At 39.2% G+C, this 72,089-nt stretch overlaps 4 protein-coding genes across 7 annotated transcripts in view; 2 read left to right on the forward strand and 2 right to left on the reverse strand.

The window, feature by feature from the left end:
• LOC103719552 (transcription initiation factor TFIID subunit 15) overlaps positions 1-4,845 on the forward strand; it is a 10,380-nt gene extending 5,535 nt beyond the window's left edge. The window contains exons 2-8 of the mRNA XM_008808848.4: positions 1,108-1,242; positions 1,374-1,714; positions 1,847-2,041; positions 3,157-3,240; positions 3,680-3,761; positions 3,834-3,960; positions 4,365-4,845. Coding sequence (XP_008807070.1) covers positions 1,123-1,242; positions 1,374-1,714; positions 1,847-2,041; positions 3,157-3,240; positions 3,680-3,761; positions 3,834-3,960; positions 4,365-4,612 — 1,197 coding nt within the window. The 5' untranslated portion in view covers positions 1,108-1,122 and the 3' untranslated portion in view covers positions 4,613-4,845. The remainder of the gene's footprint in view (positions 1-1,107; positions 1,243-1,373; positions 1,715-1,846; positions 2,042-3,156; positions 3,241-3,679; positions 3,762-3,833; positions 3,961-4,364) is intronic.
• A 13,063-nt stretch (positions 4,846-17,908) lies between these two features.
• LOC103719551 (carotene epsilon-monooxygenase, chloroplastic) lies at positions 17,909-38,290 on the reverse strand. 4 transcript variants are annotated; one of them, XM_039126806.1, is made up of 11 exons: positions 37,634-38,287; positions 36,851-37,147; positions 32,977-33,174; positions 28,612-28,713; positions 23,080-23,220; positions 22,837-22,944; positions 20,396-20,478; positions 19,919-20,081; positions 19,362-19,419; positions 18,444-18,610; positions 17,909-18,316 (listed from the first exon to the last, which is right to left on the reverse strand). In XM_039126806.1, the coding sequence occupies exons 1-9, from the start codon at positions 38,138-38,140 to the stop codon at positions 19,363-19,365; spliced, it is 1,656 nt and encodes a 551-aa protein (XP_038982734.1). In that variant the 5' UTR covers positions 38,141-38,287; the 3' UTR covers positions 17,909-18,316; positions 18,444-18,610; position 19,362. The 4 variants fall into 4 exon arrangements, with proteins under 4 accessions (XP_038982734.1, XP_038982735.1, XP_038982737.1 ...); XM_039126807.1 differs by having other exon boundaries at positions 18,407-18,610; XM_039126809.1 differs by lacking the exon at positions 36,851-37,147 and having other exon boundaries at positions 37,634-38,288.
• A 5,875-nt stretch (positions 38,291-44,165) lies between these two features.
• On the reverse strand, positions 44,166-54,364 carry LOC103719550 (transmembrane protein 208 homolog). The gene is made up of 5 exons (XM_008808846.3): positions 54,119-54,364; positions 49,058-49,251; positions 45,285-45,369; positions 44,719-44,781; positions 44,166-44,628 (listed from the first exon to the last, which is right to left on the reverse strand). Exons 1-5 carry the CDS (start codon positions 54,200-54,202, stop codon positions 44,536-44,538), a joined length of 519 nt encoding a protein of 172 aa, XP_008807068.1. The 5' UTR covers positions 54,203-54,364; the 3' UTR covers positions 44,166-44,535.
• Positions 54,365-60,976: 6,612 nt separating this feature from the next.
• Positions 60,977-72,089, forward strand: part of LOC103719554 — a 25,027-nt gene continuing 13,914 nt past the window's right edge. Inside the window, exon 1 of the mRNA XM_039126990.1 lies at positions 60,977-61,684. Within this exon, the coding sequence (XP_038982918.1) occupies positions 60,977-61,684 (708 nt within the window). The remainder of the gene's footprint in view (positions 61,685-72,089) is intronic.

Genomic DNA, 72,089 nt, shown 5'->3' on the forward strand with positions numbered 1-72,089 from the left:
TTCAATATACATGCTTCTCATTCAAACTTCTAGATTAATTTAAGGATACAAGAGAAATAATATTTTGGGAAATTATTTTAATATCCACGTTTTTGACCAATTTATAAAACGAACAAATACTCACTACCAACATTGAAATATAGTGTTAAACTTGTTGCTGGTCTCTGACAATCTTCAAAAATAGCAGCCGAAGAACTTCATAAGTATCCAAGTGTTTGATATGTATTCGACTAGGATACATATCTAACATGGATTCTTGGATTTGGATGCAAGTGTCTTGGTAACACAGCCAATAAGATTTTCGAAGTAGCAACAACTGTCAGCTTGCTATTACCTGTTTTATGCAAAAATAAACAAGAATCCCTCTTTTTTTATTCTTGCTATTTTCTTATACTTCTAGTAATATATACAGTCTTATATATCAAGATCTTTCTTCATCGTTGCATTGGATTTGTCATAAGTAACTTGTTTGAAACCCTTGGTGTTTCTAAGTTGTTTCTATTTTGCTACACAATTTGACCATACATTGGCAGTCGAAATTCTTAAGAACATTAGGATCCTTAGACTCTATCAGCCACATAGGGTCTTATGTCAAATCTGTTTCCAAGACACATTAATGACTAAAGACACTCGTTCATTTATTTTGGAACCGTTAAATTTATTAGATAATGATTTCTGGAAATCCAACCTTTTTCATCCAAATTATCTATATCTATCCTTGTTTATCTTGGAGGAGAAAGTTATATGTTTCAAAAGGTTTGAAGACTATTTCTTAGATTATATGTTCATGTTAGGATGAGAGGAATGTGCGATACTAAACTATTTCCGCCTTTATGATCTGTAACTTCTTTGGTTTACTGTGAGGTCGAGTTCATTGCAACGTTCCATTTGCTTTGGCAAAATTCTTAGGATTTTTCATGCACGTTGGTTGTATTATGATATTTGATGCTGCATCCTTATGCATCTCCTAATTTATTATGTAATGCAACTATATTTGGAGTTCAGGAATGCGTACTATATAACTTGTTTTGATCCTGCATATAATCCTTTTTATAACATTGTTTGTTTTGAGTTCCGTAAATAGTTAATATTATTTTATGCCAATAGTGTGAATCTATTGGAATGGCAAGTTACTCAGGGAGAGGAGACCCTTCAAATGGCTCTGTCTATGTATGTCAATTGCCTCCTGGGACTGATGAGAATATGCTGGCTGAGTTTTTTGGCACCATAGGGTTGCTAAAGGTAGGGGGTCTCACCAGGTATCATTTGAAACCATCTCTATATATATATTTTTTAAATCTATAATATCCTCTTTGTTCAGTAATATTTAACTAATTGGTCATAATATTAATTTGTTCTTTAAAATGTGACAGAAAGACAAAAGGACTGGTCGACCAAAAGTTTGGTTGTACAGAGACAAAGTAACAAATGAACCGAAGGGTGATGCAACAATTACATACGAAGATCCTCATGCAGCTTCGGCTGCTGTGGAGTGGTTCCACAACAAGGAATTTCATGGAAGCATCATCGAAGTATATATAGCAGAGTCAAAGGCCAACATTCAACAACTTAATCATTCTGCAAATCCAAGCATGGAAGGTGATCTGGGGGGACATGATGAACTGAATGATAGTGGGGGCAGAGGGAGAGGAAGGGGTGATGCTTCTGGCAAATCATGGCAGCAAGATGGAGACTGGTTATGTCCAAATACAAGGTCTGTGATTTGATATTGGTGAGCAACTCTTTCTCGCTATATCTTTATCTGTTTTGTTGTAAATGTTATCCAGTATTATAACTTGCCTTTCTGATGCTCTTTTTTTTGTCTCTACTTTTTTTCTCCTATCAGTTGCACCAATATAAATTTTGCATTCCGTGGTGTCTGTAACCGCTGTGGAACATCTCGCCCTGCTGGTGCTGGTGGCACAGGTACTGGTGGAGCTGGTCGAGGAAGGGGCCGTGGAAGCAATGATGCTGGTGGACGTAGCCGTCCTGTTGGTGGTCCTACAGGGCTTTTTGGTCCAAATGATTGGTCCTGCCCAATGTAAGGCACACTAACCTCCATACAAGTTTAAGTGAAAGATTCAAATTTTCTATGAGCACTAACCTGCATACCAGTTTTAAGTGAAAAATTCAAATATTTTGTGAGTTTTTGTTATTTATTGAAAATGAATATTGTTAAATTGTATTTTTAAACATAGCAAGTAAGCCAACTGTATAAGGTGTTCTAGAGGAGAGGAAGTTCCAGGACAAAGTACATTCCTTGTGTCTTTTAGCAGAAGTTGTTATATTTTCTAATGGCATCATTCAATGTATTTTTCCTGTTACATGGTTTCTAGACTTTTCTTGAAGAGTCCAAATGGGTTTGCTGGTATCATTTTGATTATACGTACTTTGTTTGTATCATAGTTCTAAATGATGAGCCATGCTACTTTTAAATTAAATCTTGCCATATGTTAAAGTTTTTGTTGTGGGCTTTTGGAATAGTTACGAGTGACATACACTCTTTCAAGTGTGGCTTGAAAAGTGTGCCACCTTGACTTTTTTGGCAATGAATCGAACCAATTGAATGGCTTTGCTATAAAAGCACCGCATGAGACATCTGCTCCTAATTAGAACCATGTATGGAATTGTTAGAGTAAGCACAGGTTAAGGCACATGATTTAAATTTTATTGGAAGTGATACTTGCATCATCCTTTTGTTAACTTTTTGAGTACTTGTGGATGATCATCCTCATAATTATCTATTGTGTTTTTGTTTACTTTTGTTTTTCAGTACTTTGTACAGATGGGTTTTATTGCATTTGGCTTTTTTGCTAGAAACGATTTTTTTTTTCTGAGTTTGCTCATAAATTGTAAACATTCTTTAGTTCAGCATGCTTCGGATGATTCATTAATCACAATTAGTATATATTTCAGTTCATTTGAACTGTGCATGAGTAACTATATAAGTGGTTTTTTTCGCCTCTAATCTGTATTATGTAACATCACGCAAATGAAAGGAATGAGACATAAACTCTGTTGTACAAATGTACTCCACTGGTCTCTTGGCATGTGTATATATATAGCTTATTTGTGAAAAAAAGCATGGTGGATATTTTGTGTCTTACATCTTTTTTGTTTAACTTTTGCCCCCTTTGATTACTAACCTAATTTCAGGTGTGGCAATATTAACTGGGCAAAGCGTACAAAGTGCAATATTTGTAACACCAATAAGCCAGGCCACAATGAGGGTGGTGTGAGGTAATCAACCAGTTTACACTGCAGCCCATCATAGAATAATTTGAATTTTTTAGATCTTCATAAGAAGCCTTAAGAGACTCATTATTTTGTCAATTTAGCTGGTTCTTTGTTTTCAAGGAGTTGAATTGGTCATAACTTAATTTGCTAGGTGCTCCATATTTTATCGTGGATTAGCTTGCTGCCAATGTACCCAGTAGCCATCAGCTAAGATGTTGCCTTACTAACCTATATTGATTAGAAAATCAGAGATGCCCGAGCACTAAAAGCCTTCTTTCTTCTTGGCATTTGATGCTTTGGCATTTCAAGCCTGCCCTTCTATTTGTGTGGATATACGGACATATGCAAATTGTAGGTAAAAAAAGTTGCCAATATTGCATTGAGAGTCTGACTTTGGTGTTGTATTCTGATTACTTGCCTTTTCATGTATTTTGTTCGATAGAGGAGGCCGTGGTGGGGGTTACAAAGAACTTGATGAAGAAGAAATAGAGGAAACAAGAAGACGACGGAGAGAAGCTGAAGAGGTAGGTGATCTTGTAATTTTGTTTTTGAAATGCTAATGGAAATGTGGAAGTATCTAAAAGGACCATTTTCAGGATGACGGGGAGATGTACGATGAATTTGGCAACCTCAAAAAGAAATTCCGTGCCAAAACACAGCAGATTGAAGGTGGACAGATAGTTCCTGGTTCTGGGCGTGCTGGATGGGAGGTTGAGGATTTAGGTATTGCCCCCGTTTCATTAGATATAATTTGATTAATGGTTTTGCAGAGGTAGCCTTTGCATTGTCATTGTTATTGTGACAACCGTCATTTCTTTTAGTATATATTGTTTGTTTAATTACCCCTTACAGTTGGATACTGCATCATGTTTGCATTGTTCATGCATATTACTGTGGTTACTGATTTGTAAAGATCCAGTTCACAGGTACCTGTCAAGAGCCAAGGAAACATTGTTCTCTGATTATTATTTTTGTTGCTTAGAAGATTTATTAATGGGTTATAGTTTCTCAAAATTGCACTAAAAAAATAGAACATTTGTTACTGAAACTGAAGATTTAACGACCATGCGCTATTTGGATATTACGTTCTGATATTAGTTGATGTGTTTGTTGAATGGCTATTCAAGGCGTGATTGATAGAGAGAGCAGACGAAAAAGTGGAGAACGGGGCAGAGATTACAATGATGGAGAGAGCAGCAAGAACCGAGAAAGAGGTGGCCGTGAGAGGGAGAGACGAAGAAGCCGAAGCAGAGAGAGGGAAAGGGAACGTGAGAAGGAAAGAGGGAGAGACAGAGACAGAGATCGAGATCGAGACTATGAATACGAAAGAGGTCGGGGATATGGAAGGGAACGTGATCGCCACCGAGACAGGTAGAGGTTTATATTGCCATGCAATTTTTGGTTTCTAAGGCAGATTCTGGTATCTGAAGCATTCTGAGTAGTTTGTTCCTGAGCTTCACTGTGAAAAAAACTCTGATGGATGTCAACATATTCTTTACCTCTTTTTGTTGTGTCTTTGTTGCACAAAGCAAATGAGTTTAAAATGGTAACTTTTATTGTTGTGGACTTTTATGTGCAATCTATCTGCTATTGTAGATTTGCTGATGATGACTGTTATTTGAAAAAGCCATAGGGTTATATAGGTGGCTGAGGGACATTGCTATTTCAGACTGCAGGAATCCACATAACTTCCTGAGTAACTACATGAATTTATTTTGGTTGATTTTTTGCTGGTTGGCAGCATGCTCTGTTGCTCGATAACCCATCATCCTTGTAACCGCAGGCGATTCAAGTTTCACCAAGGTTGCAACAATTTTTTTTTAAAATATTATAATTACAATGCTTGTGATTCAGTAACATAATACTTCAGTAAATTTGGCTTTGTTTTATTTATTTTTTAGTTCAGTCTTAATTCAGAATTTATTCTGTAAGATAAAATTTTAATAAAATAAAGAAAAGGAGTTTTTATGACCGCGTCTCAAAAAAATATGCCATCTGGGGACTTTTCCAGTGATATTGTGTTTCAGTTATAAATGAGTTGTAGTACATTATGATTGGAAGATATAACATATTCTAGGGCAAAAGAATATTTAGGTCTTTTTTAATGGGCAGCCTCAAAACCATGTGGTATCTCTCACAGTTGGGAGGCAAGATTGGCTCAAATTAAAAAAGTCTGTCATTGCTATTTTTCAACAAATGTCTGGGGACGAAATGTGTTTTTCTTAAAGGTGATTAGCAAAATTATAAATTATAATAGAGTACGGTTGTTGGATAGTGTATTTATGATATCATATTTCTAGGATTCTTTAATTATAGCATGGCACAATAAAATTATACTATATGGTATAATCATACTGTAACGTCTACCTTATGATTAAGCAATCTTTTGGTTGAGACAACAAAGAGGAGGGCGCTTTACATGCAGAAGGGAGTGCTCTGTAACGGCTAGTATGCTCTCAGGGGCAACTGCTTTGAGTTTTGTGCACAATTGGAGATGGAGGAGAAAGCTAAGGCGGTGCATGGCGCCGCCGTTGATGGAAGCCGGAGTCTGCCGGCGCGAGGGGAGGAGCTGGGTGGTCGGGCGAAGCCCGGAGGCAAGGCGATGCACCCGATCTCGGTGGCAGAGGTGGAGAACCTCCAGCGTCTCTTTACGACAGTCCTCGAGTTGCTGGAGGAGCTTATTGAGACATTGCAGAAGGAGTGGGAGGATCAAGCGGTAGTGGTCCAAAGCCTCAACTGCCATATGCCGACGGAATGGGTGGCTTGGGATGTCACTTTCGGGGGAAAACGAAGGCCAAGGTGGAAGCGGTGCTTCTCGCCAACAACCCCCTCGCACTTCGGTTTAAATCGACCTCCGATCGGGATTGTGCCCTCATCGGCAGCCCGTGGGTGCTGGCGAGCTAGTTGCTGGCCATGGATCTGTGGGCTCTGAGACGTCGTGTCGGGATTGGACGCCTTGAAGCCGGCGGTGGTTTAGATCCGGCTCCCTCGACTCCCTATGGAGTATTGGTCGAGTGAGACGATCCTCCGGATCGCCAAATGGCGGGCCGACTGCTCGTCATTAACAGAATCACCAAGCAATAGAAGGTTATGGGTTTTACTTGCATGAAGGTGGTCACCGGTGCCACCGTGCCGCTGCTGCCCGACTTTTAGATCAAGGGGAAGATGAGAGTGCTGTGGCAGCCTTTCGTCTACGAGAACGTTTCGGAGTTTTGTTTCGGCTACAGGTGGATCGGGCACATGGAGACGAGCTGCAGGTTTCCAGCACCGATGCCAATGGAGGAGAGGCAAGATCAGTCGTGGACCCCTACTCCCATGGTGGTGGAGACTGGCAGAGATCTTGGGGAGCCGGACTTGAGCTCTGAGAAGGAGATTCGGCGGCCGATCTTTGACTCTTGTCTGGCGGGCTATGCGGATCCGGCCGTCGCGCGCAGCGAAGGAGCCACTGTGGCCAAGGAAGACGATCGAGTCAACGCCCGAGTCGTTCTCCTCCAGGCCGTAGTCCCCATCCAACCATCCGAGTTCACTCGGCTCGCCGTCAGACTCGAATGGTTGGCAGAACTAGTGAAGGTGGCGTGCTGGTGCTCGCCCCCAAAGGAACAGTCGGCCAGTGAGGGCAGCGACTTGAGCTTGGGGTTGGGAATGACTCAGGGTTGTCGCCGAGTCGGGTCAAGTTTTGACCGGCTATGTGCCCTAGTTGGCTCAACAGAGGATGCAGGCGGCTTTGGGCCGACCGGTGTGCAGGTCAGGTCGGCCCAAAAATCTTGATGGTGGATGCGGCCCCGGGCCCTTCCAACAATGGGCCCAAGCAGCCAACGTCCGGTTTGGATGGGGTGGGGTTGGGCCTGGCTGCTGTGGGCCAGGCCTCCTATGTGGAAGAACTGGATGCACCCATTATGCATGAGTGTCAGGTTGGGCCTGATCGAGGCTCGGGAGAGTGAGAGCAGGGGGCTGGACCCCCCTCCGCCTCTTCTCCGACTTCTCCCTTGATGAGGGCGGCCCCAGCCCCGACCCTCCCTCTGGTGACCTCGACTCCTCTCAGCCTTTGCCAGGTAGGTCTCCCGAGATGGCTTTGGGCACTGATTTGCTGGGGAAGGTGACCTGGGAGGCCTGGTTGCGGATCCCCGAGAGCCCGGACCGGACGGGGAAGTGGCCGTTGGCGGCGGATCGGCAGCTGGCCGGGCAGCCACCAACTTTGGAGAGGGCCCCTTGATCATCCTTGGGTTGTGCGAATGGTGAGATGATGCAGCACCAGTGCGGGGAAAGAGGAGAAGAAGGAAGAACAAGAGAAAGAGAAGGAAGAAGAGGTTGTAGAGACGCAGGAAGAATAGAGGAGGAGAGGAGAAAAAGAGAAGAAAGAACGTAGGGGGAAAGAAATTCCAAATCACTTCATTAAACCCTAATCATGAAAATAGTTCCCTATATATAGGGCCCAAATACACAATTTGCATAAACCCCCTTACACAGAAATAAATCCTAATAAACCCACAAATAACACAAATAAACCACAAATAAGCCCTAAAATGCAAATAAGCCCAGAAATAAAATAAACCACAAATAAACCCTAGAATGCAAATAAGCCCAGAAATAAAATAATAAAATAAATATGCAAATAAACGGGTCTGACTCAATCCGGGGGCTCAGGATCATCTGAATGAAGGGCTCTGATGTCCCCATCAACTCCTCCCGGGTGAGAAAAACTCGACCCCGTCGAGTATAGGTCTGGCCGGCTGTCGTACTGCTCCAGAAGATCGGGATCAAGGCGCTGCAACTGTGCTCTGGAAATTCACGTCACATCAGACTTTGGTCGACCTTTCCACCGAACAAGGTAATGTTGGTAATCACCGTTCCTGGTTGAAATAACCTGCTCATCCAATATATGTTCTATTTGTTCTCTGCGTGCATGAACTTTGGGAAGTGGTGGCTCAACTGCAGGTAATAGGTCAGGGTGTCCAACATGGGCAGGTACATCAATAAAGGGGTCAGAAGGTATGAATATTATCTTTTTGTATGGGACCAAATCTTCAATATTAAATGTCGCACTAATCCCATAGTCATCAGGAAGATCCACAACATATGCATTCGAACTGATTTTCTTTAAGATTTTGAACGGTTCTGCACTACAAGTTTGCAATTTCTTAAACGTATCTGAAGAAAATCGTTCAAGCCTAATTCTTATCATGATGTAATCTTTTTTACTTAACTCTATATAACGTCTATGTAAATCAGCAAGAAATTTATATTTTAAGTTATTAAAGTGACTACAATTGCTGATTTCTTGATGCAATGAATGTGCATGTGATGCAATTGATTGTGCAGACTCAAAGACTCTATACTGATGAGACATGAAAAACAGGTCTATGGGTTGCCTAGGTTTGTAATCATGCACCAATTCGAATGGACTCATACCTATGGACTTGTTAACCGAACTATTACATGCAAACTCAACTGTCGGTAACATTAAATTCCAGGTCCTAGCATATGCATTCGGTCTGAGCCTATGATGTGGAAGGTTGGACAGAGATGCTCCGGAAACTAGATCGATTGCGCGTTGGATATCACGCATTGGAGAAAGTGCATCCGGAAGATCATCAGGGAGTGCATCATGAAACTCCTCTAGAAGAGAAACTACTACTGTGGAATGTTCAAGGTTGGACTCCGCATGGGTATCTTTAGCTACAAGTGCCAATTCAGGTGACTTGCTCTCAATATCTGTCACTACCTCTTCCACAGTAGTGATGTGAAGTGGCTTGGGTGTACTTAGATCAATAGTCTCCCTTTGGAAATCATTTTGGACAAGGTCTAATTCTGTAGGTTCGTCTTCAAAGTCTTCTTCATAGTCTTCTATATTTGGTTCATAGACTTCTTCGACATATTCGGCCTCTTGGTTCCTAACTTCTGGTTCAGTAATCGGGTAGGTCTTAGTGGAACATTGGGGCGCTATATGGCCGAATTGTTGACACCTAGAGTATTGGGTTTGGTGCCCAAGAAAATGGGGAAGGATTACAGGTGGTGCAACCAAACCGATTTTAGGTTGGGCTGCAACAGGGGTTGGCGGTGTAGGGGTCCTAGAATTTTGCATGAGCTCACGGATCTCTTATGTGAATTCCTTGTATCCAGCCCGCATGGCAACGATCTGTTCCTTGATAGACCTCAAAATGTCGGAATTCATGGTAGCTACAGGGGTTTTAGGTTGATTGAGATAGTACTCCATATCACTACAGGTTGGCATGCAATGATGACACTGGTTGATGATGTGAAATGCAGTGTCACTAATGAAACCCTAATAACTATGATGTAGAACCAAATTTAATGCAGGACAACCTACTAATGCAATCTATTATGATTTCAGAAATCAGCAAGTCTTCACAAGATTAACTTAAAATTTAAATGTTGCTGATTTTTACTTCGGTTATTCAGAAATAAGGATTAAGATTATTCAATTTAAGAAATTAGATTGCAATCAAGTAGTACAGTTGTTCTGATCCTAAATTAATCTGATCGAATAGTGTTGAGAAACGTCCTGTTACTAGGATGTGCTAATTTAATATTTAGATTTTAAAGGGTAATAGGATGGGTTCGGAAGCGAGAGGTTTAATGTTCTGACTTTTGACAACAATATAAATTTTCAAGACTATGGCTATCATGCAAGAGAACTAGAACATAATTAAATGAACAAGCCAGAAAAAGTAGAAACCTATCACCTGTTGTGAAGTAGTCGACCAAAATCGTGTGCTCATGGACGATGATCAGGAGTGCGGTTGCAGCTGATGAACCCTTTCAGTTGGCGTCTACTTGGATCTTTTCACAGTGCCTCTGCGAGTCTGCTGGGCTTGACAATTGAAGGAGAGAAGGGAGAAAGTAATCTGATCTCGGTTTGGCATAGCCCCTGCTGGTTGTCCCTGTGGGGACTGGGGAGGCAGCCGGGCGGACCCGAAACTTGCGGGTTGTGGGCTGCTGGTTCGGGGCCTGTAAAGTGGAAGCTGGCGCGGGCCCGACACCTGGGCCTAGGGAAGTAAATACGGGGGCGTGCGGGTTGGTGGGATTGGGTGAGTGCGAACACAGGGGTGGGGCGAAGTGGGTTGTGGGGAAGAGGGGAATAACAGCGGGATGGAGCCGGGAGGGCGGTCGCGGGATGGAGGTGCTCGGCCACAGGTGGGCGGCGTCTCAGGCGACGAAGCGGCTCGGAAGACGGGTGGTGGAGGGTGGTGCTCGGGGAGCCAAGGCGGTGGCGGGGTCTTGAGGTGGACGCGGACAGCGGCGACTTGGCAGTGACGCGATGCGGCGACAGTGGAAGAGGAAGGGGCGGAGCGCGGCGGCGGGGAGACAAGGCGGCGCTGCAGTGGAGGCGGAGGCGGTCGCAGCGCGGGGGCGGCGCTGCGTGTGGGTGGTAGAGGAAGAGAGCGGCGCTGCGTGCGGGCGGAGGGGAAGCGGGCAAGAGCGTGAGGCGGCGACGGTGAGTGCTAGGCGGCGGAGGCGGAATGGCGACGACGAAGCAGCGATGACGGCGGCGGCACGGGCGGAGTGGCGCTACGAGGGCGGCGGCGCAGCGTGCGGTTGGGGAAGATGAACAGAGGTAAGGGTTTTTTTTTTTTTTTAACTCAGACCCGTTAGGATTCGGGTTAACGGGTTTGACCCGATCTGATATCCTTTACGGACCCGTCACGTGCGGGTCACGTGAAACTTTTTTTTTTTTTTTTTTGGACCCGGGTTACCGGGTTGTGGGTTAACGGGTTGAGAACTTCCCGTTACCCTGATTCTTTCTTCAACCTCCCGACGGATTCGGGAGGGCGTCGATCTTCACGGCTGCGGCGGCGGCGAGATCACGGCCACGGTTTCGTGGCCTGCGGCGAAGGTCGGCGGCGGTCCCCTCTATGGACCCGATGCAGGCGGTTGGCGGCAGACGCGGGTGGCCCGGGTTGCAGCAGCGGAGGGAGGCGTTAGGGCGGCGACGGAGAAGGAGAGCGGTGTCCCACTCCCGGATCTGGCCACGGACGGTGGCCACAGGGGTCGCGGCCGAGAGCTTCCTCCGTCAGGACGGTTGCTGCGCGGTTGACACCAGGACGGCGGGCTTCCGTGGGGTCACGGCGACCTTCGGCAGCGAATCGAAGCGGCGGCGCTGGTGTTGTCGTCGGCGAGGGATGGAAGCGGTGGCCGCGAGGCGCGGTGACGGGTGGTCACGGGAACAGGGAACCTGCAAAGGTTTGTTTTTTTTTTTTGTGAATCTGACGGAGGGAAAGAAGAAAGATCAGCCCAGTGAACCAGGGGTTGTTCCCCTCTGTTCCTTCTTGTAAGAACTGAGAGATCGAAAGATTCCCCCCTTTTTTTTTTGTTGAGCAGAACTGACAGAGGGAAAGGCCCTGTTCTCCTTGAAGCACCGTGAGAACCGAGGAAAGGAAGGTTGTTGTTGGATCGGGGCTTTGGCAGCAGGGGCAAAACCAGCCTTGCTTTGATACCAAGTTGATGCAGCACCAGTGCGGGGAAAGAGGAGAAGAAGGAAGAACAAGAGAAAGAGAAGGAAGAAGAGGTTGTAGAGACGCAGGAAGAATAGAGGAGGAGAGGAGAAAAAGAGAAGAAAGAACGTAGGGGGAAAGAAATTCCAAATCACTTCATTAAACCCTAATCATGAAAATAGTTCCCTATATATAGGGCCCAAATACACAATTTGCATAAACCCCCTTACACAGAAATAAATCCTAATAAACCCACAAATAACACAAATAAACCACAAATAAGCCCTAAAATGCAAATAAGCCCAGAAGTAAAATAAACCACAAATAAACCCTAGAATGCAAATAAGCCCAGAAATAAAATAATAAAATAAATATGCAAATAAACGGGTCTGACTCAATCCGGGGGCTCAGGATCATCTGGATGAAGGGCTCTGATGTCCCCATCATGAGATCAGCGATGATGGGGAAGGCTCGGGTCTCTTTGTGGGTGATGGGTTTGGCATTGGATTGACCAAGATTGGGGTGAAGGAAGTCGGGGCCCTGTACAGCAATGAGTAGGGGTCCGACCGGCAGTGCAGTGCGGAATGAAGATCATCACTTGAAACTGCAGGGGGTGGCCAAGCCCTTCTTCAATATTTCATTTAGGAGACTGGTCCAGGTGTATGACTCGGATATCTGCTTCTTGTGTGAGACGCGGCTTTCCAGAGATGACCTCCGCCGAGCACGTCGTCGTCTAGCGACTGCTGGGAGTCTTTTGCAGTGGAGTCTCAAGGGCGTTCGAAGTATCTTGGTGTTGTGGAAGTGGGGGTTGCCACTGTGGATGTGTTCCTCAACTGCCTTCAACAAGTTGTTATCGTAATATCTGAGCCTAATGAAGCTCCTTGGGTTCTGTCTAGTGTGTATGATAGTATTGACTACAAGATGAGGAGAGTCCTTTGGGGTGAGGTCACCAACCTTGTCTCTCAGGGAATCCCAACCGTGGTAGGTGATTTCAATTGTATACATGGGCCTAGTGAGGAGAGGTGGCAGGGCCTACACTGATAAGGTGGATAGAAGGGAGTTTCGGAACTTCACGATGACAAATGGGTTGGTGGATCTTGGGTTCTCCGGACGGAGATTCACCTGGTGTAACAACTGTTCTGGCCGCGCTCGGGTGTGAGAGAGGATCGACAAGGTCGTCGTGTCACCTTGTTGGATCCAGTGCTTCCCCGCCTATCAGGTTCGTCATCTGCCCCAGATTATATTTCATCACTGTCTACTCTTGATCTCAACTATTTCTAGCTGTAGCCAAAGCAACCCCTTTTGCTTTGAGAAGGTGTGGCTGTCATACCCCAATTCTGGGACATTGTTCGGGAGGCCTGGGTGATGTCGGTGCAAGGAGATGCTATGCAAAGGGTCTCACGCAAGTTGAAGCTCTCCAAGTGAAGGCTTTGTAGATGGAACTGTGAGGTGGTGGGTGACATCTTCAGAAGGTTGGAGGATGTGGAGGCGTCCATTACTGACCTTCAAGCGAGGGAGGATAGGAGTGGTGAGCTTCTGAAGGCTGACATGGTTGTTCTACGTCAGAAGTTGACTATGTACCATTCCCTCTTGTGGCAGTAGGAGATCTTTTGGAGACAGAAATTTAGAGTCCAATGGATTAAGGAGGGTGATAGAAACACTCATTTCTTCCACCGATCGACTATCATCAGGAGCCGAAGGAGCATTATCTATTTCTTGAGAGATGGGGCACGACAACGGGTGGAGGAGGAGAACAAGGTTAGATAGGTTCTGGTGGATTTCTTCGGGTCTAGGTGGACAGTAACTCGGAGGTGACCGCCCACTTTTCGTTGCCAGATGTTAGCGTTGGGGCAGCAGATAATGGAGACTTGATCTCGGCTATGTTGGAGCTGGAGGTGCGAGGGCTTGTTTGGGCCCTGGCGGAGAACAAAGCCCCAGGGCCGGATGGTTTCCCCTTCTTCTTCTTCAGGGTACTGGTGCATTATCCGGAGGGTGGTAGTGGAGGCAGTCCATTTTTTTCAGCACAACGTCGATGGTTGATGACTGGAAGGCAACCTATGTCACCCTCATCGCGAAGCGTCTGAACGCGGCGGAGCCCGACCACTTGAGGCCCATCAGTCTTTGCACTACTTTTTACAAGGTTGTGGCGAAGATTCGGGTGGACAAGATGAAGTCCTTGCTACCCGATCTCATCTGTCAGCAACAGGGGGCTTTCGTGGGGAGCCAAGGCATTACCGACAGTCTTATTGCCCAGGAGATTTGTAGGACCTACGGCGGGCTCCGAGGCGGCAGACCTACATGGAAGTGAATTTAGACAGGGAGAGGGCCTACGACAAGGTTCGTTGATGCTTCCTCAAGCGTGCATAGGAGAGCTTTGGTTTCCCCGAGACCTAGATAGCCTGGGTTCTGGGCTATGTGCAAGGGTCGTCCTTTTCCATCCTGGCCAATGGGACATCGTCGTCTTTCTTCCACTCCACCATCGGTCTTCGCTAGAGTTGTCCTTTGTCCCCTTATTTATTCATTATCTATGCTGATGTGCTATTTCGCACCTTGCAGACTGCTTGTCGGGAGCAAGAGCTAGAGGCCTATGTACTAGCCCCCGGTGCTCGACCGATCTCTCACCTCCTGTTTGCAGATGACTGTCTCGTTCTGGTCAGGGCAAAGACGAGGGATGCGCTGGCCCTCAGAGGGGTCCTTGAGGACTACTGCGAGGCTTCAGGGCAGAGGGTGAATCTCCACAAGTTTACCATTTGCTTCAGTCCAAAAACGGAGCTGCAGGTGAGGCAGGAGATCAGGGGGCTACTTGGCATGAGGGAGCAGGAAGGGCCATAGAGCTACTTGGGTGTTCCCATCATAGAAAGGAGACTGCGGGTTCCAGAGTGTATTAGCTTGGTGCATCGCGTCCAAGAGCTGCTGGAGGGATGGAAGGCGGCCTCATTATCCATGATGGGCAGGCTGACACTAGTCAGGTTGGTCCTGTGCTTCATACCAGTATTCCTCATGTCAAACACTGTAGTCCCAAAGACCGTGCTGATAAGGATTGAGCAGCTTCTCCGAAATTTTCTCTAGGGCTCACATGGTGGCAGCCACGGTATACATCTGCTAGCTTGGGAGACAATCTGCCAGTCGACCTGCGAGGGTGGGCTAGGGGTGCAGTTTCTTCTTGTGAGGAGAGAGGCGCTCATTGCTCGACATGTGGCGAGGCTTGTCCTTGAGCCGTAGTATTTTTGGAGTCAGGTGATGACTGCCCGGTACGGACTAGGAGGCAGCTTAGAGTAGCCAGAGGTGCTCCTACATTTGGCGGGAGATCAGTAAGTATATGCCCACTGCCTTAGCTAACACCAGGTGGCTAATCAATGATGGGCGTAGTATGGATGTGGTGGGGGACCCTTAGGTTGACTCTCTTTCGATGAGGCTCTAGACGACTATGGTCAACATTGAGGCCATGGACGGACATTGGATTTGCGGTCTTCTCCACCTAAAGGAGGTTGGGTGGGATATTTGCTGGATTGATCATCTGTTTGGGGAGCATCTCGCAGAGAGGATTCGATTGCTTCCTGTTCTAGAGAGTGCCAGTCCGGACGTGAAGGTTTGGAGTACATACTGAAGATCTAGAGTTAGAGTAGGAGATATCTATCACATCCTTCAGAGTGAGCAGCGCCGGGGGTTAGATTGTGCTTGGATTTAGAGGTTCGGTCTTTAACCGAGAATAGCCCTATTCCTCTAGAAGGTGGCTTGGGGCTGGCTGCCGACGAGATTAGTGTTGTGCGGGTGGAGACTCGGCATCCATGCTTAGTTCCCTGGGTGCTAGGTGGATGAGACCATAGACCACACCCTATTTCAATGTGAGCGAGCTAGGAGAGTCTTGAGGCTCGTCGAGATCCTATCTCGGATGCTTGGTGCCACTCGGACTCTTTTTTGCAGGCACTTAGACGGCAGGCCATCGCCCCCTAGACTCTGTAGGTAGCCGTTAGGGTGACTTACACTGCTTATTAGATCTAGCTGGTCAGGAATGCCTGGACGTTTGGTGAGAGCAGCCATTCACCTAGGTTTTTGTGGAACAGGCTCGGATACAAATGACAGATTATCCATGCAGATCTGTCGGATGGACCTTTGATAGCTCGGGGCACGTGGGGCTCTACTTCTGTTCGTGTAGCACCTCGGATAGTGTTTTTCATCTAGGAGCCTCCACCTCCGAATTTCCTCAAGGTCAACTTAGATGGATTATGCTAGGTGGTGGTAGGAGGGGAGGTGCAGGGTTCGTCATTAGAGGCCCAGACTCTAGGGTAGCTTTGCTGATGGGTGCCAGATCTTCGGCACCTCTGTTTTGGAAGCTGAGCTGAGGGCGGCATGGGCCGATTTGGGCCATGCTCGGCACGCGCTGCGGGCTAAAGCAGTCATGCTTGAGGGTGATTCGGCTATGGTGATTGGTTGGATCCAGAAGGCACTAGCAGCGTTGGTGGGTGCCCCTCTTTGCTTCGAGACATCTGGGCCATGGTTAGTGGCGGCGTGGCGTTCCAGGCCATGCATATTTATAGAGAGGCTAACAAGGCGCGGATTGGGTGGCCTCGTATGTGGCCGGTCATTCCGGAAGAGTCCTGTGGGTTGGAAAGAGAGAGTTGCCTAGAGTGCTCCATGACTTGCTGTTCTTTGACTTTTTTGGATGTATCCATACTAGAACTATATAAATCATCTGTTTTAGCAAAAAAAAAAAAAAAAACAAAAAACAATCTTCTGCTTGGAATTTGCTTGGAGGGTTGCCTTCAATTTTGTTCTCTACTAGAATGAATTCCATTTGATTGAGCCCTGTTGCAGATCACCTGTTTCAATCACTGCTGAGCTCACCAATGCCATGCATCAGTTTTGGTGCTTGGCGTGATATAATGGGGAGAGGTGGTGGTACTGTATAGCCAGCCACCAGGTTTCACATAGAACAAAGCCGTGATCGGACCAGGTGACCACTTGGATTTTTCTTTTGGCTCGGCTCTTTTCTCCGGGCAGATGAGCCGATTTATGACAATTCTCCATCCAGCCAGCACGAAAACTCACTTTGATGGCTTCAGGACTCCAGAGTTGGGAGTAGGAGTCTTCTATGTAAACTATGTAAGCTCCAGACATTGTCGTCCAGTCCAATCTAGACATTCAAGTGTATCTTATGTGAGATCATGGGAGAAAAGTAATTGGAGCTTGTGGGAAAAAAAAAATGGAGGGCGAGTAATTAAAACAAATATGTAAGATTTCTTTGAGAAGTTTCTCAATTTGGCTCATAAACAGGTCGAACCTGAACATGAGCAGCTTATAGAAGCAAAGCGAAGGTCAGCTCAGCTAGAATGAAGCTCATCTCAGAATTTATATGATTCAAGCTTGAACAAGTTATGCTCCGTAATCTCAAGCCAAGCTCGGTCAAATATTTTATATGCTAAAATGAGTCTGCGCACCTGATGCTTTGCTCAGTTTAGCTCCTCTCACACGCTCTTGGACATTTGCAGTCACATGCGAGAAATCCAATGAAGGGAAAAGAATAAAAAGGAAAAAGGAACTTGTAAATAGGAAGTCTAAAGGAATGAAGATCTCAGCTAGAAGAAACAGGAGTAGATAATGTTTAATCAGGTGAAGCGATCAAGCCATCTCTCTCCATATGTGCATTGAGGGTACCAACTTCTAGTTCCATTATAAATATACTCTTCTTCTAGCCATGCCCAATGACCGAGTTGAGTAAATACAAATTCTACGAGCGGGGAGCGACAAAGCTTATTTAGCTTTGTATGGTTACCAATATTAAGAGTAGCAATGCTTAACCGTTTAACCCATTTAAGATATTGCAAATCCAGTTAAATTACCTGTTGATTTTGGATTCTTGGCAAGTTTAAAAAATAAGTTGGATTCAGATTGACAGATTGTTGATCTATTATACACCCGATTGCCACCCTAGTCAAAATGAGCTGTCATTCTTGAGAAGCTCATTTTCCACTCAATTTTGGCTCCTTAGATTGGTAGCGACCCCAATTAGATTGGGTGTCAGCTTGTCTTAGCTCAATCAAGCTTGAAAAATAAAAAGGCTCTCAATCAAGTTATGATCCTAGCAATCCAAAATCCTAGAAGGGATGGGTTATGGAAAGACCCTTGTCATTTTTTGCATAAAATAGCTGCCCCAGAACTCAAATATGTAATATCACACTTGTCAGCCTAACCTTTTACCATTGCACCAAGCAATGGCCTTAATCAAGCTCAAAAAATGGAAAGATTATTTAACTCACTAGTCAAAATACAATCCCTATAAATATTGATGACATACACTTACAACCTTTTCGTGCTATGCTACAGTATTACTATGAAAGTCTTAGGCGCAACTATTCTGTACTGTACTACATTATTTGTAATATACTGCTTCCCCAACCACACAAACCCAGAAAAACAAGAGGAAAATGCAGGTTCACTGAAACTACATAATTATTTCAAAGATGGTGATCAACCTCTTTCACTCTTGATCAGGATAATTTGCTGCACTGCTTTTGCATCTTCAAATAATCTGTCATCCTTGAGAGCATGAAAAAGTGCTGTTCACATCTGAACGTTCACTTGGTTTTGATTGTTCACCAAGTTTCATGTCATGGACGGCTTTTCCTCTACATTAAAGTAAATCATAGAAGAAACAGAATCAATTGAATGACTGAAAATATTAAATAATGTATGAAGCAATTGTTAGCATTACATACAAGATGCAAAAGTTCTCCAGTGAGATGTTTGAACCACCTTGTAAAATCTTCTGAGGTAGAAGGTTGTTTATTATGGTTTCACATAGAAACCCTATAACCCATGATGCTCAGCAATATAGAAATGCTCCCACATGGTACTTGGAAGCCTTGATGGGATCCTCACTCCAGCCTCCATCTCATGTTAAGCAGACCCAACTTGATTCACTGAAGATGAAGTGGTTCGTAAGAAGTTAACTACAAACTTTGCAGGTTCATTTCAAATTTATGACATGCATTACCACATGGACTATGATGTGAAATTTTGAAATCACGAGACTGGATTATTGCAAGCATAAATGTTTTAATGAACTGCAGTAATTATGGCACTGTTCTAGCATCTCTGACTAGCATATCTTGATTAATGATATAACTCCTATGTCAATTTGTTATTGTAATGACCCATATACATCTAGTAGTCATGAAAATAGTTGATACTTGTTTATTATGGGCTTATCCATCTGTGTCTGTCCGTCCATGCATCACCACGGCCTTTTATCAAACTTAGTTCTATGACATTTTATACTCTAAATCCATTATAACGTACTACAAATTTCTAGCAGTTTGGTCATCTTTGAAAGCTTCTGGAGCCAGGCTTACCAATGCTGCTCAAGAACTGAAGACCACCTTTTGCTAGATTGGATATACAATAAATGCTTTCTCGATTGTGCATTTAAATTACTAGGTTAAATAGCATTTGTACTATATGGAACTAATAACAGTGGCGCCCTATATCATTAATTATGCATAAATCATTTTTGATGATTCCACTAGTTTCCATGCCCAAGTCCTCATTGCTTAGCTTCATTTACATTTACCAATTATATCAAAATATTTATCTAGAAAGATAGCTTTTTCACTGCAGCATGCCATAGAATATAATTAGTGATGTAAAATAATTTAGTGAAATAATATTTACCTCAAAGAAAAGCACAATCATGCTGCACTTCTCTTGGACTTAATGTCATATATAAACCCTGCAAAAAAGAAGCCATTTCAATTTGACTTCTACGTACCGAGGTACTAACAACTATCGATAATACTTCTTCAAATCAGTAAGAATCAGAGATAATTCTCGATATAAAACAATGGACATGCACACATTCAGAACAGGCAGATAAAATTAATTACTTCATTAAATGAAAAAGGAAGTGTCATTTGATTGACACAACACAGTTTTAGAAATAAAATAATTTACTTCACTAACAAATGATGGCACTTATAGAATCACACTACTGCATATTTATATTCATCTAGGCTGGTGCAGAAAACAGTGGGGAACTTCACCATATATACTTCAAAAAGGCCACTACTCTAGATAAAATTTCAGAAAATTTAAGATTGCATTCCATGATCAACCAGTTGTGCCTGCATCCTTGCATTTCCATTCACGTTGTCACAGTTTTCTTTCTCCACATGTCAATGGTGTGCTTGTATTAAATATGCACGAAACTTCTGAGACAATTGTGGACTTACATTCACTGTATGAATAGTAGCTCCAGTGGTCATGGTGATATTTTGATCAGGAACCAGTCTGAAGTCCATATGCTGCAAAAAGATAGCTAGTGCTACAATTGCTTCAAGCAAGGCAAACTGGTCTCCCACACATTTGCGTGGCCCTCCGCTGAAGGGGATAAATCTAACACATACATCATTACAAATTAGGGTGCATATAATGCAATATACAGGAAATAGTTTCAATCTTCAATATATATACAGCAGTATATTGATATATCTGGAATATAAAAGCTCTAACACTTAAGTAACATATGGTTATGATTTACAAGAAAAGCTAGAAGATCAAAGTGAAAACTAGTTCAATGAAAAGCTCAGAGAAACAACCTTATGTGCTAGCAAATTCTGGACTATATCAAGTAAGAATTCACATATAGATCTTCTCAATAAAAAAATTGGGAAAAAGAAGCCGTGTATAGAAAGATTCTTCAAACAAACCTGAAGTCAGTGTTTGTCTCGTTTGGAACTGGTCCTTCCAGGTCAAATCTTTCAGGCAGAAATTCTTCAGCTCTGTCCCACACCTTGGAAAAACTCAAAACACGCAAGCATGATAAACTTAGAGAATTGGAATATCTGGTCAATATCTCCCATTTTCCAATGAGAAAAATTAGTATGCTGAGTTCAAAGAAGATGAATACGTAGGCAACTTAATTATGCCTCTAAGCTGCAACATGTTCCATAATTTGTCTGTACAGGACCTACTCATTAATGCAATTATATATTTTTTTAATGTTTTGGCATTCCTAAGTGTGGTTAGTTTAAGCCTGTCCCTCTCTCTCCCTCTCCCTCTCTCTCTCACACACAAATTTTCAAAAAGAAGAAATCTAGCTTGCTGGATTAGTTGACCATTTTATTGTGAAATGATTCATCATCTTAGTTCCTTAAGATCTCAAGTACTGAAGTAAATTAACATTAAATTCTTTATCCCTCGTTTTGCATTTAGACAGTGCACCCTCTACTTTTCCAATATAAAACTCACTATTCCTTGATTCCTTCACCAAATAGGTTCTTGTTATTCATTATTGAGCCGACATACATAAGAACATGGAATCACAGTAATGCCACTTAGTTTTGCAATAAGAAAGTAGCTCCTATTGTAGAGATCATGCAACCTTTCGTATACTTCTTTCATCCTGATTCACATCTCCTTTTGAATTACATTTTCCCCTCCAAAAATAACAGCCAGGTCTCTTTTTATTCTAATTATTGCAGCTTCCCTAAAAACAGTACCTGACCTCTTTCCGTTTCCCGCCATTTCATTTCTAGCTAGCCAGCAATCTTTTTAACTCCACTGTTGCTTTCCAGAATATTTAAAATATTATTATTTATTCTGAGAACCTCAGCTGCATTTCTCCCACTTCCAGGCCTTAATCATGCTTGCAGTAAGACGATATATCTTATGTCAGAATTGGAATTTCAGTTTCTTCTGTATCTGTTTTTCTTTGGACTGCAATTCTCTTGTTTATGGGTTTTAGGATATTCATTTTTCGGGTTTTGACAATTTTGGTTCATGAGGTTTAGGAGAATGCTTTAAGAATTTGTTGTTCATAAAGCTAAGCTTCATTGAGGGCTATGGACGAGATGCCTTTCCACCATATTGAAAAGCTAAGGTCTCTCCATATGACTCCATGGCTCATGTTCATCAGAAGTCATGAAACTTTCCTTATTATTTGAGCCCTACTACATGGACCAGCTTGACCTGAATTAAGTTTACAAAGAATGGATTCCTAACAAAAACAAAGTACACACCAACAGACATGGAATAAAAAGGAAGGGAATGTAAGAAGAACTAAATAATTTAGAATCCACTAGGAAGATAAACATATCTATACTATGAAGTGACTTGGTTCATGCTTCAAATCTGATTTCAGGGACAGATGCACTCTTGCTAATACTGGTGAGGTTACATCCGCACCAGGAACGACAATTCTAGGTGGAACAAACTAATCAGAGGTGAAGCTTGAGGAGCAAGTGCTCAGTGGGTTGTGATAATGGAATGTATGCATCATTGGTCCCATGACCAATATACACAATTGTATGGAGTTATGGCTCTTTCAAGTAAAAGCAGGTCAAAAACAAGAAAAATGTTGAACTTATATATGTATTAGTCATCAAAACCTAATTCCACACTCAAGCTCAATATGGACCGAGAACTATGTGGTGTCCATAGATGCAAGATTGAATGGTCCCGGTGATATTTTTAACATGCAAGAAAGTAAGAAGTGTAGTCTAAATTTTCTGTTTGACAAAGTAGCAATCAATCTTAATATGCATCATCTGTTTGCTTAAGATTATGCAATTTGGAATCACAACATAGAGCTGGTGGTGTAACAGTCAGAGTCAGAGTGAAGAAAGTGAAGCCAAGTGAGCTTCATTGCACAAAAGTTGGCATTAGCACGGTTGCAGGAAATTTTGCCATGTTTCCAATCATCTAAGCAATGAGGAGACCATTAAAAAGGCAAGGAAACTATGCATGGACTATCAATCAATTAGATTGCCATACCAACCAACATTGATGAATGCCTTGAGCTTCAAAAGGAGGAAGAAGAAAAGATTATTGAGTCCTTCATTGTATTGAATAATATGCAGATGTGTAACTTAGTGGGTAGTGATGAGATACATGGGAAAACTAGCTCAACAAAAAGGAGCACTGGTGCAATATCCACCTAAGAGAAGATCAAGCCGAAAACACCACCCTCTAACAATACTAAGATAATTAAGAGCAGCTCACTGTGAATGTATGATTCATAATGGATCTCCACCAGTGATATGAGATTGTATCTAGTTTGAGTAAAAAGTAAAGCATGAACACAAGTGGCGCTACCATGTGGATTGTGGAATAATAGAAACTTTAAGCAATAGTTAAATCCAATGTATACCTGAGGTGACCTATGTATATTATACACAGAAATCATAATATCTTGACCAGCATTAACCTTATAATCTCCAGGAAGTATGTCAGCAACTTGAGCCCGCCTTATCAAAACCTACAAATTTTAGAGAACTAAGAATTCAGAAATAAACTAGTATTCACGCATGCAAAAGAGCATGTGTCATACTGGAGGATGTGGGGATTCAGAAATAAACTACTATTCATGCAGATAAAAGAGCATGCATCATACTGGAGGATGTGGGTAAAGGCGCATGGATTCATTTATGCAGCGCATCAAGTACTTCAGCTCTTTGACATCTTCGTATCTAGGAAGTCTTCCTTGTAGAACTTCGTCAACCTCTTGCTGTGCCTTTATTAAAGTAGATGAATCCTTTAATTATACAAAGAGAACAGTCAGCAGATCTGGAATTGATGGTTCTAGCAAATAAGAATATAACTAGACAATAAGAAAAAAAAATGGTTGTAAGCAAATAACCACGACGTAGTCATGATAATTCAGGTGACATCTCTACGCATGGTACCATAAGAAATATTCAACAGTCTTCTTGATAGTTTATGCTCATTGGAAAAGCAATAAATACAAGCAGATCAATTGATTCGCTTTTTATCTTTAAAAATTCTATTTTAATTATTTATACTAAAAATTCGTTGTGTCCATTTCCACCAATTAGCAACCTTGTGATAAATATGCAAGCTGGAAGAAATAAGACCTCATTGTGATGTTAGGAGAACTTAAAGGAAGATAAGGCTAATAGCAAAACATCCATCAACAAGATGATGATTATAAAGCAACTGAGGTCTTTGTTTCACTCTAGCAGGAAGGATCATATAGGTCAACACAAGCTGAAAAAGAACTTGACCTAGAGGACTGTCATTTTTCAAAAAAATAATAGGGTCACAAAGTTATGATTTCTACAATTAATCAGACCTTAGTTACTTAATCTGGAGCATATTAGGGTGCAAGCATTGAGAAGCAGGTCCCTTAAAAACAAAAATTAGAATAGAAAGAGCTCAGGAAGCAGGTATGTCAGAGAGACTCTGAAGTGGGTGAGGCACCCTGCATAGGAGCTTCCTTCTACCAAGGATCAGGCACTTGATTAAAGATCTTGAGAAATGGAAGCATTTTTTTTTATCTCGAGAAAAAAACTATTTGTTTTCACAAATAGTTTGCCCACTTTCATGCAATCCACACTACGGTCTAAAAAAGGATAATTATATCATATTTTTGACAATTAGACCTGAACAACAGTGCCTTGATTTTCCATGGAGTGCCAATTGGAAAATGTTTAGAGGGCTATGAAATAATGTGCAGCAGTAACTATCAATTGGGAAGCTATTCACCACAGAATAGCTTGAGAAGCACTAAAACCTTGGAAATGGGAAAATAGACCAACAATTGTAACTCCTCTGCCTGCCCTACTAAGCATCGGTACCAATATATGATAACCATTTGACAAAGGCTGTATCATTAGTCTCTCTGGCTACACTTAAACTAATTCCTTCTAGCAATCCATTCACATCAAAAGACATAGGCATGCGAACAGGCTTGTATAAATTCACTTCTGTGGACCATTTACTGCAATGCAAGAGCAGTATTCTTCAAAAAACATACACTTCAGGAAGTAAGAATAAATTTTGGAATAATGTAGCAACAGAAAACCCAACACTACTTGTCCCAGTAAGGTGATTGTCATCTTAAAAGGAGGTGATATTTTATCCTAAGCAAGACCTGCAGATAAAGGTAGCATGCTTAATTTGGATATTTGGTACTCTTAGTAGGAATTGAGCTACACGAGAACCACCAGATGCTCAAATTGAAATCTTCTCTGCAACGAGAAATTCCATTCTCTGATCTTGGCACCCCAAGTTGAATGCATTTGAAATTAGAATATACTTGTATAAGCTTGTTTTCAACAAAAGGAACACATGGTTTCCAAAGAGATCTCTTGGCTTTCTCTGACACTTCAGAAATTGAATTCATGTTATCAAATGGCATAAAGTAAAACTTGATTATATTCTTGGTTAATCTGTGCGTCAATCTTATGCCATTTAGATTAAAACTGTCAAAATCATACTGATAAATTAAATACAAACATTTTGTCTAAATCCAGAGAAAAGAATGTGAGGAAGCTATAATATTAAAAATCACAATATGTGCAAGTGTTAATTAATGGGGATTAAGTATACAATATGCAGAAAATGTTTCAAAAACTTTATATTCAGAAATTTCCTACAAGGAAAGCATGGACTAAATAATACGATAAATAAGTAATCTTCTTCCATTTTAACTAGAATGTTACATGTCAGTTAGGAGAATTTATCATGCAGTATGCACGCATAACCAGTTTACTGATGCAATTAGTTATCGAATATATGTAGTTTTTTTTATCATTACAGCCATCATGTTTTTTTAATATTTCAAAAAGATCAGTTTTATCACTAAAAATTAGATAAACTGGTCAAGTCATACTAACGTAGCATCATTTAAAAAAGCTCCATTTCTTTTATATAGAAAGGGTAGAGATTGTCTCTAATAGACAATATGCATATTTCTATGATTTCCATCCAATAATTTGATCATAAATACTTGTTTATTACAGAAATAATAAATGAAATCAAAATGTAAATATTTTCAAAAAATAGTTAGTTAATTTTCTTTGCATAGAAAACTAAGTTATTATATGTCAAGCTAGGTCCAGTCCAATATTAAATCAATTTTCTTTGCAACGTCTCAAATTTTTGCACCACAATTTGTATAATTTCTTTTAAAGAAACTTAGAAGTTGTACATGAGTTTTGAAATCAAAATATATATCTTAATCAATTTCAGCCAAGATTTGCCAAACCAGTACTGTAGCTCAACTCGGCTGGCGGTCAATTCGGTATGGTACCGATACGTAACGTATGGAATCGAGATGTATCAGAGATGAAAGATTAGAAAAAAGGAGGGAAAAGATAGAGAAACACTAACCCCAACCCTAAAAGAGGAGAACCAAAGAAGAGAGAAGACAAAAAGGAGAAAGAGAGAGAGGGAGAGGGGAAAGAGGGAGATGGAGAGGGGGGGGGGAGAGAGGCGTATCGAAGAAGAGGAGTCAGAATCGGCGTCAATCGAGAGCCATAATGTCATCTTCGATGTTGATCAGGGACGACGACATCACCTTTAGCATTGATCGAGGACAACGACATCGTCTTCGGTATCATTCAAGGGTGATAAAGGAGTGAAGAGAGAGAGGGAGCGAGAGAGGGGAGCTTATAGAAAGGAGGGAGAGAGAAAAGGAGAGGAAGAAAGAGAAAGGGAGGTGGAGAGGGAGACAAAGGGGCTTGATGGTGACAGCAAAAGGTCCCAAAATCTTAACCCTAACCATCAGTTGAGGCTAGAGATGTCGATGAGGGCCCCATGGCATCGATCGAGGTCGGCAATGTTGTCTTTAACACCGTTCGAGGTCAACAATGTTGGTCGGCATCGAAAAGGACAAAGAGAGAGAAAGAGAGTGAGGGCGGTCAAAGTGACCAGAGGAACGTTCAAGAGTTTTTTTATAAGCTGAACCGACCCGAATGGCCAAACATCCCAATTTAGTATCGATTCAATTTGGTACGGGCCAAACTGCTTGGTACAAGGTCTGTTCAGCAAATGCTGATTTCAACATTTAGCACTCTTTCTTCACTCCAAGAGCAAAACAACAATTACAACTCAAATGAGCTATTGAGCAAAAACACAATATAGACTTGCTAGGGATCCAATTCTAGCATTTCAAACAACTTTAAAGTTTTTGTAGAACTCGTAATGTTCTTTTTTTCATTTCTTTATTGTAATAATGCATGAGAATGAGATTATGTATGACCAACTACGTATTCTCATGATGACATGCATTTATCATCTTATCTAGCACATTTTATGACTTAAGGTATGCGGAGAACTTTACGTTTATTGCAACAAAAAAGATGCACTAACATAATTGAACTACTAACTATTTTCTTATCATTATTAAATTTTTGTTCATTTCATTTTTCTATTGCATGTTTAAGGTTTTCATTTGTCATTTATGTTTTAGACTGAGAACAATCTTCTATATTCTGTCTTTAATGCTGGCCTATATCCTTGCCTTTAATTTCTTAATTCTATAAATACTTGAGGAATACCTGGAGCATATGCAAAGTATCTTCCTTTAAGAAAATGAATGCTAGAACTTGTCTTGGGGAGCTAGTGACATTCATCAACCTAGTATAATCACAGGGAACTTGTCTTGGGGAGCTCAATATGCGTGAAAGAAAGAAAACTTGAATGGAAAATTAGTGGTATTATAGGAGAACTATTAATAGTTCCAAGCAAGGTATGCTGTCTCACCACTGGACTCCGCAAGGTACCATCTTATTATAATGTCGGAACATCCGTATTAGGGTTGGTTCGGCGTACCAAGTGTTGGTACACCTTCCATACAGCATATACCGGTTCGGCACCGATACGGTACAATACGGTCGGCACACACCGGTACCAACCGGTATAGCAAATCTTGGTTCCAAGTCCATTAAAGATAAAAACATTAATTATCTTATCTAGGGTTTTGAAATGGCAGCAATAGTCTAGATGAATACTATATACAAATGTTGTGGCATCAAATACTAGAACTAAGGAAGATTTGCCGAATGATTTAGCAAAGTTTCATGAAAAACCTAGCCACACCCAAAAGAGTAATCGAATCTACCAAGGTTCACTAAACTAGTACTGGAGAAGGCATTGACGGCAACCAGTTCGGCATGGTACGGATCTATACTATACCATTCCAAAGCGTACCGAGATAGGAAGAGCCGAAGAGGAAGGGGGAGCAGGAGAAAAGGAGACAGTTAAAGAGAGGAAGAGGGAGAGGGAGGGAGGGAGGAAACCACCTGAAACTCTAACCTTAACCCGAGAGAGAAAGTGGGGGAGGGGGGAGGGAGGGAGGGAAGGACTTACTAGAACGACCAAGGGGGTGGGGGATGGGAAGCATTGCGAGCAACCAGGCAGGTAGGGAGTAGGGGTAGGGCGATGTTTGCGAGCGGAGGGGGGGCCTCTCTCAATATGCTAAGCTAGGAGGAGGGTGGTAAGAATGAATCGCAAGCCATTTGGTTTAATAGGCAGTAGTTGTTTAATAGCCGAATCATGCAGGGGATTTTATAACCATGGATCATTTAATAGCTAGGGGAGTTGTTTCATTTTTAAAGCCTGAACCATGCCGATTGCCGATCGATTGGATTTGGTATGCCCCAAACTGGCTGGTTCGGTACAATTTGGCAAACCATGGGATCCACTCATCTATCTTAACTTAGGGAATTTGGATAAAATTATGTCCAATTCGATCCATCAAAAAAAAATTGAACAAGTTCTTAGCCATTCCAATCCAACTTGGCCAAGATTTGATTCAGAGTGGCGACTCTTAAAACAGTTTATAATATAACATCAAATGTAACAAGGTTTCATGAAATCATGGTATAAGACACTATAATATGGTATAATTGCATGTCTATAAGCATCAAGAGGGACAAAAGGTTGAGCATCAGGCTTGTGGAGCAAGAGACTAACTATGAATACAAGTGCTAATCATGCTAGAAACTAAAGAAAAACTACTCACAATTAAAGTATAAATATTAGAAATATTTCCTTTTTTCATCTGACTTCTGTGTTGACCTCTGACATAATTATCTACTAGGTTGATGGTTTGTGCTAGTGCTACTTTAGAAAACCAATTAACAGATACAATGACGTAAGAAAACTTATAACAACATACCTTACTTAAAAGATAAAGTGTCCATGTCAATACTGAGCCAGTTGTTTCATGACCCGCAACTAACATCGACAAAAGATCATCTCGCAATTGTACACTACCAACCTGAAATACATGGAAGATATCATCGTAAATACAAAACAATAAACATAAATATACCTATAGTAATCATTTCTTGCAAAGCAAAACAAATTATATAAACAACTGGAGACCATAATTATGTTAAAAACTGATCAATCTTTTATCTGATAGATTGAATAATATATTGGCACTTAGGATATTATTGTAGCTTGATATCAACTTTGTGCTTTTAGATAGACATGTCCCAATAATTTCATATTTTCCTTCTGTATTCACTATTTCTGTCTTTTGGTGGGGGCGTGGGGCATATGATCCCAAGAATTATCCCTTATTTGCTGATGAAACCCTTATTAACATTAGCAACCAATATTGCTATTTTCATAGCTCTAACTACTGAGGCCCCTTCAATATAAGGCATGCCAAATGTGATCGACAGTGAAGCAAACTTTTATTTAGAACAAAAAAAATCCCCTCCATTATATATTTCTAAATCTTAACTTGAGTAATTAGTGTAGCCTCTAACTTTGGTCTATCAACTATCAAGAACATAGAAGGATCAAAAATTATATATATGGGGATTGATAACCTACTCTCTGTTATGGTAGGTTATCAATCTACCCATTTTTCCGTAGACAAAAGATACCCTTACTTTTTATAACTCTTAAGGGTATTATATGTCTTTTTTTTTAATTCCAAATTAACTCACCCTCTCAACCCCCCATTAATAATCTCTCCCTCTCTCTCTCTCCGGTATACATATATGTATGTATGTATATATATATATATATATATATATATATATATATATATATATGTATATATATATATATGTGTATATGTATATATATATGTATATGTGTATATGTATATATATATGTATATATATATATATATATATGTATATGTATATGTATATGTATATGTATATGTATATATATATGTAGGTATGTATATATATGTATATGTATATGTATATGTATATGTATATGTAGGTATGTATATATATGTATATGTATATGTATATATATATAGGTATATATATATATATATAGGTATATATATATATGTATGTATGTATACATGGACATACATGGACATATACATACCTACATATATATATGTATGTATATATGTATGTATATATATATGAGAGAGAGAGAGGGAGAGAATATTAATTGGGGGTTGAGAGGGTGAGTTAATGTGGGATTGTAAAAAGACATAAAATACCCTTAAGAGTTATAAAAAGTAAAGATTTTTTTTTCAATGAAAAATGGGTAGATTGATAACCTACCATAATAGAGAATAGGTTATCAATCCCCTATATATATATATATATATATATCTTTGGAAGCATCGCAAGAAGTAAACTATAACAATATATAAAGCAAGGATTATTGGATTAAGGTGCCTAGATATATCTTTCATACTTGATTGGACTTACCAATTCAGCATGTCATCGGCATAGTACAGGGTATGTGGCTCCATAACACATGCCGCATTGATGAGTACTGCTCTGATATGTATAGATACAGATCAACAAGTAGCAGCTGAGTTCATAACATGTCCTTTTCATCTTAAACATGTAGCCAACCATCCTAAATAACCTTTGCATTTACTATAGATGATCTAGGACTTGTTTCCTTTTTTCTTAGTGAGGGTTTGTACATTTTGAACATGACTTGAACTAAAGGATAGACATCGAAGTACCCCATCCTGTTTAAGCTTTCATGGGGCTATCAGTATACGAGCTTCGCAAGGTATCAACAGTATTAGTACAACTTTTAGAATATATTGTTACACATGACATAGAAAAAAGTCCCTATGTAGTTTTGTATTGTTATGAATTCGTACAATAAATGTGGAGTTAAAATTAATAAGACAAATTACTTGAGCAACAATCATGTTAAATTACAATTAGGATAGATATCTATGATGATCTGTCATATTTATATAGATAGTTAAAAATAAGTTTATCTGTCTAAAAATGTCTTTACACTAGTAAAAAGCAACTAAAATAGATTGTTAAAAATAAAATATAATTTTAGCGTGTGGGTTTTAAATTTTCTATATGCTTGTATATCTATCTTTCACCATCAATGCATGCCAAGGATCTGCATTATATGCAACTATTTTTCCAGCCCATTACCAGCATAGTGTTGATGCTCAATACTCGAATCCTTGGTATAAAGAAACTTTTGTCTATGATGTAGACCATAACTCATTACAAACATAGTTTCGGGAAACAAACTCCTATAAAACCCATGGCCTTTTCTGCTCATTTAATATTTTTTAATAAATGGTTTTCCTTCCTCTAGAAACCATAAAAAGTATTTAGCAATAGATTTAACATATGAAATTCTAACCAGAGAAACAATATATTGGGAAGCATTCTATAAGACACATTTAACACATGATTATGGAGAGCCTCATGACCTCCATAGTCAATGCAAATGTGCCACTACCACATGGCCCAAACTTAATTTTGAAGCGCCACATGGCCTAAACTTAATTTTGAAGCTAACATTTCAAGATTTTCATTGCTCCATTTTTACTGTAGTCATAATGATATGGATTAAAGCATGGTTTCAAGTGCCACCATTGGTAAGCATGCCAGCCACTAGATGGCACCAGGGTCCAGTAGGATTTGTGCCATCCTTCATCCCATACCCAATCCCCTTATAATCAATCAGTTACAAAAGAATTGACCAATAATCAACCCATTTTCTTACATAAATCCTTTACCTAACCCACCACTTCAGTTAAAACTTCTCCTGCCGATTACGTCTTTTGGAAAATGAAAACAAGACTGTTAATAAAAGGAGTTCTAGGGTTATGCATCCGAAAAGAGAGAAAGGGTAAGGAGAATAAATTAAAGTCAAGGAACTAAAATGATAAATCCCACATTGTCCACTCCACTTTTCTCTTCAAATATTTTTTTTGTTTTTCCTTTCAGCAATTACTAATACAAGTATACAACCTTCCTATTCACTGGAACTGAGACTTGGCTAGCCCATGGCCCACCACACCATTATTTGGGATTCAAGGATTTTCCAAGACATGCTGATCTGTCGTGTCCAGAGGTCAACCAAATCTAACACACTTATAATCAAGTTGGTCTCACATAACCCAAGCCAGACCCAATCGCTAAAAAAACATCTTAACCCAAATCCATTTATTGGGTGGGGTGGTGAGTTAAAAGTCAAAAATTGTCACCCTTAGCTAGCATGGCATGTGCTATGCTAGCATGCCATGCTAGCATACCCACTGCACCAAGCTAATTTTTTTAAAAAAATGTGTTTTAACAAAAAATTTCTAAAATAAATTAAATGGTATCTTACCAACTTATGTCAAGTTCCAGTAATTGTCCCATGCCAGTCAATGCTGACCGGCACAAGCTAGAACTTGAAAACTTGAATCAATGATCAATATTTTCATGTGCAAAGGACATCTGAAATATGAAACAATGGTGGTTGAAACAAGATCCGAGGTATAGCATTATGTCAAGTTGCTATATGTTGGTGTTAATTCAAGCTGCAATACATTGTAACGGCACCTATCCTCACCACAACTTAGTCTATAAGATGCCTCAAGAAGCTCAAGAAATTGTTACACAAGAAAAAGTTAGAATAACATATAATTAAGCCTCACACTTTCGCTTATATAGATCTAAACCATGGGATAGTAGAGATAAATCAAAAAAGTCTAACCTAATATAGCACCTTTTACCAATACTGCATCATAAGATTCTTCCTAGTAAACTGTAACAAATAATAATGTTCAATATATTATATGTTATATGTTTTTTCAGAGACTAACAATACATCCAACAGACCATATGATCAACATACATTATAAAATAAAATATTTCAATAATTGACCTAAGTTAAAAAGTCTATTCCACGTCACCTTGATTTTGTAAATTTAAATAGCATTATACTTAATAACATATTATGAAATTAGGGATAGAGATGAGAAAGAATTAGAAGAAGAAAGAAAAAAAGAAAGAAAAGCCGAGGAATTAGAGAGATAAAAAAAAATTGATCAAGAACACATATGGAAAGTAGTTTCCATCCTTCCTATGTGCGGCACGTGAATCGGGAGAATTGGACATAATTTTAGCAAGTGATTACTTCAATAATAAACTGAAACATGAATTGGTCCTACAAAAAATAACAACAGTAAGGGAAATAACATAATCCACCACAACTATATTCTACTCAAAGCATAATAAGAAATATTTCAGTCGCAAAGTAAATGGCAAATGTAACTTTAAGAAAATTACAAGACCTCTTCACGGCTAGCTAGTAAAAAACGAAGGACGCTAGGATCTGACTCATTTACGTACTCCTCCCCATCAATTTGTTCATCTTCAGCCTCTACAATCTCTTTGCACTTTGTAATAAGTTCTTCAACAGTCTTTCTTATTATGGTAACTGCTTTCTCTGCCTTTATCTGCCTAGGTATTATCTTCCTTAGAAGATAGATCTGCTTCAATATAATTACAAATTAATAACAGTAAAATTTTGAGATAATTTGAGACAGCAGACATGAGAAGAAAGTGTAACTAGATGTGAAGTAATAAGAAGTTGAATCATGTCGACTCATATAATCGCATTACAGATAGTAAGAAATATTTAACCCTGCCCAAGATTTTATGAAAAAATTTATATTGTTACTTACTAGTAGTCTAAATCACATTTCTAACAAGAACCGTCTTTTACTAGCTTTAAAATTTTTTCCTCCCTCATTCTTAGAAAATTACTAGTATATATGTGGTATAAAAAATCACCAATAAAACTACATATAATAGATAAATGTAATTTAAATAAGATATAAAAAAATGCACATATCAATATTCAAGTCAAACAGAAAATTTTCATAACATGGACAAGAAGTACAAAACATCAATTTTGGAGCCATGAATTCCATTTAAATGACAGGTGATTATCTACAGATAACTTGTCATTAATGCTTGGTTTTGCTGAGTTCCAACTAATGAAGATTATTATAGTCTTATTGAAGAACTATTGGAGCAACTTCATTGGAGAAATTATATGTTCTGTCTCCCGCCCAAGACACAAGACAGGCTTGGGATCCACTGCATGTGATCAAATTGAGGAAAAAAAATTTAAATTCTCAGAGCTGACAATAGTATTCCATATTAACAGCATTTGGCATGGACAATTACATGTAATGCTCCAATTCTAACATTTAAATAATTACTAAACATAAATTGAGGTTCTTTTCTTTAACTGGTGATATATTGAGGTTAAAAATACACTCTTTTAGTGAGAAAGTCTAAACAATTCTTAGGAAAAAGAGAGAGGGAAAGAAAGTTCACCTTGCAAACTTAGAATATTTACTATTGGTTCCCACTATCATAAAGTCTGAAAGTCAAATTGGAAAGAGAAAGAATGATGTGACAACTTGACAGTTGTGAAGTCACAAGAGTTGAGTTAGCAAGCAGTAGAAATGTCTATGAACATCCGTGACACAAAGAGATTGAGCAACAATACTAGAAGGATGATAGATAATGCCACATCACTGGAAGAACAGTAAACAATGAAACAGGTAAGTACTATTCTCGAGTGCAAAGATAAAATTGCTAAAACATGCTTACAAGAAAGAATAAATTTTAAGGATGTAAAGCATTTGGAAGCTCAGTCAACATAATTTGTATATTTTTCACTTAATATCTTCACTTTGTACGGCAAAATATTTAGCATGTGGCCATGTGTGCACACATGCAGGCACACACCCAAACAAGCACATGCACATGGGAAACATTGTGATTTCTTGATCTTCAATTAACTAAATACAACATATAATGCAAGGTGCACTTATGAATTGTAATAAGGATCATAGAAATTGATAACCCTATGTTTCAACCCGTACAACTGGTCATTATATGCATCATTTGGAAATACAGTGTCTGCTGATGCAGGGTGGATGTATATGGTAAAGAAGTGCCCTTAGAAAGGTGGACAGCAGTTGGATCTTCAGTCGGAATTTTTCTTTTTCTTTTTCTTTGGTACATAGAATTTTTCTATGGTACATGTGCCAAATATTGATGTCACTGATATCTGATAATAGGTTAGTTTCTCCAACGGATCCAAACTAATACTCCAAAAAAGTTGGATAGTCATCATAAGATTTAAAAAAATAAAGAGATTATTTCTGGATCCATTACTGGAAAGTAATCAACAAGGAAAGACACAAAATCTTACGTTAAGTATCTCACTTCCTAGAATGTTCCTAATAGCAGCCATGGTGGATTGTAGCGGTTTAATGCTACAAAAGAGTTCAGGCTTAGCAGAAAGCACAATAAAACAAGCATAAGATCTCAAATTTAAGTCTTGCTTCAGTCAAAAGTAATGTGCCTATAATTAGAAAAACATTACATGATCAAATAAAGCTGAAGAACAAAGTTTACAAAGAATTAGGTATAATATAGTGATAAACATCAAGAATAAGAATTATTAACCTTATCAAGTATGGTAAATTAGAAAAGGATACCTGGATAATAGAAACTGTAGTCAAGAAAGTAAACTCTAAGGGGGAATTTGGTGACCCAAATGGGATCACCACGAGTTACTCCACCGTCAGAGAACCTTAGAATGCAATTTTTTTAGCCACTTTTATCTCAGATAAAGGACATCTCTCATGAGTCCAACATTCAAGAAGAAAACTGGCTTCAGGTAAAGAAAAGAGAAGTGACATTAAAAAAAGCAGCAAAAAGTGAGAGGCAAAAGTAAAGAGTATAGTGTACTCAAAGGCTTGTCCTCTTCAATCTCTCACTCACTCTCTCTCTTCCACATTCCTTCACATTATTTTACCCCATTCTTGTTCTTTTACGCCTCAAAGTAGCCTCTTTGCTTATGAGTTTCTGCAAAGTTGGCAGGGAGTCAAAACAGCCCCTCTCCTTCATTCACATGGAGACTCCATCATGTGGAGTCTCTCACAAAAAACCATGCCAATCATGAAGGATATTTTGGTCGGCATATCTCGGTCCAAAATCACCGTGCTGGGATGATCTTGGATACCCATCATGAAAGACGAGTTTTCCATCATCGGGTTAGGCGGTGATTTGAGAAGTAGGGGTAATTTGGAATCACTGCCAATGAGATGCAACTAAACAGAGTGCTCTCATCACCTCCACCCAAATCAGCCTTGATCCTGGGTGGATCACCCCATACCAAACGTCCCCTAAAAGCAACAATGTACTTCGGTCAATTAAAATTAATAAATAACACAAGGTGACAAGATTTCTATTTTCTACCATGCAACTAGCTTTATATATAGCCAACAAAGCTGATAGCTCAACTGGTTAGCACCCATCTCACTATGTGAGAGGTCTCACGATCAAAACTGTGTGGTGGCAAATAACCACCATATTCTCACAAGGGAAAAAAGAAAAATTAGCTATATCTCTATTATATAAAAATTGAGAGAGTACCCTTCCATCTTTTCTAGATTACCTAGACAATCCTGGTTATATATAAATAAGGAAACAAAGTTAAAATCTCAGATTTAGATAAATAAAGAAATTTTACTAATTACAATCATAGCAATAAGCAAATCAAAAACCAAAATCTTGGCTTCCAACAAAATAAGAAAGAATTTAAGGAAAAAATATTACAAACATATAAGGAAAGGGTCATAACAAAATAATGTAACAGAAAACAAACAAGGACAAATTGAAAATACCAATTATAAACAAACAAGAAAATGTAATATTCTTTTTTGGTAAGATCATACCAAAAAAAACTCTCTCTATGTTGTTCCCTCAGCGCCATTTTGTGAGAATAATATATAAAAATTTAAAATTTAGAATTGTGTTGCAAACAAATAGAGAAAATGTCATAATAAAAATGTATGAGAGTAAACAAATTAGAAAAAATAGAAATAGCAGTTGTAGATGGATAAGGAAATATTTGATTATCATATTTGTGAGAGTAGATATATATGGGGAAAAAAAACAAAAAATGTCAGCAAATATACAAGAAAAATCTAATTACTTTTTTAACATTATTCTATAATTTATGTACTACAACTTGAATTTTTATATTTTTTTCTTTTTAAAACATGCATCGCACATGCTTGGTGAAATATAACTTCAAGAATCAAAATACGAAAAACAGAAGCTGATGAAATAACCTGCCTTCCAATATGGCAAAATGTCAGTGGAGCGAGCCTCCGCCTCTTTTAATGCAGTGTAAACTGCATCAATAACCGGACTATCTGAAGTAAGCGAGTCAAAATTGTAGTTGAACAGAGACAAGCCTATCACATCTAAGGTCAATTGAGAAAACTTCTCCTCCATGTTTACTGCAGCACCATTTGCAGCGTACGGCCGAAGCTTGTCCACCAATCTTTGGGCACACTTGCAGAACACCTTATCTACCATAACCGACAAATATTTCTTATGTAGAGATGGAACAACTGCTCTGCGCCTCGCCTGCAATACATTTCTATCATCCATACACACAACCAGATGCAGCATTTATTCATATTTGCAAACAAAGAACTTTTTTTAATTAAAAAAAGTTTAAAAAAGAACCATCAAATCTGAGATCTCGAAAAAAATAAAAGTATAAATATTGTGGTCCGCAATCTTAATACGGGATATCATATCGGTATTTTACCCATACCGTTAGTATGATATGCATCATATAGATTGGTACGCACTATACAGGATGGTATAGGGCTTGTACTAAGCTTCGTACTAGTTTTCTCTAGGTATGGTATAGTACACCCATATCAGGCAAAACAGTATGAGGCAGTACGGCCGACCTTAATTAAATATTAATTGCGCGACAAAGATATGCGGATATATCGGTGCTCATAATTCCCTTCTTCCTGACTCATCCAATGAGAAAGGAATACAATGCTTATAATTCTAATAAATATAGAAATAGTGAGAAAGGGAGAGCAAACTATATACGGTCCAAAGGGAGTCCTCGGCGATGGCGAAGCCGGAGCCGAAGAGGAACTGGGAGACCTCGGAGACGAGGCCCTTGGCGTACTTGGTGCCGTAGCTGCGGAGGACGTGCTTGGCGATGGCGGGGTCGCTGACGACGACGAAGTTGCGGGGGCCGGCGGCGAGGCGGTAGATGGGGCCGTACTCGAGCATCCACTTGAAGAGGGGGAGGAAGAGGGCGCCGCCCAGGAGGTCGGAGACGTCCTCCAGCTTGGCATTGGCCACGGGGATGCCGGAGTCGTCGCGGGGGGAAAGGGAGCGAGCGAGGGCGGTGAGCCAGTCCGGGCTCACCCAAGAGCCCGAGCCGCTGCCGGTCTTGGTCTTGGTCCTGGGAGGAGGGTTGCCGAGGGACGAGGCCGTGACCAAGGGAAGGGGTTTTCTTCTGAAGAAGAAGTGGTGGTTGGGAGTGCGCCGCTGGGTTAGGGTGGGGAGAGGAGACAGAAGAGACGGAAGTAGAGTGGAAGAGGCCATGGTTAGTAGTTCTCCGACTCTCTTAAGCTCTCCAATGCTGCCTTTTGATTGAAACGATGAGGTTGGTCTGGGGGTGAGCTGTGGGCGGAGCGCTCTGAGCGACAAGTACGCGGCTCCCACGGCGCAAACGCTCTTTCTCCCTCTCTCGGTTTATTATGTTGTTGCAACCAAGGTTTAGCCGCTGCATTGATGATTGATCAATAGAGGCGCTCCAAAGGCCACGTCTCAGCATGAGTCAGCCCTTTTTTTTGAGGGGTGGGGGTGCAACGGCAGCTTATACGCGCCGGGAGTGGTACAAGTCAGCCATTTCAGCGGGCAACAAATTATCCAAACAGAACGTTAGATTTAAGAGCAATAAAACACTACTCGCTGTTAAGTGGACACCAAAAAAAAAAAATCTCAACAACGTGATAAGAGATGATCAGCACAACTCCAAAATTAATGCAATTAAGGCTACAAATGAGTTGAGTTGACCCATGGCCCGACCCAACTTATTTTAGAGGACCTGTGAGGTCGGATCGAATCCTAAAATTAGAACCGTTCTATTTTTGGGTCGGGTCTAGGTTTATTGGATTCAGACCCGATTCGATCCGACCCATTTGAAATTTAGATAATTTTGGATATTCAATTCCACAACCCGATCCGAATCTGTAAAATTATTTGAGCCTGCGGGTTGCAGCCTACGGAAGTGCAAACACAAGTTCTTAAGCCATAGATGGGTTGATCCGAATCGGACCCAACCCGAACCCAAACCAAATCCAAATTTTTTGGGTTGGGTCTGAATTATACATGGACCCGACCCGACCTGAATGACCTATTGGGTCAAAAATTGTAGCGATAGATCCGACCCGACTCAATCTGATCTTCTATCGGGTCAAATCTAGGTCCAAAATTAGGACCCAAATAAAAAATCGGATTAGATTGGAGTCACTCATGACCCCATCGGACCCGACCCATTTGCACTCCTAGATGCAATATACTGAAATAGTTGAATACCGAGTTGCCATGGCAATTTTGGTGTGCACGGGGATTTTTCATGCGCATGAAGTGACCCCAAAGCATTTTCCTTCTTTTTAAGGGTGTGGTCCATCATAAAATTTGTTGTTACTGAAATATTTTTTCTGAAAAAACTCGTACTTGGATATTTGATGTTAGTAAAAATATTTTTACATATTTGGTTGATCCTACAAAAATAGTGGCTTATATTTGATTAAGCATTTACTTTTTTGAAAAAAACTATATAAAATGCATGTTGTACTCTTAATAAAGAAAGAGATCTTATACTATTCTATCTAAAAGCTCAAGAGCATTTTTTGGAGAAAAAATTACCCCCATTTTTAGCCAGCAGATATTACACTTTTCGATATCCGACATGGATTTTTCCTTTCTATAAAATGTGCAAATTTTATTCCTATAAAAAGCTATTTAATTCTCTTTTTTGAAAGCTCCAATCAAATATGAGGTATCTTTCTATTTTTTTATTGATCATACTTTTCACCCTCCAATTTTTGCGAATCAAACTAGTACTATTTGTTTTTAACATAAATGATGCCAACTTAGCATAGTGTGGTGTGTTTCCAACTTTTGGAAAAATCATTCGTTCTTTCACCATATATCTCGAGAGAAAGAGGGACTATCAAAAAAACATGGAGAAAAAACAAGTGCCTAATGTGCCAACAGAATAGGGCCAAAAATAGAGCATCATCCATCAAAAAAACAAAGAAATAGAAGAAATTAAATTAATAAGAAAATATGATAAATCCTAGAGCCATTGATTATCTCTACTATTTTCTCCACCACATTTTACTCTTTTTTATAAATTGTTAGCTATATAGTTTTCTTATCATTTAAATTTTGAACTAGTTCTTAATTAAGGTAAGGCAGATTGCACAACTACAACCATTCTAGAGGTTTGGGATTGGATTTTAAGGATTTAATCAATCCATGATGACGCTCTAGATTCGAAAACGTTCCTTCATTAGTACAAAAAGAAAATCAAAAAAATCACATTTCTATTTCTTAATTAGTTTCCAAATAAAAGCCGATTCCTATTTGGTACTATTTTTTATTTGTTTTTTTTTAAAGCAGGAATATAGAATCCAATGTAGAAAATATGTTTGGTTACCCTATTTCTGTTTCTGCCTCTTTTTTTTTAACAACTTCCATTATTTTCAAAAAAAATGTGAAAGTAAAGAATTTTCACTTTTAATTTTTTAAGACGTGGGTTTTCACCCTTCTCCTTCCAACCTCTCTTCTTTTATCTAATTTCATCCTAGCTCTATCACCTCTATCCAACCACATCATCTCTCTGAGCCTTGTTGGCTATCTCTGAGCCCAATGTCAACCTATCCCCCATCTCCTACCACATAACCGGCCCCATCCCCACTTTTTTTTTCTCCACCACTTCCTCAAATGCTTTAACTTTGATGTTAGGCTCTCCATTGTCCTTGCCCATGTCGCAGACCCCCATTCTATAAAAAAATAGTGAACCAAACCTTTTTTTTTTGGCCAGAAATTTGGAAAAAATATAAATATAATTTATGTTTCTAGATTTTTTTAAGAAATAAAAATGACAACAATGTTAAATGCAGCCTTAATGTTTACTTAATTTCTCCGAATTGTAAAAGTTGAAACTTAGTTCCATATGGAGTTAAGGGATTAAAAGTTAACAACAAAGTTTAATATGAATAATTAGTAATTTATAAAATGATAGAGAATAAAACATCAATAAAATATTATTACTAATTGGAAATTTGTTGCTTAATAAAAATTGTATATGTGCATGTATGCACATGCCATGCTTGGATGCATATGTATGACCATGTCTATGCTTATATAAATGCGCAAGTATGTCGACTGTCCTATGGCTTTGTCCATAGTTGGGTTGGGGCGAAATTTTTACCCAATCTATTTATAATTGGGTTGTTGATGACTAATCTAAATTTAACTTAATTATAAAAAGCTTTTCACATATATCTATTTATGTCATGATAATTCAAGCTAGCTATGGTTTTAGGTCAAAAGTGCTAACCCTAGTCCTACTTGTAAAAAAGGAAATAAAGCCACACAACTCTGATACAATTTCCTTTCTTTGTAAGATTTTTGTTACTTCAAACTGCTTTATTTCCATACTCGGGGTTGGTTATTACCAAGTATGGGTACCAAAGTACAAATTTTGGTAAGCCCTTTCTTCATGCACAAGAATAGAAATCTTCATAATATAACATCGATAATATAGTGTATTTTATATTACTCATAAATCAAATGTCCAAGTGATGATTTGCAATGTTAATATTCAAATGATCTTTGACATTGAGTGAGATTCATGCACTCTATTTACAACGACATAATTTATAGCATAGGTTGCAATTAAAGAGACATATTTAAGGACCTTTTAAATTTGTCTTGCCAGGCTAAGAATGGATACCATCAGGAAGAAAAGAGTAAAAGATGCTCTAACATACAGCTATAGAGTCTGGAATAAAGGGATTTGACGGGAATAATAAAGCCATTTTTTGAGCACTAGGACAATTAGAAGTTCAATAGAATACTTAAATTAAAACCATCTCTCTTTCACCAACAAGAGATTTTATTAATTCAAACATTTAACATACTGAACGAAACAAAAATTTAAATTTCTCATAGATGAAAAAAAATTACTTCTAAGTTGTAACTTGCATCTAGTTGTGCTTTGATAAGTAAGAAAAATGTTATTGGATGCTGATGAAGTGCATATGAAATTTTGATATCCACCCGCACTGGTTAAGCAGCCTAATATACAACTACACTTATGTATTGTATCAATTCACATGAAGCACATCAATTTCATTGCAACAAGTACAATTTTTCATTTGTACGAAACCGATGCCCCCGGTATCCCTCGACAAGTAATCATGATATATGAAAATATGCATGAATTTCATAGTTTGCTGGACTTGATCTATAGCTCATGTTACCTTGTGGCCATTGTGAAGGCCGAGCCTAGTCCGCTTGACCAGCCCATGCTTGGCCCAACAAGCTGGCTACACATATTTTGCACATGACCAATAGCGTTGGGAGTCTTCCTCTTCTCCAACGACTCCGGAATGAAGCTGGAGACCCGAGGGCTCCTCGATCCTCCACTGACAATCATTGAGACCTTCTCTATCTTTTCTCCCTTTGAATTCACGGTTGCCCAACTTCACGTTCATCAAAAATTGGAGTCGAAGTTGCCATCGGAGCTAGGGTAAATCCCCAGCCTTCCTCTGCTATGCTTTCTTTTCTTCCCAAGGTCCTAAACCACCATTGCCGCCTAAGAAATCTTGGAAATTGATCGAAAAATCCCTCCCCTATTCCACCTCCACTATCCTCTTTTCTTCCTTTTTTTCGGCCATCTCCGCCGCCGGTGCTCGTCGCCGAAACTCTCAGCCGCTTCCCTATGTTGGCTCCTGGCTAGAGCCCCAACCGCCAGCAAGCAGACTGAACTCGAGAATGACCGAACTAAGAAACCTCCATGATCATCCCTATTTTTGGGCTGATTTTAGCTGGCCGACCGCCGCCGTCGCTGCTCCACACCGCAAGCCACTGCCACGCCCTTGCTAGACCACCACCACTCCCTTCCTTTCTCCTCTTTCTCTTCTTCTTCCTCTATTTTGTCAAAGAAGAAAAAATAGAAAAAAAAAAGAGGAGAAAAAAGAAGACCCATCCTTCTATTTCTCTCTCATATTTCTCTCTTCTCTCTCTACTTTCTCTCTCTAGCAGACCTATGGACCCTACTGAAGGATCCCATCTTCTTGCCCTATGGACTAGAGTTATTCTCTGCAAAGAGGTCTTGAACCACCCTAGTATTCGGGCAGTCTGTCGGATAGATCACCTCTACCCTATTGAGTGTCCCTAAAACCTACTGTTGATGAACTTTAACAAACGATCTTGGCCTTGATCGAGTCCATAATTTATGATTCATTAATCAAATTATTTAGACCTAACCACTCGAAACCACTGCACCTCGATCAAACATCCCTTTTTTTTTGTTATTTTAATGCTATTAAAGCTATCAAATAAAATCTAATTTGCTTTTAATATTTTAAATAGCTTTAGCAGATTCACCTAGTGAAACTTGACGGTATAAGATGGAAGAGATAAATAAATCTTCCGCTGCTTATTATAATTTTAAATTATAATATTTTTTAGGTGTATAGTTTGCCGGTGAAAATATTATGTTTTTCTTAAATATTATAGATCAACATATATGTTATAAAAATCATGTTTTATTTAAAAAATAATTCTATATTTTTTTAATAAAAATAACAAGTTTATGTAGCATGAATTTTATCATGTTATTTAATATTTTTTCATCTATTTATGTATATGTTTTAGAAAAAGATATAAGTATTCTAAAAGTTCTCGGATAGCTACATATGATCTCCTAGAATTGAAGAAAATTGACATTCAGAAAGCATCCATACGAAACACGGGCTTACCAGCAGATATCAAGTTGGCATATGAAATATAAAACTTGTCTATTAAAAAATATATCATGAATATAAAGTGACCATAGCACGAATATCTATAAGCAATGTTTAGACTATGATACAGTTACATGATATAAAGAATGACCTATGAATTTATCTATAATATACCCAACTGCAGTACATGCTATACCCACCTACTGTAGTCCGAAATGACTAATCAAGTTGCATAATGAAGGATGCACTTAACCGTATATTAACTGCAACTGCAGGGGAAACCCGAGTGCAACGTTTCGTCCGGCGACACCATCTGGGTTCCAAGGGCAGTTGATCCATCATAAACCAACCCCTCCTATCATGAGCAGCTTATATAAATGGTCAAATGTCAAAATTTCAGCTTGTCCAGACTCCAGAAAACAGACCATTCAAATTGAGCATTCAAACTGTTAAAACATGATGCAAATATAGATAGATTTAAACTCACTAGGTTTTGATAATTAGATCATAGTACAATATAGCATCATGCTAACGAGGAGATTATCTTGTTTATATATCTCTTTTATAGTCTAAACCACAACTTCAAGAGGCATCTATTCCAACCAAGATTGCTTGAGACCCAATATTATACCAGTACATTCTCTACCAAGGTATAAGAATTTGATGCTAATACAGGCATTAATAATCTTTCCAAACTCCATTAAGAAGATGAAAGCGATTAAATAATTGAAGTCTCAAACAGTCGCATCACTTCAATAAAGAAACTACACCCTGCTAGCTTGATCTCAGCACTAATGGATGATGATTTTATGGTTTACAAGAAGTATAAACAGCTCACATATCATCTCATCTTCAGGGGAACCCTACCCGACTTTCATAAGCCTTTAGGGACCTTGGAAGTTTTCCTTCTGCATAAACTTAACCAAACAAGGTCCTATTCCATAAATGATATCACCTATTCCTTGTTCTAATAATTTTGCTTCTGGAAGCCTTCTTCTCCATCTTTTCCCTTTTCTTCCGGCTCTTCTCATCCTCCACACCCACCTGCATCGCACATGGAAAACTAAAATCATCTAACATATTATGCTCTAAAGATACATACTAAAAGATTATGCCAAGTTAGGTGTCTCATACCTCCGAACCTCCAAAAATTCCTTTTAATAAACCAGAAACCTTGTATGCACCAAATGCAGGTATCTGTAGACCAGGATGGATATTCAGAAAGCTGAACAGCAGTCCCGAGTAATTATTCATCTAAATATCTTTGTAGTTTGTGCGCAATGGCGCTTATATATGATCTTGTCAGTAATGTAGTCAGCCACAGTACATGTTTCCTTACTTTCTAAAACATTGTAAAAGAAAGAATAGGTTTACGTTCAAAAAAGCACATATTTTCTGCTATGCAAAAATCCGGGAATTTGAACTCGGCAGATAGGAACAAGCCCATCAACCTGAACCTCTTCCAGACATCCACAGGCTATTCAACCAGTTGCTAGATTTTTGTAAGAAATGTGTAACGGATGATGGGCAATCAAATGGTTAATCAATGACATAGGGGGATCAAGAAAGCAATTTTTTTTGTAAATGACATACAGAGTTTAAGACTAGAAATGTCAACATACACCAATTACGGTGCAGAAAATCAGCATATACTAACTGCCAGATAATTAAGAAATATTAAGATGGTCTTTGGATCTTACCACTAAATAAGTCCACCAAAATTTACCAGAGATAATGGACGTCAGTTGTACAAAACTTGTTATGTAGATCACATCATGCAGATATCTGCAACCACACACACCATACAGTGAAGCAAGAGAAATCATATAATAAAAGGATGAGTAAATACTTCAATGAAAATACCTCATATATGATAGAATCCAAACTACATTGGACATGCTGTTTTATGTCAACTAATTATGCCTTTATATTTTTTTATTGCAAGCTCCATATTAACCTCGATGAAAGGAGATCTTCATGTGTAAGACTCGGAGGGCGTATTGAATGTGAGAAACCCAGGATCAAACCAAATTAGTTACTTCTTGTAAATTTCCAGGAAACAGGACAGAAGTAAGAAAGTTTGTGGAATGAAGGGTTTAGAATGAGAATAAATTTTATGAAGGTGATCTAGAGGTCTCCAGCAGAGGTTCAATGGAATAAATTTTAGGAAGGTGAACCTAGAGGATTTAGGGTCTGAAAGGTGGATGCAGATCTCGTACAGATGAGAAATATCAAATAGCTATATGTAGGCAAGTGTGTTTTAGGTTCTATGAGGTAAGAGAAGAAGCAAAGCCAGAAGTCTAGGCAGGCCGACAAGATCTGGGCTGGTCTTAATCTATTTTTTCTTGAGATCAAACATAATGCAAGAATAAGAGCATAACAACAAGATATGGAGATGAAAATATGCCAGAATAATTAAAGAGGAGAGATAAGGAGATGAAAAGAAGAAGAAAGGGGTTAGAAGGGAAACCTGGCCTAGGTTTTCTACAAGTTACATTACAGAAAAAAGAAAAATATGGCATAATGAGCACATAATGGCTTTTTAGAAAGCCTCTTGCTCACGAACCACTTTACAGATTTGTGAGGGTCCCTCCCAAAAGTAAAGGATTGGGAACCTATCCTAATCTGACATAGCCCAGCTAAAACCAGCCATGGTCAGAAAGAGGTTCAAGTCTAACTGCAACTCTGGAAAGTAGATTGAAAAAGATAAACCTCATCATTCCTTGTACCGAACAATGAACAATGCATAAAAAATACCATTCCAGAAAATGGCTTCCATAAAATTTAAAATTCTTTCAGATATTCAGAATCTCAGATCATAATTTTGGGTGGCAAGTACATTCATCTGAAGAAAATATATAGACTAGAAGTCAAATCAAAGGTTCCAAAAACTTTTTGGTCCTCTCCCACCCCAAAATGTATCAATCTGGATGTCCACGAAGATGTATGTGCATTTCAGCTCATCCTTTAATATGTAACAAACAATACTCAATACATGGCTGCATCACTCAATCTTAAACAACAAGATATATTCTAACAATAGCTTTATGGGTAAGAGGATCCACCAAAATTCCACAAATTTCTACATGGCTATCAACCTAGCACCAACTTTCTGTAAACATGTGTGGCTTTTATGGCCAAGGAAGCTTTGGGAAAAGGTCTAACAAGAAACCTATAATATCAATAGGCAGCAAAGAAAATCCATCATGTTCAAGCCTAACACAACTAAGCAACTTTCCCAAAAATCAAAATGGAAAGAGTCTAGATCAAGAAAAAGGACAGCAAGGTCTGATATGGGTCACTGCATTCATTGGATGAAGAAATTCAAGAAACTAACGACATAATCTTTTCCAGTAATTTTTTTTAAAAAAAGGACTGATATTTATGACACACTAGAAAGTTCGTTAAAAGAAACAATAGACATTTTGTAATTAAAAGAAGAGCTGGACACGGTTTTAAAGTGTGCTATGTTGCATTCTTACTCTGGCAGACAGAAAAAAGCAGTAACTAGAGAATTTGTAATTTTTGAAAAGTAAGCTACTAGCCAACCACCTATACAAACACATAATGTCAAGGTTCAATGAAAGAGATGTTTTGCTACAGAATTGTCTAAATAAGGCAAAGTAATAAAGATAAGCCACAACATCAAGCCTAACACCAACTTAAGAAACTTCTAGAATCCTTAGCAGCAACTTAAACTCTTAGATACCTAGAAGTTGATGCCTATCGGGAATCTGGTGTTACCTGAGGCTAATAAGTGCACCTATGGACTGCAGCGTGTTTGTATTATGGTGTAGAAATTGTTTATATTATAATATAAGACTAAAGTGTGCTTATGAAATAGTTAAATGAACTGCTAGATAATGTTTCAGAAAGATGGAAGGAGCCAGTTGACTATTGGCTGTCATTATGGTTATTGCATTAAAACAAAATTGTTTGAGTATCCAATGTGGCATGCTCCATCTAAAAAACATTTTAGCATACAAGGTGAAACAGAAAAGGGCTTGAGGGCAGCGCAAGGAACTGGAGGGTTTAAATGCTAGGAACTGTGGTTGATTGGCTTTTAAGTCACTGTGGAAGGCTAGGAACTGGAGGGTTTAAATGCTATCAGAGTACAAGGTTGAAGATGGGAACAATAAAATTAACTATCGTGCTTCTAATTGAAACAAGAACTAAGCTAGTTTAGGTTTAATTGGCCAATTCTTACATATGAAGTTGGGTTCCAGTCTGAAGTAATGGTCAAGACCCTGGTCCCAAGTGAATATAGAGATCTAGTTCCCTGCTTTAATTTAAAGGAAATGGAACTACTTCTTCTATCATTCATCTTAATTGGAATAACACCACCAAGTAATGCCAGAAACTCATACCATATTTTGATGCAGTATAATAGACATCAACACTCAAAATCAAGATGTTACAGACAAGGTCTAACTGAATTGGCATTGTTAAGAATGATATGCATCGTCGACTCACTCCCTAACAACTTAACATTTAGGGATCAAGTGGTTAATTAACACGGTATCAGAGCAAAGGTTATTGGAGGTAGTGGATTTAAATCCCCTCCGGTTCGATGTATTGAATTAACCTGGTTGTCATCGGCTCATCCCTCTACATATGCGGTCGCTGCTGAATGCTAGGGTGGCTGTTAAGTCCGATAAACATTGTTTGACCTATTCCCTACCATCTTAACTTTTGCGAGCAGCTGGTTTGTTAATAGGCATGAATTAACCAAATATGGGATAAGATTTTAATTGAACTCTAAGTGATGGAATATAAATTTTGGAATTAGGATGATCAGATGCTCACTTGGTAAAGATTTCTTATGCGAAAAATCAGTAGAACAAAAAGAGAATAAGTTGAAAGCTCAATTCTGACTTCTGAACTACACATTAGGTCTCTATATAGTTAGTTCCTTGTGTTATACTAAACACCATTAGCCCTATGCAAAATGCTACAGGGAAAAAATCAAATAAGAAAGTAAAAAAAAAAAAAAATTTACTAAAAACTGTTATTTCCATTCACTACATACATAGTGGACCAAATTGTGAAATCAGAAAAAGGTTGGTAAGCTACAACTTTCTTTCTAAAGTATATTTACAGCAGGTGAAAAAAATAGTTATCCATCAAAAGGATTCTTTAACAAAAACAGTTTTTAATCTAGAGAAACAGGAAAAACTTTCAGATCACAACTAAAAGAATATGTTGTAATTGAATTAAGGATACATATCGGCCTGAGAATTATTAGTTTTTGTCGCATTAGTAACTTAATAATCTTTTTGAGACTGCAAGCTTCTTCTTTAAATAGTTTGAATTTCATAAAGACAATGATTTTTTTTTTTGCGAAAATAGCCACCGGACACTAAATTCTTCCAATAGAAATACTGTATTAAAGCTATGCAAGTCAGTCTCGATGATAAAGTATTCAAGAAATATAAAGCATAATGTTTATCCGGAGAAAGAATTGTAGGCATACCCACAGACTCCACCAGTGGTCATGTCATACCCACCATCTAGGAGTTCACCATCATTAGAGTATGTTGGCTTTGCCATATTAGCAAGTTGTTGATATGAAACTCCATAGGCAACTGATGTTATGAGTAGACCAACCCAATGCTTCCAAGTGAAAGTTGAATAAAATATAAGCATTCTCACCAAGACATATATAACCTGCACAATGACATGTCACATGACTTCCTATTATTCGAAAAAATAAATAATACTACTAGTCCTTACCAACTACAAAAAAAGAAAAAAGCAGAAATACTAATTAGTCTACAAGAAGCTGACAGGTTAGCAGGTTTCTTCAACAGGTTAGATATCAAAAACAAGAAACAAATTGTTTACTAACAAAAAGAAACCACATCCTATTGATTTGCCAAGTCAGATCCATAAGTATGTTTTCGTTCACCATATAGTTAGTCAACCAAACAAAGAAACCATAGAAAAACGTTTTAGAACTTGCGTATTATCTAATTCACATTATTTTATTGTATCCTTTGTAACAGATGTCAACAAACCATGTAATGTTATGAAGCTCATTGTGCCAACAATTCCATAAGAAGTTGCATTATTTGGTTTAGCCATCACTTCCTTGTTGAAGCACAGCCATTGAACTATTCCTTTAGGTCTTCTCATAAACTTTTGGAACCGAGTAATAACAAGCCTATACCATAAAATGGCATTCTGGTTTCATTGCAATAATTATACTGACCCATCTTAATCAATTCATCTTTCTAAACTATGATCAGAAACTACTTTGTGCCATTTTGGCAATCATGTTGTAAATGAAGATAATATGGAACCATAATTATACCCTCTTTGTAGGTTGACATGGAATCATTTCAGATGAATCTACTAGTATGTACTATATGTAGAACCAGAATTCAATCATTAGAATTGAGATGATGACAGCAGAACCAGTCACCAAAGACAGATCAGAAATTTTCCCAAAAGACATGCCTCCGTGCATGCTACTTCAAGTTGAAAGTAAATTGATGATCTGATATAATTAGTAACAGCAGAAAAGGTGTAGAATCAGAATATTCTATTTTGAATTAGGAATATGCATTCTTTTCATGTCTAAGTTACAGAATAGAACATGACAGCGCTTAAGTGGAAGATCTCCAGAACCTCGTTTCTACTATTACTTTGACATAAGGTTAAGTAGGTCTACTTATGTCTGCTTGATAACATATGCAAAATACAACTGATTGATATGCTTGACATCAATTGTTTTCGTGCTGCCTTAAATTGCTTGTTATTTTAATTGTTCTTTGCGTTCTCTTCATGCAATTACATGGAGGGGATAGGATAACACCATGAGATTTTAGGGCCTATTTGGATACCCCAACACTATGTCTGTGATATCACCTCATACAGGGTAGAAAGTGCTATTGAAAGGGTGGCTAGTTACAGAGCATGAAGGTGACTTTAACCCCGTCATTGCAATTTTTTAAGATACTGGAAACCACCTTTCAAAAGCGTTCTGATATCTTCATATTATAAGGATAAACAACACCCTCCCATTTCATCCACCTCTTTAACTCCTCAATCTTCTCTATCTAGCAGTGCTCCCTTATAGTGGAGATATTAAACAAGTAGGGGAATTGAACATCCAAAGACAGCCTTAATGCAGATAGTGTCATCAACATCTTAGGGAAAAGAGACTACATATGCCAACGGCAGATCATCCTAGTTCGACAAATGAACATTCAAGCAAATAATAATTAGAGCAAAAAATACTTGAGATGGTTGTTCAAGCTAGCCTGCCACCTTGTAAAATCAGAATTCACTCTCCGCTCCTCTGTAGCCCTATGGTTGACAAATTGTTGAGAAGGGTGGTGCATTAGTTTACGAACTCTTTCAACCACAGCTGAAATTGAAATCAGTAAATCTTTGCCAGCTAGTTCTATGAATGCATTGGATCTCTATTTTCAGATCAACTTGCTCCATCCTTTTGCAGGTTGAATCCTGTTTAAGGAATTTCTTTTGAACTGTTACTTGTGACGAAAGGTCTGCATTTCCTCAGAGCTAGAAATAAGGTGTTTAAAAAGGGGAATGAGGCCTGTGGGTTAAAACTTGAAGGACATCATTGAGGATGCTACATTATGACATCCACTGAGAGTAACTAGTAATTGCTAAAATCCTTTGGGTGGTGTGGATGCAGATAAATCATCCAAATTAGAATGATATCTGGAGAGCCAAAAGTAAGTCAAAGGATTCCTCAGTCTAGAAAATTATTGATAGGTTGTGACTCACCAACTGCCAAAGTTACAACAAATTATGTTAGACATGGAAAAGAAAAACTTCGTTATTTTTTGGTTGTTGTATATGGGCCATTTAGTAGGCCCATTAACAATGGTAGTAAATTGAATTTTGCAGGAGATTGTGCCAAGTTATTGTAATAATGTAGAGTGGGATCTCCCTCGTCCTGTAACTAGAGCAAAGTTTGCAATTTAAGTCCTGGTTAGGGCTATATATTTACCTGCTAGGGTGAAGACCAGATTATTTATAAACCTTTGACAAACAGTACTTAATAAAATCATCTTAGAATCATCCCAGAACAAGATATTATAGCAAAATTGTTGTGCCTTTTCCTTTTATGTCCAAATTTACTATTCCAAAATCCAAAGCATGTTGTTTGTGCTTGGAAAGCTGAACATGGTGTGGTTGACTCTTGTTATCATATAAAGTTGGGGATAATTGGCTCCAAATAGTGATTTTGCTGGGCTAACATGGAATGGTAGGACCTTTTATGTAGACAGCCTTGTCATGGAAGATAACACAACTGAAACTGGGAGTGAAGAACCTTTTGCAGCTGAGATGTCCTAATAAGGACTGCAGCATTTTTTTAACAAAAAAAAAAAAAAAACATTTACAATACGCACATAATAGGGAGTCAAATTTTAACAGTCTAAAATGGAGTTTGGAAACTCACCCTAAAAGAAGTCTGTCATTGTGTTCTCAAGATGATGCAATTGAAGGTCCGTAATGCAACCCAAGATCAAGTACCTTGTTTAGAAAATGTTTGACTCTCTAAAAATGCTTGAAAATTTTTCCATTGTGTCTTCTTCAATGTTGTCGCAAATAACTATTCTCAAGTGATAGTGGATTTCTTTTTCTTGAGTACTAGTTTCTTTTCAAGGACCCAGCCAACTAGTGGAGCAAGGCAAACATATGTTCTAAAGGTTTTTATTCTTTTACATAAACCAACACAACCATTTTCACAAAGACTTGTTGGAACTCTATAATTGACTATGTCTGGGAGTTTAAAATAAGAGAATATCCAGGTAATCCCTTTTTCTTGGACCTAAAAATTCATTGTAATTATCATCTCTCCAATCCTCATTTCACTCCCAACATGATAAGATAAGTATTTAAGAACTCCACTTCCTGATCAATAGAAAACCCATCCTACCAAGAACCTTTCCATCCACTCCATTTTCCAAGATTTATCATCAAAGGATGTTTTGGCAGAAAAAATTTGCTTATTCAAGGGTGAAATTCTAGTAGATATATGATTCATCGACAAGCATGTGAAGACGGATATTATGTTCTTCTATAAGACTGAGTCTCATGTAAACAATATTAACATTTACTAATTTCTGAGAATGTTTAAATTCCATAAAATTATTTCCTAAACAATATAAAATGGAAACATCTCAGCAACAAACCCAATATGATGCCTGTGTTGCTGAAACTAGATCAAGAGTGTTTCTGATCCAGATTTTGTCAAGGCATGGGTATAACAGAGTTAGATTGCAGAATTATACATGTAAACTTCATCTTTCAGGCTTGTATTTTATAACAGTTTAGCAAATTTCATATTAATTTTTCAGGATTTTTCCCCTAATCATTTTTGAATCTTATTACCAGTGTCAACAAGTCCTACTTTAGGTCTACTTGGGCTAGAAAATGTTTTTAAGTGATTTAATCATGCTCCATAATGATTTTAATGGCTCTCTCTAGAGGTTTCCAAAAAATACAAATTTTCAGGAGAGCAAATGGCTTAGGAAAATGAAGTTCTGGTTAAGTAGGTCCACAAAGAGTCCAATCTTGAGTCATATTCTGCAATTTCAAGTTTTAAATTCATCATGTGTAGGACAGGAGACCCTTTATGGTCAGAAAATATAGTTTTAGGAATTTCTGCATCACAGATACAGTACGACAGTTACATGGAGAGTGACAAATTTGTCCTATCTATGGTTTATTTTGAATTAATTATTATTTTAGAGGTTTCCTTTGTCTCATTTCTCTCTCAACTGCCATTTCTCCTCAATTTGATCCAATTACATTCTCTTGAACCTCTCAAAAGACCTATTTATTTGCTCTTGTTTTCAGTTTGTAAAATGAAATATCAGTTCAGCCCAGATCCGAATTTTCTTTTCAGCACCTTACAGAATTAATTGCAATTCTAACATGACGGGTCTGCAACAAGGTATGATGAAACCACTCCCACTTGTGGAGGGGGTGGGCAAATTACGGAAAAATATCCAAAATCGAGTAATTCTCAACCATTTGAAGTTTGAATGATTCAAATCGAGGTTCAGCACATTAGAACAGCCAGAGAGCCTTAAGATTCCAACTTTGAGATCTAAAACAGTAGACCTGTGGACAATACCAGCAAATTTACTGCTAGTACTCGAACTTAACCGAAAAGAAAGAGGACCAGACAAAAACAATCGGTAGCAAAATATGGTCCTTTTATCAATTAACAGTAACAAAATCGATTAATTCTCAACCTTTTGAAGTTTGAATGATTCAAAGCGAGGTTCAACACATTCCAACAGCAACAACGCCTCAAAGACTCCAACTTTAAGATCCAAAACAGTTACATGGGGACAATACCGGCAAAATATACAGATATTACTCGTAATTTAACCAAACGAAAAAACGAGCAAATCCACCGTAAGATTGAAGTCTTTTTACCAATTAATAATAACAATTCAACTACTCAAGACAATTATCTCAAACCATGATGACTAATAAAAGGAAAAAAAAGGGGTGAATTTAGGGATTGGGGAGAGGAGCGTACGTTGGAGGCGATGATGACGCGAAGGAGCATGGCCATGTGCTTCCTGTTCTCCTCCTTCCTCTTCTTGGCTCCCTGGTTCGCCATGCCTTCCTCTTCCCCTTCCCCTCCCCCTCCCCTCAAACCCTAACGATCCCAACCTCTCCCGGCCTCCCCCTTTCTCACCGTCGTGATTTCCTCCTCTGGCTTCTATTCCGCCTTCGGATTTCCGTGGGCACCGTGAATCGCAGATGCTGTATGCTTTATAGGCCAAGCTTCGAACTCCGTACCGCCCGCTTACGGGTGAAAAGATGAGGTGCCCAATTGTAACCTGATCCGACCTGCAAATGGTTACAGGTTGGGTTGGATTTGGAAACCCAATAAGTCCGACCAGAACGTGGAAATATTTCAGCCGATAACTATTGCTCAAGCATTATCCATCCAAGAACCGAGTTGGGCCGGTATTCAAGTTCAGATTTGGAAGGGTCTATTTGGATGATTAAACTGAAAATTCTATAAAATCTGTGAGTTAGGCTAGTACAACCAGTAAAATTATATGATTATAAATTGGGCTAAGCCTATATTCATAAATATCCAGGATCACATAGGTAAGGTATCCCTAAATCCTAATGGTCCCAACCTCTCTTAGCCTTCCCCTTTCTCACCATCTTGATTTCCTTCTTGGCTTCTATTCAGCCTTCGAACTTCTGTGGGCACTATGAACCACAGATATCGTATGTTTTATGAGCCAAGCTTCAACTCTATGTTGCTCGCTTACAAGTGAAAAGATCATGCCTGAACTTGGCCCATTGTAACATGAGAGAACCCATACATGGTTATAGGTTGGGTTGGGTTGGATTTGGATACCTAGTAAGTCGGACTAGAACCTGTAAGTGTTTCAGTTGATGGGTATTGCCCACACCTTATCCATCCAAGAACCGAGACGGATCGATATTTGGGTCCAGATTCGGAAGTGTCTGTTTGGATAATTGGGCTGAAAATTCTATGAAATTCGTGGTTTAGGTCCGTATAACTAGCAAAATTATAGGATGCAGGTTGGAATGTCTATATTCATGAATACCCAGGAGTAGCTTTCAAGTGTACCACCCAAATTCCATAGGTAGGGCATCCTAGAACCCTAACGATCCAAACCTCTCTAGGCCTCCCCCTTTCTCACCATCATGATTTCCTCCTCTTGCTTCTATTCTGCCTTCAGATTTCCATGGGCACCATGAACCGCAGATTCCGTATGTTTTATGAGACAAGTTTCAACTCCGTGGTGCTTGCTTTCGAATGAAAAGATCAAGTTCGAATATGGCTCAATTGCAACCTGACCAAATCCATGCATGGTTACAGGTCGAGATCGGGTTAGGTTTGGATACCTGGTAAGTTGGACCAGAACATATAAGTGTTTCAATCGGTAAGTATTGCCCACACCTTATCCATCCAAGAACCAAGTTAGGTCGGTATTTGGGCCCAAATTTGGAAGGGCCTATTTGGATGATTAGGCCGAAAATCCTATAGGATGAGTGGGTTGGGCTAGTACAATTAGTAAGATCATAGGATTATAAGTTAGGCTTGGCCTATATTCATAAACATCTAGGAGTAGCTTTAGAGTGGGCCGCCCAAATCCTATAGGTAGGGCATCCTCAAACCCTAATGATCCCAACCTCTCTTGCCCTCCCTCTTTCTCACCGTCCTAATTTTCTTCTCTAGTTTCTATTCCACCTTCGGATTTTCATGGGCACTGTGAACCACAAATGTCATATGTTTTATAAGCCAAGCTTCAACTCCATGATGTTTGCTTACAAGTGAAAAGATCATATCCAAACTTGGCCCAATTCTGACCTCACCGGACCCATACATGGTTATGGGTCAAGTTGGGTTGGATTCGAATACTTGGTACGCTAGACTAGAACCTGTAGGTGTTTCAATCGATGACTATTGCCCACATCTTATCCATCTAAGAATCAAGTTGAATTAGTATTCAGTCTAGATTTGGAAGGGTTTGTTTGGATGATTGGGCTGAAAATTTTATAGGATTCGTGGGTTGGGCCAGTTTAGCCATCAAAATCATATGATTATAGATTGGGCTAGGCCCATATTCATAAATACCTAGGTGCAACTTTGGAGTGGGCTGTCTGAATCCCAAAGGTAGGGCATCCTCAAACTCTAATGATCCAAACCTCTCTAGGCCTTCCCCTTTCTCACTATCCTGATTTCCTTCTATAGCTTCTATTCCACTGTCAGATTTCTATAGGCACTATGAACCGCAGATGCCATATGTTTTATGGGCCAAGTTTTAACTCCGTGTTGCTTGCTTAAAGTGAAAAGATAAAGTCTGAACCTGGCCCAATTGTGACTTGACCGGATCCATACATGGTTATGGGTTGGGTCATGTCAGGTTGGGTTCGAATACCTAGTAAGTCAAACCAGGATCTGCAAGTGTTTCAGTCAATAAGTATCGCCCAAGCCTTATCCATCCAAGAACCGAGTTGGCTCAGTATGCGAGTTCCGATTTGAAAAGACCTATTTGGATGAACAGGCTTAAAATTGTACGGGATTCATGGGTTGAGCCAGTACAAGCAGCAAAAATATAAGATTACAGACTGGGCTAGACTTATATTCATAAATACCTATAAGTAGTTTTCAAGTAAGTTGATCCAAATCCTATAGCGAGAAAAAAAAAAGATGCATGCCTTATCTATGGGATTTGGGCAACCTACGTCAAAGCTATTTATGGGTATTTAAGAATATAGGTCTATCTCAACCTGTAATCCTATGATTTTGCTAGTTGTACTGGCTCAACCCACGAATTCCATAAAATTTTCAGCTGAATCATGCAACTGGGCCTGAAATGTTCACAAAATCCAATAGATCAATGGGTCAAATCCTAGTATATATACACATTCATGCCCTACCTATTACATATTACGGTTTTAGAAAACATCAATTCCCTTTGTACACTCAAAACAAGTCACTAGTAACATGGTTCTAAAATATATTTAATAAATGTTAGAAGAAATATGAAGAGCGTAAAGGGAGCAATAAATCCTAAATTATTAAAAAAATTGTTGGGTTCGAAATAGATCAAGATGAATCCATAAAATCAGTCTCGAACCTCATGTGGATTATATAATCAAGTTGGGTCCTATATGTCTACGCCAGATAGACTATTATTTAGATTGAGACTGTGACACACAAAAGTTTTAGAAGTCTACTTTTACGCCCATACATGACGTGCTTGAGGTAGGTTGACATCCCTGTTCATGGTTATACTTCTACAACTTTCAGTGGATTGGATCGATCCATTTTATATTTAAAACCAATCAGAAAACCAGCTAATCCAGTCCAAACCAAATTTTTTATGGATCATGCTTGGATTTGAAAATGTGGGATGAATCAAATGATACTTGATCTGAAGTAAACTTATTATAACTATTAAAAATGCCTTTTTTTCATCTTAGTCCTCATCGAATTTTAAGAAGTCCTTATGTTGTGTAGTAGTTAGTCGTACTTGGTCATCCTTTCACGTAGTTGATGATAAGTTGCATGTTGTTGTTAAATGATATACCAAATAGTTTGCTAATAATCCACTACGATGGTATAGTTGTTGTTTTCTTTATAATATATTTACATGTCATAATAAAACTAAATGCATATATTTTTTACTATCGTTTGTTCTTGGCATATCGTTGGCTTGGTAAATGCTATCATTGTGTGTCATTATGTGCAAATATTCTCCACCTTTCACATGAATCGTCTGATTAAAAAAAAAAAGGACATGGATCAGCCTTTATTCGGCTAATCTAGTCCAATCCATTTGCATCCCGGCCCTATGGCTAGTTGCATGACAACCCTAGACTAGTAGCGCCGATAGCACTGATTGGGGGGCTTAAAGAATAATCTCTAACTTAAGGCACTTGTGGTTTACGTATTTCAACCTTGAGGTTAGTTCATAATAAGATAAATTATTCTAAGTTTGAAACTAACTATTTTATTTACATTATCAAAGTATAATATATAATTATTTGATTATTCATGCCAGATCCCATTATATCTAAAATTCATTTGGTTTAGCTGAAAGTTGATGATATAGTCTTTATTTGGGATTTTAGCCTTCACATTATGTTTCTTTCAATAAAAATAACAATTCCAACTTTGAAGTCAAATTTGTCAAACTATTTGCGCACAATGATCAAAGAACTACATTATCCAACATTTGAGGCTAAGATAATCACCTTGTCATTCCCTCTTAGTAATCACCCTCTATCTTCCAAGGTAGAAGCCATTATCCTTGTCTTTGTTTTTTTAATGTGCTTGAAGCATTGAAAGTTGTTCTCCCATTTACTTTAGTGCTTGTAAGTTTGGATCATACATCAGAGCTCCATAGATAAAATCTTAGGCTCTGATACTAACTTGATCCAATTAGAGATAAAAAAATATCTTTTATCTACTTACATGGAACTCTCAAAAATAATAATAAAATAAAAAATGAAAGTAAGTTTCTGATCACCTTTTGTTTCTAGTAGTTTTCTATAAATCATTACTCAAGTTCTCCATTTATATTAATATGGTCATCCTTTTTCAATTAAGATCAGATTTCTTTTCTAATTAAAAGATGTTAGTTTTTTTCTAAAATAGTAAATAATTTGTCTTAGAACAAGATCATGATTACTGCATGAACTTTACCTTTTATTATATCACCTAATTCCTTCTATATTAGAATATTTGCTGGTCTTATCCACAAAGGAAAGTTTTACTTTAATTTGGCAATTTCGAGATCCAAACATTGTTGTACCCAGACATGGGTAAGGTGCAATGGACTTTTTGGAGACAGGCAAATCTTTATAAATCTCTAAAAGTTATCCAATTTCAAGAAGGAGAATCTATATATGCGGTCATATGGGAAAGTTATAGCCTTCAAAAGTTTTGGTGTGCAATTCAATCTTAGATTTGGTAAATCTTGCTTCCAAACCTTGTCCAAAACTACTTAAGTGGCTAGAGTGACCCTTAGTAGGCCTGATGATCTTCTTGGATTATTTGTGGCTACGATTCTTTTGAAAGAAGTTTGGTCAGATGTTAAGCTTGAAAATTGTAGTCCTAGGCCAAAGCATTTCTACAATGGTCCTATTAAGTTGAAGGTGAAAGGCCTAAAATCTAGTAAGGAGAGATGTGAGAAGCTTTCTATTTATCTCTTTTATGCATCTTATTTCATTATTTTTGTCTTTGCAATCTATTATTTTCTTTCTTCTGCATGTTCTCTTTGTTAAAATATTTGCAGAAAAAGAGAACAACAAGAGAAAAAGAGAGAGAAAAGTAATTTTATTTTTTTATTCCAGTACATTCGGTACATCTCAGAGATTATATATACTAGTCTATACAAGTAAATAATATAGGCTGATATAGGATCATGTTAATAAAAAAAATAATACGTACAAATACAAGTTCTTATGTGATTTCTAGAATCACTCTAACAAGATCATGCTAATAAAAAAATAACACTCACTAATACAAGTTGTTATATAATTTCTAAAATCACTCTAACAAGATCATGCTAATAAAGAAAAATAATACTGATCAATACAAGATCATGCTAATAAATGAACTGATACAGGTTGTTATGTGATCTCTAAAATTACGCTAACATCTTTTCTCAAACTCAAGATGACACTATAAGTGCCAACTTAAGTTTAGAAACTAGATCACGAATATACATAAAAACTGACGCATTAGATTAAGAGCTGAAGTAGCAGCTCAAAAACTAATGTAATAGACTAAGATCTGACATAGTAGCACAGAGGTTGACATGGTGATAGATCAAGAGCTGGTGTTGTAGCATAGAGCCTGATGTGGCAGAACATGAGTTATTATAGCAGCTTACGCTAATACTTTTATCTATTTCGTAGCACTTGCTACTATGGAAAAAGGTGCAACCTTACCCTAATTTTCTTGATGACTTCAGCATTGTCAAGTTTTGCGTAATGAACTCCAAATTGATTTTAACAATTGCATAGGGAGAAAACGTGGAGGAAAACATGGGACCTAAGGGGCTTTGTCTTGAAGCAAACAATGTTATGATTACTATGTTCACTGAAACAATCTTTTTTATTGGGAATCATTTGAAGGTAATGGGCAAATGTTATATCATTATGAGTAGGAGAAAAATTGCAAAGAAATCTTTCTTAAGAAACAATTTATTGAGGACATTCTACATAAGAAACATGTGTAATATATAGACAAGTAAGGGGTGTCCTAGACTAAATACATAACATGTTTTTTAAGGATTCCCTCATCATGCATGTGACAAATGCTTCGAACAAACAACTATTTTATATTAAAAGAGTAGAACCGGCAAAAATGGCTTCAAATTGTTATTGAAGAGCATGAGCACTACTATTCCCCGCTACTATTAATATAATATCGTTGTTTTTGATATCACACAATGTGTGAGATGTGTGACAAAAAAGTTTTCCGAAGAAAAAGAAGTTCATCTCAGTTCCTAGAAGAAGGATTTTGCAGTGCAAGGTAGCTTTATTTTTTAGGGTTAACAAGTATATTTTCTTCATAAATTTGATCTCATATACCTCTAACATATAATTTTGCATTACATATACCTTAATTATCGTAATTACTTTTTTCTTCTTGTGTGTCTGTGCGCGAGAAAGAGAGATCAGCAGGTTCGAGCAGAGAGCGGGAGAGAGGAGAGAGAAGGAGTGACTCGGGATGCGTACCTAGGTGCGCCAACTTCCGTGCGGTGGGTGGGGCTTTTCCCCAAACACCTGGAGTGAGTGAGGAGGGGGTCCACGTCGCTTGGGGTGGGTGCTTTGTTACCTGTGTTATTGGTGGAGCATTTTAACGAACATTTGGCGGTAGCGGAGGATGGCGACACGGGGTCCTGCTGAACCGGAGAAGAAGAAGACGGAGGCGGGCTTGGGGGAGAAAGGGACTCAGCCTCATCTGAAGGCGGCCGAGAAGGCCCGGACGTGGGCGGACGTGGCAAAGGGCCCGTCGAGGGTGCCGATCTGGACTAATCACCAGATCTCGGCGGCGGAGCTGGACGCCCTGAAGCGGCGGTTCACGGACGTGGTGGAGTTCTCGCCGGAGAAGATGGAGATGGGCAGGGCGGCATGGCGAGACACGGCAGTGATCATGCGCAGTTTGGGTCGCCGTGTGCCGGTGGAATGGATCAAGCGGGAGCTACGGGTGGCCGGGAAACTTGACTACGACGTTGAGGATTTCCTGATGGCAGATGAGACCTTTGTGTTTCGATTCCAGAGTGAGAGGGATCGGGAGGCTGCAATGGAGGCTGGACCGTGGCTGGTGGCTGGTCAGCTCCTAGCCATGGAACGCTGGCGGCCAAATTTTGTTCCGGGGACCAACCAACTATGTCGGGCTGTTGTGTGGTTAAGGCTGCCCAGTCTCCCGACGGAATACTGGACAAAGGAGTTAATCTGGGATATAGCAGCAAAAGCCGGGCGACCTCTGGCTCTGGACAAGGTCACTGACCAGGGCCGGAAGCTGGGATTCGCTCGCGTCAAGGTGGAGCTGGATGCCGGCATGCCGATCAGGCCTGGGACCTTCATCCAGGTAAGTTCTGATCTTCACTGGCAGGCCTTCCGCTATGAGAACCTACCTGGGTTCTGCTTCAAATGCGCTCGGCTAGGGCATGGGGAGGGGGCCTGCCCCTTTCCTACGACTCCGGCGATGCCCGGAGAACTAGGAGACCAGCGGACCAAGGTGGATGGGTCTTCCCAGGATCCGATCTTTGAGTCGGAGGAGGGGGATGAGTCGGGGTGCCGACTTCCTTTCGGTCCGTGGTTGTCGACTACCAAGCTACGGCAGCCCAAGGTGAACAAGCCGGTGAAACAGCCGGTCGAGCTGAAGGCCGACCCCACGCCGGTGCGGGAGCCTTCCGGGTCGGGGCCGCGGTCCCCCAAGGCTGCACCGAATCCTTCCGTGTCGCCGACGGACACGGACGGATGGCAGAAGCCAACCAAGTTGTTGCCCAGAGATGGTCACCCAAGAGGGGGGGGGGGGGGGTGAATTGGGTGTTTTAAAACTTTTGTCTAATTAAAAAAAAATAAAACACATAAATGTATGAGCTAACGCTAAAATAAAGCTATGAAGACAAACAATCGCAAACACAAGCTTTTATAGTGGTTCGGAGCCTCCACTGCTCCTACATCCACTCCCCAAAGCACCTTTGAGAATTTCCACTGTAATCCACGATTACAGTACGGTAGTTTTGCGAGTTCACTACCCAACTCGTTGTTTTACACCGGGCTAACAACAAACCCTATAACCCCCAATTTCACTTAGGCTTGGGACGCCTTTCCCTTGTTCCAAGTCCCTTGACTGGAACAAGCACCACAATGAAAGGTTTTACAAAGGATTGAAAAGCTCTAAATAAGCAAATATGACAATGATAAACAATAGAACCCGGAAGAATCCTTTTGCCGTTGGAAGCGTGGGAAATGATGATTCTTCCAATGTGGATCGCGTAGGCTTGAGTATGAGCTTTGAATCCCGAGCGGAAGAGAGTGGTTGAGCTTGAAATCACTTGGGAAGCTTGAAAGCACTTGATTTCTTCACTTGAATGCACTCACTCCCTTGAACTTCTCTCTCTTGCTTCTCTCTTAAATGATCTAGCTTTTGGTTGGTGAAGAGTTGTTGAGAAGCACTTAAGAGGTCCCTTTTATAGCCCAAAAAGCAAATATAGCCGTTAGAGATAAAGTAAAAGAGATTTGAAATTCAAACCAAACTGCAAAAGTTGTCAGTCGCGTCCCAGGCGCTCCGGAGACGTCTCGGCTTCAACGCGAGACGTCTCGGCTGTATAAATTTACTTTTCACTTTGTTTGGGGTCGACTCGGCACTTTACGGGGACAACTCTGGAATTGTATTGTTTGAATCCTTGTTTTTCTGTTTTTCTGAGAGGGTCGTCTCTGTACTTTACGGGGACGTCTCGGCTTGTTTGCACTTTTTGCATGGGGACGACTCCGCTGCCTTGGGGACGACTCCGCTGTTATAACTCCGAAAAACATGTCTTCTGGAATTCTCTGAGAGAGTCGACTCCGCTCTTTCAGGGGACGTCTCCACTGCCTTATCACCGAAAATGACATCCTCTGGAAAACCCTGAGAGAGCCGACTCCACTACCTCGGGGACGACTCGGGAAGTCTGCTTTTTACTTGCGGGGACGACTCCGCGTATGGTGGGGACGTCTCGCGCATATCTCTTGAAAACTGCCTTTCTGCCGCCACTGAGAGAGTCGACTCCGCTACTGAGAGAGTCGACTCCGCTATCGCGGGGACGACCCGGCAGGTGCCGGGGACGTCTCCAGACGTGTCAGTTCTTCCTGTTTGTGCCAGAGACGTCTCTGAGACAACCCGGAGACGTCTCGGCTGTCCCTGAACTTTTTCTTTCATCTCAAAAATTCTTCAATAAGTCCTTACAAGATCATGGAAACTTGCCTAGACATTTTTTAACAATATTCTTAATAAAATACATGAAATCCTCAATTAAATTGTTAAGATAAATGGAATTATACTCTAGTGTTTTGTATTCATCAAAATCCATTAGGAGGTCAACAATCTCCCCCTTTTTGATGATGACAAAACACTGAGTATATGCAAAATTCGAAATTTAAACATATACACAGTATTTGATCAGATGTACAAGCATAATGTTTTGATTAGAGCTAGATACAGTGTGCATAATTCAAAATAGTCAATTTTCAGTTCTATCGTTATGCATAAGATTGATCTTTATAGCTCTTAAGCAATTTTAGCATATCAACCGAATTTGAATTAAGTTAAAATTTGAAAGCTAAATTCTTTTTGACTCCCCCTTTCTTTCCCAGAAGGGCAATTATCTAAAAGCCAATATTTTTCAATTTTATCTTTTCTAATTCAACTTTGGAGTATGAATTTCGTATTTTGCATTTCAATGTATCCAATATCCATATTGGTTCTACTCTTGGTTCTACTCCCCCTTCTATATATCTACTCCCCCTTTTTGTCATCAACAATGAAGGGGACAAATTATCCTTCCATGAACTACTCAAGGAGATTCAAGTTGTGCTCCCCCTGTCCAAGTTATTTCTATTAAAGAATTTTAGTCATTCATATCACTCCCCCTTTGTTTTGGAATTCATTTCAGACTCCTCTTTTTGTTTAACATAGTTATCACAAGATGTGCTCCCCCTGTGTCATATGCATGGATAAGTTGTGTTGAATTTGAATACTTAAGGTATGTTATGAGATTTTTATGGCACATCACAAGAAACACATACACAGTCACAGAATCACATACACAGTAGCACATACACAAGGTTTCAAAAGAAATTGTATTCATGTATCATTGTAAACCTTTGAAGTCAGTACATAGTTAAAAGAAGAAATCATTACAAGTATTGATTTCTACTACAAAAAGTGTTTCAAAATAGCCTAGGGTATACAAAAAGAAGATCCCTAGATGTCTACAAAAAGTCCCTTATCGGCGACGTTGCTCATAAGCCCTACAAGCTGCATCTATAAATGCATTGATTGAATCCATTAGGGTCTTGAACTGATCTCCCTGTGACTTATGGAAGGCTGCCACGAGTGCTTCAAATTCTATGGTTGCCATTTCAATTCTTCCTCTAAGTTGGGCAACCAAGGTGCCCACATTTTCTTCTGGGCTTGTCAACTCTTTAAGACTCTTTGAAATGGTCTTCAAGCTGTCCTTTAGCTCAATTGATCTGAATGTTTGGGTGGCACCCACACCAACTATTTCTTGCGTTGTAGCTTCAATTTGAGCTCTAATTTCCTTCAGCTCTTGTAGAAGCCCTTCATGTGAAGCTCTGTGGAGTGATTGATTAAAACCCCATTTGATTTTGATGAGCTCAAAGCATTTGAGTATATCTTGTGATTACTAATGAATTTAATTGAGTGTTTCAGTGAAAATCCTGTCCAAGTGTCTCTAGATTTGGTTCATAGTATTTTGGATAAGTTAAGAAGTCTGCTGAACCAAAGTCTGAGACTCGAGTCGACTCCCGAGTATCACGAGTCGACTCCAAGCGTATCAAGTTTACTGGCACGAGCTCGAGTCGACTCCAGACTAGTACGAGTCGACTCCGACTGAGAACAGAAAGAAGAACAGAAAGCCTCATCTCAGAACCTGTCAACGAGTCGACTCCTGAAGTGCGCGAGTCGACTCCAATGTTCAACGAGTCGACTCCAGGGTAGTAAGAGTCGACTCCAAGAGGTACACAAAGAAAAGTCAGAGAGCAGTTTTTCGGGTCTGAGATTCGAGTCGACTCCAGTGGAACGCGAGTCGACTCCGATGGTTGGCAGGTCGACTCCAAAGAAAGCATGAGTCGACTCTCAGCGGAACACAAGGAAAAAGTCAGAGAGCATTTTTGGGACTCTGAGATTCGAGTCGACTCCCGCATTGCACGAGTCGACTCCGAGACTCCGCGACCATCGACAGACAGAAAACCATGTTACTGCCTCTGAGATTCGAGTCGACTCCCAGACAGCTCGAGTCGACTCCAAGACAAGCTTCACGTCAAAAGGCAGAAGACCAACTTTCGGAAACTGAGAGCCGAGTCGACTCCAAGGAAGTTCGAGTCGACTCCAAGACTGGATGAGCCAAAAGACAGAGGATCGGGAGTTCGGGCTCTGAGATTCGAGTCGACTCCAAGGACAGTCGAGTCGACTCGAGTGGACAAAATTCAAAATTGGATCCACGGACTTCTGTGGATGAGCCGACTCCAAAATTGCCAGGTCAGCTCCAGAAGTTGGCGAGTCGACTCCGGGTCAAGACGAGTCGACTCCCAGTCGTGACGGCAACTTTAATTCAAATTTGGAACAGTTGCCGAGTCGACTCCAGAAAAGCTTGAGTCGACTCCCGCTACAGCCGAGTCGACTCCTGATCGCGCGAGTCGACTCCAACCCACCAACGGTCATATTGTCAGGCTGCGCAGAGTGTGCAGAACGGACAGAAAAAGCAGTGTAACGGCTAGTTTCCGTAGGGGTTGGCTTAAATAGCCACAGAAGACTGTAGCAAGGCAGAGAACAACCATTCCACTCCAAGCATTCAAGCTTTCAAGCTCTGCAACGTGCTCTTCAACGAAAAAGGGGAAGATCAGCATTTACTGCAACCAACTACATCTTTCCAGCTATTAAAGCCTCCTCCTCCTGCATTCAAGTCGACTACTCATTCGAGAGGAGATCGGAGTTCAAGAAGCCATTCCTCTACTTCAGCTTAAAAGCGTTTGAGGGCTTCTAAACTCCTCTTTTGATTATATTGTTTTACATCTGCTTTTGAGAAGTTTATTTTCCTTTCTTTCTATAACTTGTATTTACTTGGTTCAATCGGGGGATTGAATCAAGGGGACTAAGGTTGGTTGGTGAGCCAAGTTAAAAACCAACGTGTGTAAGGGTTTGATTGTGAGCCCGAGAAAACAATCGGGGTTGGTTCTAGTCGGCGAGCCTGGGAAAACCGACCGAGTTCGTTGTGAGCTCGTAAAACAACAAGTTTGGTTGTGAGCTTGCAAAACAACCGGCTGTAATCCAAGGGGGTTATAGTGAAATTCCCAAGTGAGACTTGGGGAGTGGACGTAGGAGCAAGGATTAGCTCCGAACCACTATAAAACCTTGTGTTTGTGATTGATTGGCTCTTTTCTTCTTACTCTCACATCACTCACAACACTTAGGATTAATTAAATAACTTGCAATAGTTTTTAATTAATCATCCATAACGTTTTAAATATCTAAGTTAATTTTAAAACCCAATTCACCCCCCCTCTTGGGTTGTCTATCTGGGCAACAAGTGGTATCAGAGTCTAAACTCTTCCACCCAAGAGTAAAAGATCGAAATGACAACCCCATTTGGATCTTCCCACATTGAGGGTCAGTCCATCCAAAGACCCCCATTCTTTAATGGGTCTGACTACTCATATTGGAAGGCTAGGATGAGAATATTCATCCAAGCCCAAAACTATGAGATGTGGACTATTGTAGTAAATGGGCCATACATCCCATCCATATATGTAGAGGGTGTCAAGGTACCCAAACTAGAAACGGATTGGGATGAACATGACATGAGGAAGGCACAACTTAATTCCAAAGCTATGAATGTACTCTATTGTGCCTTAGATAGAAATGAATTCAATAGGGTTTCAACTTGCAATTCTGCAAAAGAAATTTGGGACAGACTTGAAGTGACCCATGAGGGCACGAATCAAGTCAAGGAATCCAAAATAAACATCTTGGTTCATAAATATGAACTATTTAAAATGGATTCAAATGAAACAATCACATGCATGTTCACTAGGTTTACTGATATTGTCAATGGCCTAAAAAGCCTTGGCAAGAACTATACTAACAGTGAGCTTGTCAGGAAAAATCCTTCGGTGTCTACCAAGGTCGTGGGAAGCTAAAGTGACGGCAATCCAAGAAGCCAAGGACTTGAATAAGCTACCACTTGAGGAGCTTCTTGGATCCCTTATGACGCACGAGCTCACCATGAAACAACACAACGAGGAAGAGTCCTCCCATAAGAAAAAGGTAATAGCTTTAAAATCTACTTCATCTAACAAAGACTTATCTTGCAGTAGCAGTAGTGAAGAAGAAGAAGATGAGGAAGATGGTGGTGAGGCACTTCTTGTGCGCAAGTTCAAGAAATTCATCAACCACAAGAAGTCCTATCATCAAAGGAGAGGCCCCTCAAATTCCTACCGCAAGGACAAAGGTAAGGAAAGAGAAAATGAGGGGATTGGGTGCTATGAGTGCAAAAAGCCGGGACACATCAGAGCTGAGTGTCCCTTACTAAAGAAGGGCAGCAAGTACAAGAAGAAGAAGAAAGCCCTTGTCACCACCCTATCGGACTCCGACGCATCATCTTCATCATCGGATGAAGAACAAGAAGAGAAGGCCAATTTCTGCTTCATGGCCAACGAAAACGAGGTAACTTCCGATACGCATTTTGATTTTACATTTGATGAACTTTATGATGCGTTTAATGAATTAATGATTGAATATAAGAATATAAATGTTAAAAACAGAGAACTAAAAGTAACTAACCAAACTTACATTCATAAGCATGATTCATTAATTAAGGATAAAGATAATCTTACCAAAGAAAATCTAGAACTTAAGACAAGCAACCAACTCTTAATTAAGAAGACTAACAACTTAACGAAAGATAATGAAAAACTAACTAAGGAACTTTCAGAACTTAAAAACCATAAACAAATCTTAAACAAGGATCTCACAAAAGAACTAAATGATTTAAAAGCAGAAAATCAAACATTAACTAAAGAACTTGGAAGATACAAACCTTTAGTTGAAAGGTTTACATATAGTTCTGAAAAGTTAAATATGATACTTAATAATCAACGAGCCGTATTTAATAAAGCGGGTTTAGGATATAAACCAAGAAATAAACAAAAACTTCTCAGTAACTTCTTTGTTAAAGCTGGGGAAACTAAAATTAAGAAAATAACTTGCTTTTGTTGTGGTACAGTAGGTCATAAAGCAAATGTGTGTAATTTTAGGAAAAGTAAAACTAAAAGAAAAATTAAAAAGGTATGGGTTCCAAAAGGAACCAACTTGACTAACCATGAAGGACCCAAGAAAACTTGGGTACCTAAGATGACATGATTTGCTTGTGTAGGAGTGTCTTGCAGCCAAAGTCAACAAAAACTGCTGGTATTTGGATAGTGGCTGCTCAAGGCACATGACGGGTGATAAAGATCAATTTTTCACCCTTGAAGCTAAGAAGGGAGGTGCTGTGACTTTGGAGACAACAACCAAGGTCACATCATTGGTATTGGTAAAGTTCAAATCACCCCTTCTACTTTTATAGATAATGTTAGATATGTTGATGGTCTTAAGCATAACTTGTTAAGCATTAGTCAATTATGTGATAAAGGATATGATGTTATGTTTAAACCATCACTATGCATTATAACAAATCCTAATGATAATAGTTTAGTTTTTAAAGGAATTAGACGTGGAAATGTATATGTTGTAGACCTAGAAGATCTTGCAAAACATAACCAATGTCTAGTTGTAAATGAAACTAAAGATAATGATGCTAGTTGGTTATGGCACCGTAAGTTAGGTCATGCAAGCATGGACACAATAACTAAACTAGTTAAAAGAGACTCCGTGATAGGTTTGCCAAAATTAAAATTTGAAAAGAACAAAATATGTGAAGCATGTCAATTTGGCAAACAATCTAGGAACTCTTTTAAATCCATAAAATGTGTCTCTACTTCTAGGCCTCTAGAATTACTACACATGGACCTATTTGGTCCAACTAGAACAACAAGCCTAGGTGGAAATAAATATGGTCTAGTTATAGTAGATGATTACTCTAGGTACACATGGGTCATGTTTCTAGCGCATAAGGATCAAGCATTTTCTATGTTTAAGAAGTTCCATAAGGAAGTAACAAATGCTAGAGAGTCTTCAGTCATAGCCATTAGAAGTGACCATGGTACCGAATTCGAAAATCAATTATTTGACGAATTTTGTAGTAAAAAGGGGATAACCCATAATTTTTCTGCACCTAGGACACCACAACAAAATGGAGTTGTGGAAAGGAAGAATAGAACACTAGAGGAAATGGCTAGGACTATGTTATGTGAAAGTAACCTCCCTAAGTACTTTTGGGGAGAAGCCATTAATACCTCTTGTCACATATTAAATAGAGTTTTATTAAGACCCATTATAAAGAAAACACCTTATGAACTTTGGAAAAACAGAAAACCAAAAGTTAATTACTTTCATGCCTTTGGATGTAGGTGTTTTGTACATAATAATGGGAAAGATAATCTAGGGAAATTTGATCCTAAATCTGATGAAGGAATATTCTTAGGTTATTCTACAACTAGTAAAGCCTATAGAGTCTTTAATAAAAGAACCCTAGTTATAGAAGAATCTATACATGTTGTTTTTGATGACTCTAGTGACATCTCATCTAGTAAGAAGGTTAATTTTGATGATGATGTTGAAATACTTGAAGAAAAGATAGATGAGATGGGATTACAAGATGATAATCAAAAATTGATTGAAGAAGCATCATCAAGCCAAGAGCCTATTGTGGATCATGGGCTAACAAAAGCTTGGAGGTATGCTCACGGGCATCCTAAGGAACTCATTCTAGATGATCCATCTCAACCGGTTAGGACTAGAGCTTCACTTAGAAATTTGAATAACCATCTAGCTTTTGTTTCACACTTTGAGCCCAAACATATAGAAGAAGCCGAAAATGATGTAAATTGGATAAATGCAATGCAAGAAGAACTAAACCAATTTACTAGAAACAAAGTGTGGGATCTAGTAGAGAGGCCTTCTGAATATCCAATTATAGGTACAAAATGGATATATAAAAATAAGCTAGATGAAAATGGAATTGTTATAAGGAATAAGGCTAGACTAGTGGCAAAGGGTTATAATCAAGAAGAAGGCATAGATTTTGATGAAACCTTTGCTCCCGTAGCTAGACTTGAGGCTATTAGACTATTATTAGCATATGCATGCTCTAAGGATTTCAAACTATTTCAAATGGATGTAAAAAGTGCATTTTTAAATGGGTATATTAATGAGGAAGTGTATGTAGAACAACCTCCTGGTTTTGAAAATCATCAATACCCTAATCATGTGTATAAACTGAACAAAGCACTTTATGGATTAAAACAAGCACCTAGAGCATGGTATGAGAGACTTAGTAAATTCCTATTAGAACATGAATTCTCTAGGAGAAATGTAGACACAACATTATTTCTGAAAAAGCAAAACAAAGATATGTTATTAGTACAGATTTATGTTGATGATATCATTTTCGGTGCTACTAACAATCGCCTCTGCGAAGAGTTTGCTGATTTGATGCAGAGTGAGTTTGAGATGAGCATGATGGGAGAGCTGAACTACTTCCTAGGGCTTCAAATCAAACAATCTGAAGGAGGAATCTTCATCAATCAAGCAAAATATATCAAGGAGATGCTCAAGAAGTTTGATATGGAGGGAAACAAGTCAATCAGCACCCCCATGAGCTCATCATGCAAATTAGATCAAGATGAATCAGGTAAATCTGTAGATCAAAAACTTTATAGAGGTATGATAGGATCTTTACTATATCTTACTGCAAGTAGACCTGATATTATGTTTAGTGTGTGCATGTGTGCTAGATATCAGGCTAATCCTAAAGAATCACACCTAGCTGCAGTTAAGAGAATTTTTAAATACTTAATAGGAACTAAGAACATAGGGCTATGGTACTCTAAAGAATCTAGCCTAAACTTAATAGGATACACAGATTCAGACTTCGCTGGATGTAAGCTTGATAGAAAAAGTACCAGCGGGTCTTGTCAATTTCTAGGAGAAAACCTTATCTCATGGTTTAGCAAGAAACAAAACTCGGTTGCATTATCCACTGCTGAAGCTGAATATGTGGCAGCCGGGAGTTGTTGTGCTCAAATCTTGTGGATTAAACAACAATTAGAAGATTATGGCATTAAACAAGATAAAATTCCCATTAATTGTGATAATACAAGTGCCATAAATCTAACTAAAAATCCAATTCAACATTCAAGAACTAAACACATTGAGATAAGACATCACTTCATAAGAGATCATGTATTGAATGGTGATGTGACACTCCAATTTGTTTGTACTGATAATCAATTAGCAGATATTTTTACAAAACCCCTAAGTGAAGAGAGGTTTAGTGTGCTTAGGAGGGGATTAGGAGTGATTGATCCATCCTAGTGGTGGTTTTCACTAGAATAATTGATTTTGATGATTACAATGTGGTTAAAATAGAGTTTCTTTTCAATGATCATCAAATCAGATCATAATTAGGTGATTTTCCCTCATTTGGCACGATTATAGCATGAGTTTTAGGTGCGTGCCAAAGTTAGAGACGACTCGAGTAAGTTTCAGAGCCGGCTCCTAAGGGGGAGTCGACTCGCGCATTTGCGGGAGTCGACTCGCAAAGATGGCA

This window comes from Phoenix dactylifera, chromosome 5 (assembly GCF_009389715.1).
Source record: "Phoenix dactylifera cultivar Barhee BC4 chromosome 5, palm_55x_up_171113_PBpolish2nd_filt_p, whole genome shotgun sequence".
Lineage (NCBI taxonomy): Eukaryota > Viridiplantae > Streptophyta > Magnoliopsida > Arecales > Arecaceae > Phoenix > Phoenix dactylifera.

Bases quoted from the DNA above. Each gene is read 5' to 3' on its own strand.
- LOC103719551 (XM_039126806.1), bottom strand. From the start codon at position 38,140: ATGGCCTCTTCCACTCTACTTCCGTCTCTTCTGTCTCCTCTCCCCACC. The intron at 23,221-28,611 runs GTATGTTGTTAT...GTATAATTAAAG, and splicing joins CACTTTATCTTTTAAGTAAG to GATTCATCTACTTTAATAAA. The intron at 20,082-20,395 runs GTTTGTTTGAAG...TGTATGTGTTAG, and splicing joins GAGACAAACACTGACTTCAG to ATTTATCCCCTTCAGCGGAG.
- LOC103719550 (XM_008808846.3), bottom strand. From the start codon at position 54,202: ATGGCGAACCAGGGAGCCAAGAAGAGGAAGGAGGAGAACAGGAAGCAC. The intron at 45,370-49,057 runs GTATGCCTACAA...GTGTGGTTGCAG, and splicing joins ACCACTGGTGGAGTCTGTGG to ATATCTGCATGATGTGATCT. The intron at 44,782-45,284 runs GTAAGATCCAAA...CCTGGTCTACAG, and splicing joins TTTGGTGGACTTATTTAGTG to ATACCTGCATTTGGTGCATA.